We start from the raw sequence: 69,021 nt of genomic DNA on the forward strand, positions 1-69,021 counted from the left end.
TTGCTATCTATTAAAACATAAATTTTCAAAAGTGGACAGCAGGGGTATTATTTGACCTGTAAGGAGGAGGGCTAATGCGAGCATCTCACGCATCTCTGAGGGGTTGTTGGAGAGGGAGGGGAGACGGAGAAGATCTATACCTTGTACATATCTCTGAATTCTTTTCAGTCCTAAGCAGCATCAGGAGGTCATGTGGGGTGGTGGTAAGTATACAGGATTTCATGCCTGAGCCCGAAGTCTAAATGTACTTCCAGTAAACTGCTTCATTCCGCAATCCTCAGTTTCTTAGTCTGTAAAATGGGGGCAACGCAGCCCCTCAATCACAGGGTTACACTTGTGCTCTGCGACGCTGCCCCTTTGGCGTTCCCAGACGTCACCATGACCCTCAGCCACCCCTGGGAACTCCCTCTGGGGCAGGCTCCCTCTCCGCTCCCCTCCCCAGGCAGGAGACAGAGCCACATTGCTTAGCAAAGCAGCTGAGGGTGGAGTGGAAAATGTCAGCATCAGATAGCACCATGGGAAATGGCGTGCTTCTCCAACCACAAACGCCCCCACATTTCCCTCCAGTATTTAGGGGAGTGGGGTGGGGCTGAGGCTCGTGAGGCCTTGTACACCGTCAGGCCTTGTAGCCCTAAGCTTTCTTGGCCAAAGCATCCTTGGGTGGTGGAGAGTGCACTAGCAGGGGCCTTGGCCCTCTTGGCTGCCACGCTCTGTGGGACCTGGCAGAGGTGCTGCATGTGGGCTCTGCTTCAAAGAAGGCCTTGGCTTCTCTGGAAAGCTTCAGACAGAGAGTCAGCATCTGATTAGAGGGAACATTCCAAGACTCAGCTGTCTGGCTATGACTCTGCAGGCAATAGGGAGCCATTGAAAGTTCTTGAGCCAGGCAGGGCTTGTTCTGAACCAGCCTTTAGGAAGTATAGTTGGCAAAGGGGAAGGTGACAGGTTGGGGACCACCTGTCCAGTCCAACTTCCTCATTGTTAACTTAATCTTTGAAGTAATTCTGCAAGAGGGGCCGACATATTGTTACCTCCATTTTACAGTTGAGAAAACTGGAGCTGCCGAGAGGTGGTGAGATTGGCTCTTGGTCACATAGGGTGCCGGAGGTAAAGCTGGGATGTGGGCCAGGTTTGTCCCCTCAGGGTCTGTGGACTTCCTCTACACCCGATACCTCTCTAAAGAGGGGCTTGCTATTTTTAGCCCACTGGTGTCATCTCGATTGTGCCTTTGACTAAGAGATGGCATTGTTACCCGGCTTGTCTCGTGATGCTGTCACTCACGTTGTGACTATTACTGGCCTCTGCTTTCCCCACCTGGAGTCCTTGGGGCTACCATCTGCGGCCCCAGCCTCACCCAGCCCCAAGGCAGCCTGGACTCGGGAGGAAGTATGGTGGGAGGGCTTCTGTGAGTGGGGCTGGGATCTGGCGGGCACCTTGAGCAGATGGCAGCCCCTGCAGCCAGGGTTGTCTTGGTCACTCTTCTAGGGCCTAATACAGTGCCTGGCACATAGCAGGCATTCAAGACATACCTGACGCTGCTTAGAGAAATGAATGATGCAGTCGCCTGCCAGATTAGCATATTCACACTGTCCCCCTGGAGGATGACAGAACAGACCCAAGTTCCCTTGATGACAAGGCCGGTGTGTGCGGGGCCACACGGTCTCCACTCACGCGTCCTAATGGGGGCGTCCTCACAAGCACAGGTAGTGGGCTCCAGGAGCTGCGGCAGAGCTATTCTGCGGGGAGTGTGACCTTTCAGTCAGATGCATGCCCTAGTTGATCTCCTCGTTTGTCAAAAGGTTTGAATTGTTCAATTACATATATAACCAGGTGCGGTGGCTCACGCCTGTAATCCCAGAACCTCAGGAGGCTGAGGTGGGAGAACCTCTTAGCCCAGGAGTTCGAGACCAGCCTGGTCAACAAAGTGAGACCCCCTTTCTACAAAAGATAAAAAAGTTGGCTGGGCATGGTGGTGTATGCCTGTGGTTCCAGCTACTTGGGAGGCTGAGGTGGGAGGATTGCTGGAGCCCAGGAAGTCGAGGCTACGGTGAGCTGTGTGCAGCATTGCACTTCAGCCCGGGTGACACAGCAGGCCCCTGACTCAGAAAAAAGAAAAAAATTATGTATATATATATTCTGAGTTTGTTGGCGGCCTAGACCTCCTGCTCTTTAGCCACTTGTTGGATAGTGGCCCGGAGCCCCAGGCCTGATAATCCCGGCCCTCCAAGCCCCTTGGCCAAAGAAACCCTTCCCTGCTGGGTGAAGCAGTGTGGCTGGCCCAGGCAGCAGCCCCTGGAGCCCGGTTGGTTCAGGTCAGGCCTCTCTTTCTGCTCCCCGCCTTTTGCCACAGCGAAGTCTCAGGTGTGGGGTGGCGTAGGGGGTTGGATCTGGGCAGTAGGGGTGGAGGAAGGCAGACAGATTTGGGAGGCGGGAGGGAAGCAGAATCCACAGGGCTTGGCGATTGGGAGGAGGTGGGAGTGAGGGTGAGGAGAGAGAGGAGGCTGTGCTGCAGTCTCTGGCTGGGCAATGGGGAGGCTGGAGGGGCCAACACACAGAGGAGTCAGTTTGAGATGTATGGAGTGCACGATGGGTGCGGTGTGTGTGTGTGTGTGTGTGTGTGTGCACGCCATACAGGGGTACTGAGACTCAGTGGCTGATCTGGGCAGGGACTAGCCACAGCTGGGGTCCCCAGAGTAGGGATGGTGGCCCTAGAACAGCAGGGGTGGCCCCCTCATGGCCTGGCCCTTCGGGCTACTCTATGCTGGGCACTGGCAGGAGGAGCCTGAGTCACAGTTGGGCTCTTCAACCTGCAGCTGGCTGAAGATTTATGGATGTCCCTGAGAGGGGTGGTCAGGAGGCCTGACTGGCTGACGGGAGCTGCCCAGCTGTCTACCCAGTGCAGAGGAATTTGAGGGCAGCAACAGTCCAGTCACTTTGGAGGGGGTCCAGCCTCTGGGTGCAGCTGCTCGGAGTAACCAGCCTGGTGCCGGGGCCTGGCTGAGAGGGGCCGGGCCTCAGAGAGCATGGATTTGGACCCCTCCTTGATGTTATAGACAGGAAAACAGAGGTTGGAGTGGGGAAGTGGCCACCCCAAAGCCCCACAGCAATTCTGTGCTCCAGTCAAGACCAGAAGCCAGGCTAGGAAGGCAGCAGGAGGAAGTGATGGAGAGCTGTCACTTGCTGAGATGCTCTTGGTCATGTGTGTCCTTGTTCACCGCCTCCCCTCCTAGAATGTTTGCTCCATGAGACCAGGGACCTTGTCTGCCTTGTTCACTGCTATGTCCTGAGCACTCAAAACAAGGCTCTTGTTGAAGGGACGAAGTCAGAAGGCCTGGGGAGGTTTTTTTCCCTCACATTACAAGATGTCCAGAGAAAGGAGGTTCAGGGCTGGTGCAGAGGCTTCATGATGGCATCAGCGATCCTGGCTCTTCCTCTCTCTCCTCTCCGCATTAGGGTATGGTTTTTGTTCTCATGGTCCCCAGATGGCTTCTGTACCTCCAGGCATTGCACCTGCATTTACAGAAGGTAAAAGGGAGTTAGGACAATGGATAGAAGATATGTGCTTATGAAGTCTGTCCCTTTCAAATCAAGAAAGTTGCAGCTTTCCTAGAAGGGACTAAATCGCACACCATGTGCAGTAGTTCTCACCTTGCTGCTGCTTCTTTTTTTTAACTATCTAAAACCTGGCCCCAGATTTGGTCCTCAGTGGGGCCTATCACTTTTGTTGTTTGCTGGTGATTGTTGTTTTATTTTTTAAAATAAAAATCCCCTAGCTGGGGGAATGACCTAATGAGGTAACTCCTACTGTGGTGTTAATGGCAGTTGTGCTATTTTGCCACCAACTTCTTAAGGTGCCTGGATCGCTGAGGTTTTTCTTGAGGATGAGGTCAGCAGCAGGGAGTAGGGGGCTCTGGCAGAGGCTGGTGCTTAGGAGGGAATTACCTAGTCCTTGCAGCAGCACCCTGCATGCGCTGTGACAATCCCCACTCTACAGCTCTGAGTGAGGCAGAGGCTGTGTGGAGACCAGGGCCAGGAGGGAGCCGGGTTTTCCAGCTCCCCATGGATAGCACGGCTGCACCCATGATCTAAAATGCTCCGTCCTGGGTGTGCCCAGAGCTGATATTCAGCAGGAGGCTGCTGGCTCGGCTATGCAGACTTTGCAGCCAGTGCCCCTTCTGCCTGCTGGTCCCACCTCCCTGGTGCCTTCAGCCTGCAGAGCCTGTGGCAGCAACAGACTAGGATATGGTGTCATTGTGCCCCTGGGTGCAGCCAGGGACCCCTGGACTGCCTGGCTGAGGGGAGGCCTCCTTGAAGTGTCTGGCAGACCGTTGGGGTCCTGCCACTGAACTCAGTGGCTGGTCATTGGAAGGTCTGGTTGTCCCCAGGCCACAGGCCTGTGGGCTGTCCTTGCCAGGCTGACCCTCCAGGCTGACTTCAAGGCCTGGACCCCTTCCACAGGCAGGGGAGTAGGGGAGGGACCCTGTGGGTTGCACGTGCAAGCCCTGACCTCTGGCGACTGTGCTGGGTTTGGGGCAGGAGACAGGAGACAGGAGACAATGCTGTGCCGTTTCTCACGTTTTTCAGGCCTTTGGCTTTGGCCCTACACGTTCCAGCCCCAAACCTCAAAGGTAGACGTGAGGTGGGGCTTGCAGCCAGAGGGGAGTCACAGGCTAGTGGTCTGGCAGGAAGCTGACCTTCAGCCTGGGTGAGCTGCAGGGGGCACCCAGGAGCCCCTGGGAGAAGACAGCCTCGGAGCTACCTTGGCTGCCACCACTCACATGCTGCCCACGCAGCTGTCCCCAAGGAAGACGTGTGTCCTGGCTCTGCTCCTGACCAGCTGTGTGTCTTGCAGCAGATCACTGGCCCCTTGGGTCTACGGGAGCTGATCAGTGTCTCTCTGCTGCCTTTCTCTGCCAGCTAGGGCTGGGGGAGGCTCAGCTGAGAAAGGGTTTAAAGGACAGGAAGACTCATAGTGACAATCATGATCAAAATTTCTCCCACTGTGGATTCCTAACCATGACCCAGCCCCTCCTGAGTGCTTCATCTAGGTTAATGGAAAGGACACAAGACTCCCAAACTCTTTGTTTAAGTATGAAAGCCGGCAGAGTCATGGGTTTTATTTTTACCTCCAGGCATGTGGGTGAAGAGGGAAGTTCCAGTGATGTTCTTCTGACTTAACAAAGAAAGCTTACAACTAATTCTGCCTTTGAGGAAACAGAGTTGTCTGTTTAAATATTCATATACCACAGCAGCAAATTATTAAGTCTCATAACCAGCCAGAATTACAGACCTTTTCAGGATTAAAGATGACTCTCTAGGATCTGGGAACCATGTCTGAAGTCGGGGGGTCTTAGAAGATTCCTTTGTCAGAAATAACACTGACAAGGGCAGTTTGACAAGCAGATTTGTATCTGCTCTGCCGAGGCTGCGGTGGCATGGAACATTTCCTTGTCCTTATCTTGATGAATTTGGAGGGTCTGAAGTTTTCAAGGGTTCTGCCACTCCACAGAAAAGGTATGAAAAGCAACTTGAAGAAGCTCAAAACTTATCATTCGTAACGGAAAACAGCAGAATATAAATAGTGAGCTTAGGTGGTGTTGCCACCTGCACGTACAGACAACGAGATGGGCATTATCATTATCCCCACTTGGCACAGGAGGAAGCAGAGGCTCAGGGAAGTTCACGACTTGGCCAGGGTCACACAGCAAGGAAGTAAGGGCTGCACTTGTGCAGATGGGGACTGTGGTCTCGGTGGAGTGCATTGGGCTCCAGCGATGCGGGCCCCAGGCTCGGCTGTGGCTTCCACTGAGCAGCTGTATCTGTTCCCTGTGGCCGCTGTAATAAAAGACCAGAAACACAGCGACAACAACACACATTTATTGTCTTACAGTTCTGGAGGCCCGAAGTCAGGAATGCGGCTCGCTGAGCTAAAATCAAAGTGGTTATCTTTCGAGCCTCTAGAGGAGAAGCCATTCTCTTGCTTTTTCCAGTTTCCGGATGCCGCCTGCACCTCTTGGCTCATGGCCCTTCCTCCATCTGCAGAGCCAGGAGCATGGCACCTTCCAGTCTCTCTCTGACTGTGATCTTCCTTCACTTATGGGGACTCATGTGATGACCTCAGGGCCATCCAGATAATCCAGGATAATCTCCCCACCCACCTCAAGATCCTGAATTTCATGGCACCTCTGAAGTTTCTTTGCCATGTAAGGCCATGTATGCACAGGTTCCAGAGATTAGGGTGGACATTTTTTTGGGGGGTGAGAGGCATTATTCTGCCTATCACAGTGGCTTTGGCCAAAGGGTCTGACCTTTGGGATAATAGCCATCCTCTCCATAGGGTGTTGGCGGGAATGAAAATAAAGTGATTCAGGCTTGTATTCCACAGGGAGTGACTGAGGTGCCTGCCAAGGGGCCAGTGTGTGCTGGAGCCTGGTGACCCCGTGAGAGAGTTCTGACTCCATCAGAACTCCTGCTTCTGCGAGGGAGGCAGTGCCTGAGGGGACTCAGAATCGGACAGATCACGGGTTCAATCCCAGTTCTGCCTCCTCTTAGCAGCCTGAGTACAGGTGTGATCGGGGAGCAGGGACGGGCTGGAAGGGAGAAAACAAACAGATGCATTCATGCGACCTCATTTCACCTTCACCACAGCCTGCCAGGCAAACTTCTGTTCCCCTCAACCCCCCCGCCATTTTGCAGAGGTGGAAACAACAGCTCAGAGAGATCAAGTGCCTTGTCTGACACCACACAGCTACTAAGTGGGGAGCTGGGATTCCCCATGCCCCAGGATTCCCAAACGGATGCCACCTACTCCACCTCCAGGGCTGTCTGCCACATCTGCGTCTTCCTAGGCTGTGGCTTCCTTAATATGTTCTTTAAATTGACTTACTGCCTTTTTTATTTAAATGCATTTCTTTTAAAATGAGACTTTATATTACTCCTATAAATGGAAAATCACAGGATTCATGGACTAGTTACGTATATTTTTATAATGCACATTAAAATGAATTTATCACCATAAAAAATGAGAAATGTCACCCATAGACCATGTACAATTATTCCACATGCCGTCAGTGTGTTTCATCCCTCTCTTTGGGAGTTGGCTTCCCACCTGTCCCGGTTTCACCAAATCACAGTGTTATGAATGGCTATCATTTATTACGGTATGAAATCGTCAAATCGCTTCTGTGCACAATCAAATGCAGACTCCCCAGCATCCCTGGTTTCCTGATCTCCAGTTCCTCTGGCCTTGCTACTCTTAGACAAAGGAGGACTTCTCTTGTTTTTCTGCCTACCCAGCCAGAAGATCCCAGGCCATGGGCCTGTGGAGCCAAAGTTCTTAACCACTGCACTCTGTCACCTTTCTATGATGTCAGGCCTCAGCAAGGCTTATGAAGGAACAGAAACAGCCTTGAAAACGAAGTTGGGAAGGGAGAGGCCAGGCCTCCCAGGAGCCCCACGCCTGCAGAGTCCCCTTGGTCTCGTTGGCACATGGAGAATGGTTTGATCAAGTCCACCAACCAAGTTTTGTGGGTCTAACAGAGAAACTCCTCCACGTGAGAGGAGCTTAGGGACTTTTTATAACCTCTCCTGGGGCAGAAATGATGGGCTGCAGCAATGTCCAATCCTAACTTCACGATCTCCCAAGAGGGCAGGGCTTCATGGCAGTTCCTGTCTGCCCTCCACTAGAAGCTTGGCATTGCAAAGGGGCTCAGCTGTGGTACGAAGCAGGGCTTCTTCCAGGAATGTTGCATGTACTTCCTATTCCGTTCCCTTTCTTTACTGCAATATGGATAATTTATCATCTGAGGAGGGAGTAGAGATCCCAGGGTAGCTTGCCTAATAGTTGTGGCTTATTAATTCCAACTTTTCCCAAGATCAAGGGGGAAAAGCAACCCCTGATTTTGTGTGAGTGTGGGGATTGGGTCTTGAGGCCCTGAAAGTGGGGTTTGGGTCTCACAGATTGCTGTGAAGGGTTATTGACCCAGCTAGAAGAGAAGCCCAGCCCAGGGCCCGGCACACAGTTGATGGGTTTGCTTTGTGGTTATTCTTCTGTCCTTGTCTGGAGCCCTGCACGCCTCTTCGTAGCTTAGGAAGAACAAGCTTCTCCCTGTGGCTCGGGGTGAGGAAGTAGGAGAGAATACCAGCTCCAGGGCGGCTTCTAGCACCAGTCAGCCTCAGTTAAAATCCTTGCACCTTCATTGACTAGCTGTGTGACCTTGCACGAATCATTCCCCCTCTCTGTGCCTCAGTTTCTTCATCTGTAAAATGGGGATCATAATAGTACCTCTCTCATAGGATTGAGGTGAGGATGAAAGGAGTGAATCCAGGAGCATACCTGGAAGAGGCAAGAAATGCCTCCTAGACAATAGCTATTTTTGCAGCCAGACAGATCTGGGTTTGAATTCTGCCACCGGTGCTAACTACTGTGTGATTTGGGGCAAGTGCCTTGACCTCTCTGGACAGCTGTTTCCTCATCTGGAAATGGGCTTGGTAACAGTCCTGGCTTCCAAAGTTGGTAGTGTGCTTCTAGTAAGCAAGGTGTGTGAAACGGCGGAACCCTGGCCCTGGTGCAGGGTGGGGCCCGATGACGGTCTTAGGGTCTGTCCTCCCCGGAACCCCCTCCTGGGAAAGGCAGAGGGCGGTGGGGTGCTCTGAGGCAGGCTGCTGCCCTGTCCCCACTCCCCCTCCCCAGCTGCCCCGCCCCAGCTGTGACGACCTTGTCCCTGCCTGTCTAAGGGGCAGGAAGGAAGTGAGGAGGGCAGCCAGCAGCTTCCCCTTTTCTGCCCTGCTCCAGGCACCAGGCTCTTTCCCCTTCAGTGCCTCAGAGGAGGGGACGGCAGCACCATGGACCCCCGCTTGTCCGCTGTCCGCCAGACCTGCTGCTGCTTCAATGTCCGCATCGCCACCACCGCCCTGGCCATCTACCATGTGGTGAGTGTGCGCCCCGGGTGTGCGTGTGTGCGTGCTTGCATGACTGTACATGTCTGCGGTGACCCCTCATCTATGGAGCCCCGCAAATGAAAGAACTCCTGCTCCCCACCTCTCTGGGGGACCCTGGGCAAATCCCTGTCCTGCTCTGGGCCTCAGTTTCCTCCTCTGTCAAATGGCTGGGGGGACCCTGGGGAGATGCCGCAAGAGTGAGGAGTAAGGGAGCAGGAATCCACTTTCCAGGCAAATGTAACTGACGTTCACTCTGAGGCTGGCTCCTTTTCTGCCTCTTGAGATGGGGCACAGCAGTGGCCGGAAGGTTATTTGTGTGCAAAGCCAACAGCCGATGTGAAAGTGCTTTGGAAGTCAGGGATCTTGGAAGGAACGTGGGCTGGGATTGTTTGACCAGGATGTGAGGTCGGCCGCAGACATAGCCCCGATTCTTCCCCTGGGGCCTGGAGGGAGCCTGGGCCACTCGAGGGGATGAGAAGTGGGCATCTCCCCTTTGTGCCTCCAGTGGGGAGGCAGGGGCCGAGTCCTCTCAGCTTCCAGCTCAGTCAAACCACGGCCTTCTGCCCACCAAAGAGAGCTTGAGACCTGTGCTAATCATTAGGGTAACTTGCCCGGCCCAAGCTCTTGTTGGGCAACTTGTGAAGTCATGGCTGTCACTGGTTCCTCCTTTCCTGGTAACTCACAGTGTGGTCTTGGGCAAGTCACAGTGCCCGGGGGCCAAGGCTCCCCCTCTGCCTGGGGTGGATGAGGGTCAGGTGCTTGTACTGTCCTGCCTAGACCCACCCTACCCCCAATCTCCTCCACAGCCATCTCCCCTAGACCCAGGCGACTTCCTCCTGGGGTGACTCAGGGCCAATGGTTAACAGTTTTCTCTTGAGTCTGGAAGTGCTTCCTCAAAATTAGCCTAGATCCACATGCTGCAGTGGGTTGCTGCAAACTTAGACCTGCCTGCACCTGCTTCCTGTCACAGGCAGGGCAGGCAGAGATGTGGCAAGAGCCCAGCCTTCAGGGGGGCGATGCTGTTCGGTGGTTAGCCCACGGCCTCTGGATGCAGACTCCTGCACGCAAATCCTGCCTTCCCTGCTTCCCAGCTGTGCAGCCTTGGGTGATTTACTTAACCCCTCTGAGCCTCAGTTTTCTCATTTAAAAAAATGGGGATGTGAATTATCATACCCATCTGATAGGGTTTGTTGTGAGGCTCAGGGAGTTGATATATACAAAGCATGCAGAACCATGCCTGACGCACGGGTGAGTGCTTTATTATTCGTTGTGCATCAGACATGGCACCTGCTGTCGTCGGCATCCTTGGAGTCAAGCTGTCGGCATCCTTGGAGTCAAGCTGTCGGCATCCTTGGAGTCAAGCTGTCGGCATCCTTGGAGTCAAGCTGTCGGCATCCTTGGAGTCAAAGCTGACAGATTCAAGGACTCTAGTTTTGGGAGGAGGAACTCAGAGGTTGTCCTCCCCAGCTCCTGCCAATGCAAGAGCTGGGAGAAGCAAATCACTCTTTGAGTGTCTCTGTACCCTGTCTTTTAGGCCTTCAAGCTCTGAGACTATGTAGCATTCTTGAAAGGACAGTGTGGCATGCAGGGGCATCTCACAGGTAGCAGGTCCCTGGGTCTTCACCCCAGCCCTGCTACTGACTGGCCGTGTGGGCTCAGACAAGCCTCTCTTTGGGTCTCAGTTTCCCTTTTATAAAGTCAGGGGTAAGGTGATGTTGACTGGCTCAGAGGTCTCCAACTGTGATGCCTCTAGGGTCTGGGCAGGCCATGTGAATGACAGCAGGGGGCACATGGGCCTGCGGTGACCCAGGGAGCCCTTGCTTGGCCCACCCTGCAGCTGCTCTCTGTTTTTGCTGGTTGTTGCCAAGAAAGGTTTGTGGGCCCCTGTGGCCGCTCTTCTGATGTTTAGAGAGTAGGGAGCAGGCTTTTGTGTCACATCTTCTGATGTTTTCAATGCTAGTGATTGATGCACAGTAGAAAAAAATCTCTGTGCAGGCCAAGTCGAATCCATTTGCAGGTTGTGTGGGCCCAGAGTCTGCCCTGCAAACCCGGGACTGTGGGGCTGTTAAGGTTTCTTGTTGATCGTGCCATACGATGTCCTCACCTGTAAATGGTGGTGTGATATACGGTCCCTGCTCACAGAGCTGAAGAATGTGTGGGCCCAAGCAATCATGGAAGACTCCTTGGAGGTGGTGCCATCAGCAGGAGAGAGAGTTTGGTTGTGGGCAGTATGGAAGGGGAGGAGAAACAGGTGAGCAATGGCGTATATGTTCGGCTTCTACAGGGACACAATAGAGACCAACCTGGAGTTTGGGGAGGAGGTGATAAAGGTTTTGAGTGACAAGCTAAGAAGCTGGATCTTCCCTGCAGTTGCACCATTGATATTTTGGGCTGGATAATTCTTTGTCATGGGGGAGTGAATTGTGCGTTAGAGGAAGTTCAGCAGCATTCATGGTCTCTACCCACTAGATACCAGCAGCACTGCCCATCTCCCTACCCTGCCACTTGTGATAACCAAAAATGTCTCTAGTTATGGGGCCCAATCTCGCCCAGTTGAGAACCAATGCCTATGGGTGATGAGATGTTCTAGAACAGGAGCAGGCATAAAAACAGAGGGGTGTCCTGGAAGCCGTGCGCTCGGCCCAGGTTGTCTCCAGGCTGTGGTCCTCAGTTGACTCCAGTGAGGGGTTATCTTCCTGCACCCCGAAAGAGTCCTCTCTCCTTCCCAGAAAGGGCAGGGCCTGGGGGCTTTCCCATAGGCTCGCTGGCAACAGGTGTGCTGATAGGACTTTGAGCATCTGGGTGGAAAAAGAGAAGCTGTGGTCCAGATGTGTCAATAGCCCATGCTGGCTGTCATCTGGACCCAGCCATGGGTGACGACTCTGCACATCATGAGCTATTTGTGGACTTGGCCCCTCTAGGGAGGGTTAAATTGAGCCCTTGCCATCCTGAGACAGTGCCACGCTCTATTGAGTCATGAGGGCGTTATTACATGAGGGAAGCCTGGTCCGTAGCTTTGGGCTCAGGCGTCTTCCTCAGGATGTCACTGGGTTTGTGCAGAGGATTCTCTGGGTCACCCAAACTTGCACACTTTGGGAAGCCAGCAAACTAACTTACTTACTTTCTTTCTTTCTTAAAATTTATTCTTTTTTTCTAAGTTCAGTAACTTGCCCATCTTTTGTTGCTTGTTTTGTTTTTGTTTTTAAGAGATGGGGTCTTGCTCTGTCACCCAGGCTGGAATGCAGTGGTGCCATCACAGCTCACTGCAGCCTTGAACTCCTGGGTTCAAGTGATCCTCCCACCTCAGCTTCCTGAGTAGCCAGGATCATAGGCGCCATGCCACCATGCCCAGCTAATTTTAAATATTTTTTTTTGTAGAGACAGGGTCCTACTATGTTGCCCAGGCTGGTCTCAAACCCTTGGCCTCAAGTGATTCTCCTGCCTTGGCCTCCCAACACGCTGGGATTACAGGCATGAGCCACCGAGCCCAGTCTAGAGAAATTTCTTAAACTGGGTACCTTGGGTCCTGGCTTTTTGCCAACCTGAAGCACATCCTAAGTCAATGGTAGAAATTGGGCACTCCCAGAAGACACTTTTGCCCAGAAATCTCTTCCTTCCTGACCCCCCTTCCCCAGGGTGCCTGGAATTCCACTGTCAGAAATGCATTGTCTGGATTTAAAAACTTAACACCTGCTATGATTTCAACAGTGTAGAAACAGGATACGTCAAAACAGGGCGAGGAGGAAATGTGTCTGGGTTCTAGGATAGTGAAAGCTCTATTTTTTCTACTTTTCTGTATTTTCCATATTTGGTACAATGTGCACATACTTAGAACGGTTTTAGATTTACGAAAAGATTGCAAACACAGTACAGATAGTTCTTGCGTCCCCCATGCCTAGTTCCTCTATTGCTAACGTCTCAACGCTAGTGTGGTGCGTTTGTTGCAACGGGTGAATGAATATTCGTGGGCTGTTATTAAAGTCCATGCTTTACCCCTATTTCCCCAGCTTTCCTCTTACATCCTTTTTCTGTTCTAAGATTTTGCATCCAGGATGCCGCGTTACATTTAGTCTGCACGCTTCCTTAGGTTCCTCTTAGTATGATGGTTTCTCAGATTTTTCTTGTTTATGATAATCTTGACAGTTCGAGGAGTATTTGTCAGGCATTTTGTCAACTGTTCTTCAACTGGGGTCTCTGGTGGTTTTCTCATGATAAGACTGGGAATGTGCTTTTGGGAGGGAGACCACAGAGGTGACGTGCCAGTCTTAGAACATCGTACTAAGAAAAGGTTCTGCCAACTTGACTCACCACTGTTGCTGGTGACTTTGAGCCCCTGGCTGAGGTTGCTCCCTTGTAAAGTTACTCTTTTCTCTCCTTTCCATGCTGTATGTTTTCGAAGGAAGTCACTGTGCTGCTCCAAGCAGCCCAGGTTTGATAAATGGGGAGTTCCGCCCCACCTCCTTGAGGGCAGAGTAGCTACACAAATTACTTGGAATTTCTCAAGGAGATTTGTCTGTACTCCCAGTTTATTACATAAATAAAGGGTTTATTTATATCACAGGGACCCAGGGATCTTTACTGTATGCTTTGGGTTATAATCCAATGGTACTTTATTTGTGGCTCAAGTATACTACTTTTAAATTGGAAAAAAAAAAATAATAAGGCCGGGTGCGGTGGCTCATGCCTGTAATCCCAGCATTTTGGGGGGTTGAGGCGGGTGGATCACTTGAGGTCAGGACAAAACCCCGTCTTTACTAAAAATACAAAAAATTACCTAGGCATGATGGCGGGAGCCTGTAATCCAGCTACTCGGGAGGCTGAGGCAGGAGAATTGCTTGAACCTGGGAGGCGGAGGTGGCAGTGACCCGAGATTGCGCCACTGCACTCTAGCCTGACAGAGTGAGACTCTGTTTTTTTTTAAAAAAAAGGTAAAGCATTCAAATCATAGTATTTGAAGAAGGAGTCTCTATTGCCCTGACCTCGTGCAGGTAAGTCCCCCCATGTCTTTCTGTGCCCAGCCCCAGGCCGGGATACAGCCCTGCCTCATTCACGGCCTCTGCCCTTGAGGGGCCAGTCTGCCAAGGAAAACCTGTGACAAGGACAATGGATGACATTGCTGGCTATGACGGGGGCACAGATGCGGGGCTGGAGGCTGGGATTCTGGAATAGCTTCTTGGAGGAAGTCTGAGTCCTAAGGATGAGTAGGGCTTTGCTTGGGCACCTTGGAAAAGAGACCACGCTGGGGGGGGAGTAGCATGAACACAGGCTTGAAGGGCAAGGACACTGCAGTGCTTCAGAGACCTAGGAGGTTTGTCAAGCTGGGTTAGGAGGGGTGGCCACGAGGTGTGTGGGGAGGAGGGTGGAGAGGTCCCCAGGGATGGGATCTGCCTGAGTCCTTTGCTTTTACAAGCTTCAGAGCTAAGAGGATGGATCTCTGTTCGGCCTATAAGCTCATTTTGCAGATGGGAAAACAGGTCCAGCAGGGCCCGTTACTTGCTCCAGGACACGTGGAGAGGTGGGGCAGAAGCTTGCTTCAGGTCCCCCTGTTGGCACACAGGTGTGTGGAATGATCCAGAAAGTGGGCAAATGAGTTCCTTCCCTGGCCCATGGCTGGGGCGGTGTGTCTGTCTGGGAGGCCCTGCCCTCATCCAGCCTCCCACCATTCGTTTCTTCTTTATGGTCCAGTTAACGGGAAGCTTCCTCCTCAAGGAAGCTCTCCTGATTTGCCCTCCTTAGAACTCCTGGGGCTCTTTTCTCTGCTCCACTTCAGGGGCAGTGATTTGTGATTGAAAAGAACACAGGCCCATCTCCGTTACTCACCAGCAGTGTGACTTGAGCAGGCGGGCACCTTTGTTATCTGAGCCTTGCCTTCCTCATCTGTAAATGGGGCCAGTGGTCCCTGCCTCAAAAGTGATCATTTGGAGGAGGCCCTAGTGAAGCCGGGTGGGGGGCTAGCAGGCGAGTGCCTGAAGTGGGCTGTGGAAGAAGAACACAAGCCCCCCTGCCCCCTTTTTTTGAGACTGAGTTTCGCTCTGTCACCCAGGCTGGAGTGCAGTGGCGTGATCTTGGCTCACTGCAACCTCTGCCTCCCGGGTTCAAGTGATTCTTGTGCCTCAGCCTCCCAAGTAGCTGGAATCACGGGTGTGTGCCATCATGCCTGGCTAAGTTTTGTATCGTTAGGAGAGATGGGGTTTCACCATGTTGGCCAGGCTGGTCTCAAACTCCTGACCTTAAGTGATCCACCCGCCTCAGCCTCCCAAAGTGCTGGGATGACAGGCATGAGCCATCGTGCCTGGCCCCGCTCCCCTGTTGAAAGTTCATCTGTTTGGGGTTGAAAAATGAGTCCAGACTGCCAGGTGGGGAAAACCCTGGGTGAGAATCTGTTAGAACTTGCCACCTTTACGTTTGATGCCCCTGGGCTGGACAGAGAGGCCACGTTCTCTGCCACTGCAGCTCTGTGCCCTTCATGGAGGGGTGAGGAGGCCGGTGGGGGGCAGGGTGGGAGTTGTAGCCCTTCCTCAGTGTCAGAACTGAGTTGTTCTCCTCACCTCAGGGGTGTGAACCCCAGCTTCTAAAAGCAGGAGGCCCCCATGGCCCATCCTACCCAGAGAGCGGCTGAAGGGCCTAGCCTGGCCTGGCCAAGACTTCTCTGTTGCCAACCTGGCCCCGAAGCCTCCAGGAAGTGAGGCTTTTATTTTGAGCCTAGAGCATCAGCCTGGAACCAGGACTTCGCTCTGAGCTCACTGTGAGGCGAGCGTTGGTCTCCCAGGGGACCCCACCCTGCCAGGGGAAGTGGCACAAAGCACCTCCTAATGAGGCAGGAAGCAGAGCCAAGAGCTGCACTGCCTCAGCCCTGCACAGGGGCTGCTTGGGACAAAGCACCCCTTCCCCAGCCTCAATTTCCTCCCCGGTCAAGTGGGAGTCAGTAACTCCCATTTGTGGCACCGGACAAATGGCAGCTGCCACCAGGGCCTCCATTTTACAGATGAGGAAACTGAGGCTCAGGAGGGCAAGTGACTCTGCAGCCTGTGTTAGATAAAGAACCCGAGCTCAGGTGTCTGCTCCAGGAGGAGGCAGGGAGGGCAGCCTTCCTGGCAGCCATGGGATGGGGGGGTCAGCTCTGCCATCCCCAGAGCCTTGCTCTGAGAAGCACAGAACCCACGTGTAAAGAGCTGATTTCAATTTTACCTGCAAAATCAGAAAAACGTGGGACTCATGTTAGAACCTGTCTCTCAAGACTGGCGCCAGGATGACACGAGAGAGTGTACGGTCGGTCGGCCCTCCCTATCCGCAGGTTCCACATCTTGGATTGCAGATTGAAAATACTCAGATTCAGAGCCCGTGATACAGAGGGCCGACTGTATGTGTTCAGAAGAGGACCTGGCGTCTAATAAATGCACAATGTAATAGTATCAATACTTATTATCACTGTTGTGGGTCTTTGCTCTGAAGATAAAGGGAGAAGTGACGGTTCCAGGGAGTCGTTTGGGGAGTGGAGGTGCTTCCCCAGATATCTAGGAAGTGGAGGATGACAAGGCCTTGTGTCATACCTGGAGGCCAACTCTGAGCCCCACCACTGGCTGATCCTAAAGGGAGATTTGATAAGCTACCACCAGCCAGAATATCTCTGCTGCTGGGATTCACTGGCACTGTTTGCCTGTGGGGCAAAGTTAGCTGCTAGAGCCCAGTCACAGCACTTCCTGTGCTGCAGGTGACGGGCTCCTCCGGCGCCACCTGAGCCATCTGAGTCTAGGTTCTTTAGGCTTTTGCATGAGCTGTCACGTCTCCTGCATGCTCTTTCCCCTTTCTCTCTCACCCCAGAGGCCCCACCCCTGCCGAACCAGTGGATCCGTGTGTTCTCCCAGCCAGCTGCTGCCGTTTACTGAGGCCTGCTGGCATTCAGCACATGGACGGCGCCAAATCACAGTTCACTAAGAGGAACGTCTTGCCGTTTCCTGAATGCGTCTCACACACACCGGCCTCTGCTCATGCCCTTTCCTCTGCCTGGAACACTTTTCCCATTGCTCTTTCGGGGAATCTTCTTCAAGATTCACCTCCTCTGAGAAGCCCTCCTCGACCCCCACATTGGACCCTGAGGAGCTCTGTGTGCTGGGTCCCTGGGAGTCGTGCCCTCTGGCCTAGATGCTCGTTTGGGTCTTGACCCAACCTGATTCATCTTCCTCATCCCGTGGAACCTGGCACAGGAGGTGCCACAGCCAATCTCTATTTTATTTTTGCAAACCTTTTCTTGATGTATAATTTACCTATGGAAAAGCACAGCTATCATAAGTGCACGTCTTGGTGAGCTTCTACAAGGTGAACACACCCATGTGACCTCCACCCAAACTAAGAAATCAGACAGGACCAGCACCCAGAGGCCCCTAGAGCCCCTGCCTCGCCACTGCCCCCCCAACTGACTTCTGCCCGTCTGTGTAGTCCTATAACACGTACATCTGTAGAACTACGTAGAAATGAAATTCTGCAGCGCGTGCTCTTTTGTGAGCACTTCTTTCTCCCAACGTTATGTTTGGGAGCTTCGTCTGTGTGGTTGTGGGTAGCTAACTCACTTTTTCCATTGCTGTGTATACTCCGTTGTATGAATCTACCACAAAGCATTTGCCTGTTTTCCTGCAAAAGAACATTTGGATTGATTCCAGCTTGGGGCTATTACAAATAAGGCAGCCATGGCCACCAGGCTCCGTGCTGGGTGTCCACACACAGGCACCGGTGCTGCTCAGTTGATCTTTCTGAATCACCGTCTTCAATTATTTACTTCTCACACCCACTCCACGAGGTGGATGGATTCTTCTCTCCCTTCTACAGATGAGGAAATGTTACAGATGAAGTAACATGGCCAGGCCAGGATCCCACAGGGGATCAGTGGCCACACTGGGGTTCTCATTGCAGTCTGTGAGCCCCAGAGCCCAGTGGAGGGAGGAGGAGATGAGGTGGAGGCGGGGGTGAGGACGAGAACTGCGGAAGAGTGAAGAAGAGAGAGAAGCCAGGCTCTGGGGAGCTGCAGGCAGCCAGGCTGGGCTGCTGCGGAGTGCGTGGCCCCAGGAATGGGGGCGTCTGGTGGTATCTGGGCTGGCTGGAGAGGTGGTTGGGAAGACAGTGCTCTTGGGGGGCTGGCCCCCACTGAGCCCCCACAAGCTCTGACCAGAAGCACAGGGTGGGGAAGGGGAGCTTCCTCTTGATGGTGACACATGTGACTCTCTTCTGACATCCTCCTCCCAGGCAACCCAGGGAAATCAGGGTGGGCAGGTGAGGTTGAGGGGACTGAGCTTCAGGGAGGGCCCATAATGATAAAGATGATGGCAGAAGTGTGAGGCCTTAGGACACAGGGTCACGGTGGAGCAGCCCTGAGGGGGAGGGGCAAGGGAGGGTTCTGGCACTTGGGACCCGTTTGGAAAACTGCATTGTCTGCTGGGAAGGGTTGAAGACAAGCCCGGGCCCGTCCTGGGCTCGAACATTCAGTAGGGGGAGCCAATGAAGTAAACGGGCAGGAAAGGGTCCACACTGGCTGGTGCGGGTGTGTGCTCACTGACAGCTGGGTCCTTTCTCTATAGCCTTTACCTCCCTGAAAATCTCAGAGGGTGGGTCTCTGCCTGCCTGCTTCTGAGACGGTGGGTCCTGGGCCTCAGGGAGTGGGAGAGAGTGGGCCTGCTCTCCTGCAGAAGGGACTGGTCTTTGAACCCCAGAATCGGGGGTTCTGGTGTCATCACCACCATCCACATGATGTTCCTTATCACCATCCTATCCTGATGTCCCCACTGCCGTCACCCCCATCACTGTCACCAACATCACCAACAGCATCTCTGATCATCACTGTCATCACCACGCCAACGCCAACAACATCCCAACAACCACTCCCCGCCTCACATGGTCACCGTGGCCAGTGCCTCCCAGGTGACACCTGGTGCACTGATTTCACGGCATCCCCTCTGGCACCGCCATACTTATTGCCCAGCCATGTTCAATACTGACCCCATTGTCCCCACCTTCCCTGATTTCCCTTCTCCAGCCCCTGCCCCCATTCTTTTAGCCCAGCCTGTTGCTTGCTCCTCAGAGCCACCAGGAAGAGAAACAAATCCCCCTGGCCACTTCCCCACTGGCCGGCTTAGGGAAGCTGTGTTTGTCATTAAGAAAGAAGGGCTGCGTGCAGACGGGAATAAGAACTGAAACCAAAGAGGGGCAGAAGGAAGAGGTGAAAAGCGGGAAAGGAGAGTGGGGGTGGGAAGGGTGGCTGAGCCTGGCTTGGAGGCAGGAGGACAGAGCTGATTCTGACCCTGCGACAGTTTTGGTGTGTGACCTTGGGCTGGTCGCTGTCTCTCTCTGGGCCATATTTCCCCACTGGTAACATCCTCCTCTCAGGGAAGAGACACTCCCGTGCCTTCTGAGTTTCCCTGAAGCGACTGAAACACACTTGCACCACCAGGCCTGTGGCTTTTGCACATGATGTCTGCTCTTTTGGAATGCTTTCTTCTCTTCTGTGTTGGAAAACTCCTACTTATCCCTCAAAGCCACGCTCATGGGTTTCCTGTTGGTGAAACTCTCCGTAAGTTTTTCAGACAGCAATGCGCTCTCCCCCATCAAGGACCCCAAGCCCCACGCGTGTCCTCTCTCATGGCTCTGAGCACACCATTTACGTATCGAGTTCCCTGGAGACTGTGACACCGGCATGCCAGGGTCAGTGGCTTTTCTAGACAGAGTTTGGAGGTGGTAGGTGCTCAGAGAGTGTTTACTGAGAGTCAGTGAATGCCCAGAGGTAGCAAAAACCAACACCCAACTGTGCTTGCTTATGGCGCACCTGCTGTGTGCCCGGCTCTGTGCACCGCATGATGCCATTTGACCACAGCAATCCTGTGAGGCAGGTCAGTGATTATCCCCATTCCTCAGATGAGGAGCTGAGGCCCAGACAGGTTAGCGGCTGGCTCAAGGGTGCAGAGCTCGGCTGGGGCCCAGGGCCATCTGACTCCAGCACCCGAGCTCTTATCTTCATGATCTCACCGGCATGGAATGAAAGGACAGTGGGTGAAAAGATGCTGTAATGGGGGAGCAAGTGGGTGAGGGCATGCTGTCTGCCTGGGCACTGCTGGGGGAGAGAAGGCTTGTGCCTGTCATGGGATGGCTTGGATCCCAAGGTCACAGCCCAGCTGGGCTCTCAGAGCTTAGGGAGAAGGCAGCGCTGTGTCCTGGTGGGAACCAGGGACATGAAGGGAAGGCAAGGGCTGGGGGCTTGGAAATTTTGACTCTCTGCATACTCTGTAGGTCTGCCAGGTACTTTCCAGGAACTACCAACAGCTGATGGTTAGGGACATGGGTGGGGCAGTGAGAGCCTTCTGAGGGGCAGGGTGCTGGCCCTGGGGTGGCTGGGGGTGGAGGCCTGAGGGCAGCCTGGGTGAGATGTCCTACCGTGTGTAAGAGCTCCACCCCCCTCTCCCTCCTGCGTTCTGTCATCCCAATGGCCCCAGGGGAAAAGGAGGGTCTCTTCTCCTTGACCAGAAGCGAAAACTGAGGCCAGGGAGAAGCCAGAACCTGGCCAGGGCCACACAGCAGTGAGGCAGTGGAGGAGGCCTCCTGCTCCCCAGCTCTTGTCTCCTGAGCTCTGAGTGGCTGGGGCTGGGGTTTGGCTGCCAGGGAAGGGTGGGCAGATGGCTAGAGAGATCCTGGAGACCCAGGGGAGCCAGCCCAGCCTTGTGGGGATCCCTGGACCCCAGGAGAGAGGCAACAGGGTTCACACCCCAGCCGGGCCACGTGACACAGGGCACGTGAGTTCTCTCTCAGCCTCCATTTCCTCATCTGTAAAATGGGAAAATGTTGCCTCTCTTGTAAAGTTTTGGGAGATTGCAGTGCAAGCCTGTGTGTGCAGGTCTGAGCACACAGTAGTATGTCCTAGAGAGCCACATGGGTGCCTGGAGCGGAGCTTCCTCCCTTTCTCCTGGTCAGGGACTGGCATCTTTGTGGAAGGTCGGGGCCCCGCAGAGTCTGAGTCAGGCTCTGAGGTTGCCTCGCTCTGTGACCGTGGGCTGGTCCCTGCCCTCTACGAGCCTCCCTCATCCCCTGCAGCAGGGTTGTTCAGAAGGTGAAATGGGGGGAGGGTGAGCCTGGGTTTTAAATGCAGGTGGTTTTCACAAAAGCAGAAATACCTCTGGTGCCTGGTGCTCAGGCTGCGGGGAGGGAGGGGGGACTGCAGAGGGAGAGGGGATGGGGGCACCTCTCTGCCTCCACTGAGGCACTGAGGGGAAGGGTTAGGCCTTAGGCAGAGCGGGGTGGCTGGGAGATGCTGGGAAGTGGAGGGAATTGGCCAAGATTTGAACCCTAGCCCTACACATGACCAGCTGGGAGGCCTTGGGCAAGGCCCTGGACCTCTCTGAGCTGCACTTTCTTCATCTGTGAAATGGGAGGAAAGTATTAAGAATAGTCCCTTTTCTGGGTAGTGGGGAAGATCGTGTGGCATGGAGTTAAGCTGTACAAATGTCCCCTTCTTCCCCTGGGGTGGTTGGAGGGGTTGCAGGGCAGTAAGGGATGCTTGGAGGAGAACAGAGGAGTTGTAGGGGAGTTGAGGATTAGTAGAGGTCTCTAAAGTTGGGTAATGTCCAAGGTGACCTCATGGCCTCAGGATGACAATATTAAAATTTCTCAATTTTTCCATCATATAATTTTTTAATTTCTGGAAATTTTTTAGTAGCTGTTTTATGAAGTTCATGATAAACTAGGACAGTAACACATGCATGTAATTTAGAAAGAAAGAAAAATAGAGGCGTGTGTTCAAAAGGTTTTACTGACACAGGTGCATGATCAAAATATCTAAGTCCTCCCCGGGGTTCAAGCTAGCTGGGCTCTGAGGCATTTTGGGGGTCAAGGGAATGGGAAGGCATCAGAACAGCACTGGGAGACTTGGGCTCCCCCCTTAACTTGCTGTGTGTCCTTGGGCAAGCCACCTAATCTCTCTGAGTTTATAAAACAAGCAGAGGCAGCTTATAAAACAAGTAGATGTAGGCTCCTTCTAGCAAGGGGAGGTTGAGATGATCTGATTCTAGGCTTCGTTCCAGATCTCAGATAATCCTGGAATCTTGAGACCTTGAAAGTCTTCTCATTTCATGCTGGCAGATCCTCATGGTCCTTCTCTAAGCCCAGCTGTGACTCATCTGTGATCTGCTTACATACTCCCAGGAACAGGGAGCTCACCACTTCACAGGACTCCCCGTTCTGTGCTGGACGGAGCTGTCATCTGCCTCCCTTTCTCTTTCTCTCATTCAAGGTGAAACTGAGAGGAGAGGGGCTGCGGCCTGGCCTTTAGGGGCTGAGGAAGGAGATTGTCTCTCTCAGGGCTGTTTCCTGTGAGTGTCAGCCACAGCCCTCACCACACCTGCCTTCTTCTCGGGGTGCTCTCGACTTTCCTGATGAGACAAAGCCTTTCCAGCTCACTCTCCAGCAGGTAGAGGGGCAGTTAGAGCATGTGCTGTGCTGCTGGTACTACTGCCCAACCACGTAAGCTTGCCCCAGCCAAAAGCAGATTCTGTTTGCTGGGCACCCCCTGCCAGTCCCTGAGCTCAGTGCTTTGCAAATATAATGCAATTTAATCTTCACTAAATCCAGCAATTTTCCAGATGAGGAAACTCAGAGAGGTTAAGAGACTTGCCCAAGGTTACACAGTGACCTGGATTCAAATGTGTTTTGATCTGACTCTGGAGCCCAGCTCTTCATCACTCTTCTGTTCAGTCCCTTTCCAGGCCCCGAAACAGGATGTAATGTGGCAGGAAGACAAGTTGAGACCTGTGTCTGAGCTAAAAAAAAAAAAAAAAAAAAAATCCACACAGTCAGCAAGGGGGAAACAGATGGTGGGTGGCTGGTTGCCTGTCAGCTGAGCATGAGTTACCAGTGCAGGGCTGCCTAGAAAGCCAGTGTAAACTTAGGGCCATATTAATAGAGATAGGGCACCCACTAGAAGGGAGGGGACAGTCTTCTTGTTCTTTATATGGGCAGAGAGTACCTGGAGAACTGCATTTATGTCGTAGGGGAAGGGTGGAGGGCTTGCTACAAGGACATGGACACACATAAGGTTGTGAGTTCCCCATGGCCGGAAGCACTTAAGTAGAGGCTGTGTGGCACAGGATTCCTGCATTGGTTGGTGGGAGGCATGGATAAGGTGACCTCCAAGGTTCTTTCAAACTGCAGTTTTGTGGCTGGACTTCAGTTGTTTCTAGGGCCACCCCAACACCCAGGCCTATCAGATTTGCCCCTTCCCCATCATTCTTAGCAAGGGTCATCTGAGAGTGTGGGATTCATTCATTCATTCATTCATTCAACAAATACAACAGCTAGGGGAATGAACAGAGACACACAGGCTTTCCCTGCCTGGAACCTACAGTCGAGTGGGGATAATGGCCACAGATTGACTGCTTACTATCTGCCAGGTACTTTAAGTGAATTATCCCATCTGGCCCCACCACAATCCTATGAGGAAGATGTTATTATTCCCTGAGGGGCCATGGGAGACAAGGATTCAGGGTTAGATGCTCTCCAGGGCCCTCCTGGGCCTGTGTTGATGATGCCGGGAACCTGAAGCTCTATGATGCTCTCTGATCCCCAGAACCTGTTGTTACAGAAGGGGGTGCAGTGGAGGGGCCTTCAGCTTCTACCCCCCACACCACCTCTTTAAGCCTGACCTTCAATAGTAATGGTCACCACTCTTACTGAGAACTGGGCCTAAGGGCTCTCCTGGGATAGTCTCATTTACTCCTCACAGTAGCCTCCTAAGGAAGTTACTAGTATTATCCCCATCTTGCAGATGGGAAAACCGAGGCTTATAGAAGTCAAGTAGCTTGCCCAGGGTCACACAGCTGGAGAGAGGAAGACCCAGGATTCTGAACATGGGATCTCTGTGTGTAAAGGCCACTCTTTCGTCTGGGATGCCCTCTGACCAGGCATGCCGTCCACTCCGGGATCCCCACTACCGGCTTCCCTGCTGTACACCACCAAGGTGGGAGGGGCTGGTCGGGGGGCCGTGATGCAGGCTCAGCTGACTGACGCTTTGCTTTGCCTCCAGATCATGAGCGTCTTGTTATTCATCGAGCACTCGGTAGAGGTGGCCCATGGCAAGTCGTCCTGCAAGCTCTCCCAGATGGGCTACCTCAGGATCGGTAGGTCCAGGGGACGCCGGGGGAGTGGCGGGGGGAGGAGGACAGGGAGGGCCCTGGCCAGGGACAGCCGGGCTGGTGTTGGAGGCCCTGCCACCTCTCCATGGTTGATGATGGCCTCTGGCAAGTGTCTTCCTTTCTTGGGGCCTCGGCTGTTTCATCTGCAAATGGGGATGTTCCACCTGACCCCACCCACATCTGCAGGTGGTGAGAGCAGATGGAACGGCGCTTTGCAAACCCCCACCAGCTGGCAAAGGTGACAGCCTCACTCTTCTGCTTAAAGCCGTCAGTGGCTGCTCATCACACTAGAATAAAACGGAAACTCCTCACCATGGGATCCAGCCCCTGGCCTACTTCTCTGACAGCATCTCCCTGTGATCCTTCACCCCACACCTTGCTCCAGCCACACTGATCTCACCAACCCTGTCCCTGTCTCAGGCCGAGTCCTCATTGCTTTCAGGCCACCCCCAGGGATGCCTTCCTCAGCCTCACCCCGGCTGAAGTGGACCCCAGCCTGCACCTCCAGCCCAGCACCCTCTGTGGCACCCTCCTGTGCTACGTGTGATGTTCTGCTTTTGTCTTTGTGCCCACTCCAGACTGAGGACTGCATGAGGGCAGGGCCTGGGCCTTCCTGTGCATCCTCATGTCCCCAAACCAGTGGTTCCCCAAGTGTGGTCCTGGGAGCCTGGCTGGGGTCCTGGGGGCGCCCCTGAGCACCTCACTGCTCTCCTTGCCTTTCAGCCGACCTGATCTCCAGCTTCCTGCTCATCGCCATGCTCTTCATCATCAGCCTGAGCCTGCTGATCGGCGTAGTCAAGGTGAGGGCTTGAGCCCCGCTGCCCCCGCCCTTTCCTGTTACTCACACCCGCTGGTGGGCAGTGCTGGGTGCCGAGAGGGTGGGAGGCGGGTGTGTCAGGAGGTCCCACCTGCGTGCTGGAGATCTTCACACTTACCTTTTGGAGAACCACGTTTCTCCCTGAGATTCCCTGGGCAGGTGACCTCGGTTCCCTGGTAACATGAGCCTCCACGGGGCCAGGCTTGGTGGGCTATGCTGGTCACCGACACTCTGGTGAGAATTAGCTGATGACTCACATCCGTTTAAATGGCAGGTGGAAGCAGGGAATTTTGAGAGTGAAAAGAGGAAGTGTTGTTTCTGGGGGTGAGGGAGGGGAGAAAGCACTGGATTTTGTAATGGATGAGAGGAGCCGAAGAAGGGGGAAAGTGGGATGCATGCAGCTCTATCCGTGCAGTGACAGGCGCCAGCACCCTGAGGGGGACCTATGCCCTGGAAGGCCCCCAGAGAGCTCATGATCTGACTGGGGAAGATGGGCCTTCAGAGAGACAGGGACAGTCTAGTGTGACAACGAGGGGCTCCTGGGCCCGAGGGAGATCTGGTGGGAGAGTTGAGATGGGCTGCAGCCCAACCCCCTGCAGAAGAGGGACCCTCTGTCCCTTGGTCCCCAGAAAGGCAGGAAGCCAGGGCCTCACCACATAGCCATGGGAGCAGGATCCAGGAAGAGGGTCCTTCCTGTGCAGACAGGGGCCTGGCATTTGCAGGGCCGGAGGAGTGGGGCGATGATTTGGTGCTGGTTTGGAATGGGTCCACCCTGCCTAAAATGCCAGCACCCACTCCCCTTGCTAACACCCACTCTGTCTTGGAACCCGTGTTCCCCGGGGAGGCCGTTTGCATTGCACAGGGTGACTGTGGGTGCTTGTGCAGCAACTCAAAGGGTTCAGCTAGAGAAATGGAGAAATGGAGCAGATGGTCCCTGAAGACTCTGAGATCAGTCAAGGTTGTTCTGGTTGCCTCCTGAGTGATTTTAGACGACCACATGAGACACCAGGAAACCACTGTTTCCGTGATTTCGTCCCCAGCTGTGAGAGCATGTGAATGAATACTGGTCACGGTGGTCACTTGCTTTCAATTGAAGGAGAGGGACTTCAGCCTCTTCCTGGCAGGGCCTCTTACTGTGACTTTGGACCCTGGGAGTGGCTGGTGGAGGAAGGTCCAACTGTATGTGGGGGGATGGGGGGATGGGGGGGGCAGGGGCTCTCTGCTGCCTCTGGGCCTTCGCTCATGTCGGTCCTTCCGCCTCCAGTGCCCCGCCCTTCCCTCCTGCTTGCTCCTAGTCTCCTTCCCCGATCTGGCCCCGGTGTCCCCGCCTCCAGCAAGTCCTCTCTGATCCCCTCTCCTCTGTAGAAAGTGCACGAAGCCCTTCTTTGCTGGGTTCTTGTGAGCAAATTGAGTCAAATCTGCTCTTTTGAGCCCTGATAGATGGGGACGGTTCCCTTACGTCTCCTGGGACACCAAGATTCCTCTCATTCAGGGCCTGGGTCTTCTCCACTCCCTGTCCCCAGATTGTCACTCAGAGAAGGTGACCTCAACTGAGGAGGGCAGGGAAGATTTGGGAGAGGGTGGGAAGGGGATGCATGAGGATATCAGGCTGGGTGGCAGAGTGTTGGCTGCATGCAGGGGACACTTGACGGTGCTGGGCTTACCTTTCAGAACCGGGAGAAGTACCTGCTGCCCTTCCTGTCCCTGCAAATCATGGACTATCTCTTGTGCCTGCTCACCCTGTTAGGCTCCTACATTGAGCTGCCCGCCTACCTCAAGTTGGCCTCCCGGAGCCGTGCTGTGAGTACCCAGCCCCCACCTCTCACCGGACAGCAGAGCCCAGGCTTGGCGTGGGAGATGGGAGGGGCCAGACACGGGCCCTGTGCTCAGGCTGGGGAGGGTAGGAGCCTCTTCCTGGCTGGTGTCTTGACCCAGTCTCTGAGTCCCTCCACATTGCCCCAAGTTTCTTCCTCTGTGGAACGTACCTGCAATCACATCTCATCAGACTGCCTTATGAGGGTTAAATGAGGAACATGCACATTGGGGGTGCAGCCCATGGTCAGCACTCAGTGCCGCTGGAAGTGAATTGACATCCGAGGAAAGGGCACGTGCACTTTTTAGCCCCCAGCCCCCAGCCCCCAGTATTATTTCTTCTTTGGAACCAAGTTGAAGAAAGGAAGAGAAGGATGATTCATGCCAGTGAGTGCCCACTGTGGGGTGGCTTGAGGGCTGCTGCCAGTCAAGGACACAGTCCCCCAAAGCTGCTTTTCTCACCGTCCCCAACTGTTGTCCTTGAAGAGACCGAGGGGCTACATCATGGAAGGGCCCTGGCCCGGGAGTCTCGAGACCCTGGTTCTAGTCCCAGGTCTGCCACTAGCTCTTGGTATGAACATCTGTGTGTTCACGTCTCTCTGTGCACTGGGGACGAGAGTCACTGATGTCTGTAGCTGAGATGGTCTCCCAAGTGAGGGCCTACTATGTGCCCCTCAGTAACTGGGATTTTAATTGCTGCTCCTTATTCCTCCTCCTTGTATTTGTCCTCCCCAGAGCCCCTCCAAGTTCCCCCTGATGACACTGCAGCTGCTGGACTTCTGCCTGAGCATCCTGACCCTCTGCAGCTCCTACATGGAAGTGCCCACCTATCTCAACTTCAAGTCCATGAACCACATGGTGAGTCTGGGGCAGGGTCCATGCCCATTTGCTGGCTGTGTGGCCTTGAGCAAGTTACTTCACGTCTCTGTGTGGCTGTGGTTTAGGCCGGGTTCCCCGGAGTTGGAGCTTGGGAGGAAGACTCTTGGGCTGGTGATTTACTGAGGGAGCCCTCTCAGGAAGAAACTTGTAAGGAGTGAGGAAGGCAGGTTCGGGAAAAGGAGGAAGCCAAGCAAAGAAGCAAAGACGTGGCTGTAGGAGCAGCCCTGCATGATTCCAGAGAGGGCCTTGGCATGTGAATTGCAACACAGACATAATATCAGTTTTTATTGCTGTCTAATGAATTATTTCTAAACATAATGGCTTAAAGCAATAAACATTTATTATTTCACACAGTTTCTGAGGATCAGGAGCTTGGGAGTGGCTTAGCTGGGTTCTTCTGACTCAGGGACTCTGGTGGGGCTGCACCGGAGATGGTACCTGGGGCCGTGGACAACTGAGGGCTTGATTAGATCTGAAGTATGCACTCCTGGTGGCTCACTCACAGGGTGTGGGCTCTTTGCCTAATTCCTCATCGTGTGGACTTGTAGTAGTGCTGCTTGAGGGCTCTCCTGACATGGCTGCTGGCTTTCCCTGCGGGAGCGACGTAAGAGATAAGTGAGGAGGAAAGGCAGTGTCTTTTACGACTTCCATCACTTCTGCCACATTCTGTTAGTTAGAAGTGAGTTGCTAAGTCCAGCCCACACTCAAGGGGAGAGGAAATAAACACCACCTTTAGAAGGGAGGAGTCTCAAAGAATGTGTGGTAATATTTGCAAATGACTACAGAGGCAGTCTCACCTAGGGAGAATTCCCCTGCATCAGTCATTGGTTTCAAGCTGCCCCTAGGGGAGGGAATGTAACCTCCCAGGTATTAGTGGATTAGGTGGTCCCTGTCAGCCAAAATGATCATCTAGAGAAGGGCATAGGTGTGGCCCATGGGAAGCTGACACCTGCCAGCTGGGGATGGGCGGGTGCACCAGCCTGGGAAGCAGATCTGGAGGTAGTAGCCACTTGGCTTTTCTTGGTTTGCCCATCAGTGGGATGGGGCTGAGGGTAGCACCTGCTTCCTAAGGCTGCTGTGGCAGTCGACCAAGGTGACGGCTGTGCCACACTGTGCTCGCGTGTGTGTGGAGGGTGGGGTCATTATTCCTGGATGTGTGAGTGCTGCTGGAATTCCTTATGTCCAGAGACATTGATGTGGCCCCCAAATCTGTTGCAGAATTACCTCCCCAGCCAGGAGGATATGCCTCATAACCAGTTCGTCAAGATGATGATCATCTTTTCCATCGCCTTCATCACTGTCCTTATCTTCAAGGTGAGTGGACCCCTGCCTTGCGCCTCTGGGAGGGGTGGTGAGGCTGTGCTGGGCCCGGGCTTGCCCATGCCAAGCTGTTAGAAGGCAGGGTCACATGTCCTCCACGCCCCCTCTCCTGCTTTTAGCTCCTTTCTCTTGCTTTCCCATGCCAGCTCCTCTGACTTGACTCGGGATCCTCCGAGACAGCCCGTTTAAGGGATGTGAATCCGTGAAGGCCACCTGTGTTCAGAGGTCTAATTCCAGCTGTCTGGAATTAGATTTGGACTGGCCTGCGTTTGAATCCCAGCCCCACTGTCACTAGCTGTGTAGTTGGTCTTCAGCAAGTCACTTCTCTCTGGGCCTCAGGGGCAGGAGTCTTGCTTTGCCTATGTTATAGTTTTATGTAATTCAGGCATCAGAATATACCTGAGATCATGTTAATAGAGGTTTGGTGACAAGAAGGAGGGAGGGGAATGGTCTCATTCTTCTCTGGGGTGGTCAGGCCCAGCTTCAGGTCCCAGGTCTGAGTGACGGTGAAGCACTGCACAGTGTTCACAGCAGTACAACAAGCAACGTGAAGAGACAAGAAAATGCTGCCATCTTAGGAAGTCAGAAAACCCCCACAAAATCAAACAAAGACCTGAGCGCTATTCAGTGTGGAAAACAGAGGACTCAAGGGGGGACATGACAGCTGTTTCTTAACACCCGAAGAACTCTCGTGGGGAATTTTATGGGATCCTAGAGGCCACAGTGGGGGCCTGTGGCCTGAAGCCACAGGGATGCTGATGACCACAGAATGGAAGGAAGGGCTTTTAAAAGTGTTCTTTTCTGATTATAAAAGTAACATAGGTCATAGTAGAAATTTAAAAACTTCAGATGAGCTGGGTGTGGTGGCTCAGACCTGTAATCCCATGTAATCCCAGTGCTTTGGGAGGCAGAGTTGGGAGGATTGCTTGAGGCCAGGAGTTCAAAACCAGCCTGGGCAACATAGCAAGATTCTGTCTCTACAAAACATTAAAAAAAAAATAGTTGGATGTGGTGGTGCATGCCTGTTGTCCCAGCTACCAGGGAGGCTGAGGAGGGAGGATCGCTTGAGCCTGGGAGGTTGAGGCTGCAGTGGGCCATAATCGTGCCACTGCACTCCAGCCTGGGCGACAGAGTGAGAATCTCTCTCTAAAACAAAAAACAAAAACCAAAAAACTACAGATAAGTAGAAAGAAGACAAGCACTCCACCATCCACACCCCACACAGAGAGCATCACTGCTGACAACTGGGTGCATTTCCCCCCAGCGTTTCTGTGCTGGTGGGTAGGCGTCTGCAGACCCCAGCTCCTGCTTCCATCGGAGGCCCTGGGCAGTCTCTGCTGTCACCTAATGCCAACCTGGAAACAGAACCTTGCCCCTTTTAACATCTTCTCCAAGGACTGATGTAGCACAAATGCACTAGTGAGTGTGCAGTGAGAACGTCCCTGAAGGCTTCATGGGGGAAGCCAGTGTGGGCTTTCCATGGCACTCTCTACTGCAGGACCCCTCCCCAGACCCCACCACACAGCTCCGTCCCCCAGCCCCCCTTCTGTTTTTTATCCTCCACAATGAGGGGCTTCCCTCTTTGACCCTCATTCTGCCGTGCTGGCCCCCTCCACCGACTTGATTTTCCCTGGGCCTTCATGCCTCATTCTTTGTCACTCAGTACCTCCATATGTCTCCTTGCCCCACCTATGTGCCCATCAGGGAATCCATCAAACAAGACCTTCCAGTACAGGACCTTCTCCTCCTACTTAGGGGGCATCCTGGGGGTTTTCTGTTGTTTCTTGAGCTTACCCCTTGGGATTGTATGCCCCACTCTGGAAAGCTTCTGCCCAATTCTTACATCAACTCGCATCAGCTGATGGATACATACTAACTGTTCCTCCTTTATAAACATGGACCAATACTGCACATGCTATTTTGTAATCTGCTTTAGAAAACAACATATCAGAAGCAATTTTGAAGAAAACATGTCCCACCATCAGCTCTGTTTCGAGAAGGGCAGGGCTGTCTCAGGAGGTAGTGAGCTTCCAGTCAGTGTGGGCAGTCAAGCAGGAGCCGTGGGACTATTGCCAGGGAAATTGGAGGGTGGGCTAGAAGCCCCCCAAAATCCCCTTGCTATGTGGTGTCTATGGGGTAATGAAAAGGGCAATACCTGGAATATTCTGGACTGGCTGGTGAGGAACCCTCAACCAGAATGAGAGGTCCGAGCAGGCGTGGCTGGATGCTGGCTTCTGGAGAGAGTGGTGGCTCCTGCCTGGCCTATGTCCTAGGCCTGCTGGAGTGTGAGAAGGATGCTCAGCAAAGCACAGCCTGACCTGGGCCTTTTTCCAGGTCTACATGTTCAAGTGCGTGTGGCGGTGCTACAGATTCATCAAGTGCATGAACTCGGTGGAGGAGAAGAGAAACTCCAAGATGCTCCAGAAGGTGAGTGTGGCTGCAGGTGGGTGCCAGTCCTGCCACTAACTCCCTGGTCATTTGGTTCAAGTCTCCTTCCCTCTCTGCACCTTGGTTTCTCTATTTGTAAGATGAGGGTTGGAACAGAAGAAATGTGATCTCTTTCAGTTCTGGTAGTCTAAGATTCATTCACTCACTCATTCATTCACTCATTCATTTATTCAGTATTTACTGCCTCTCACTCTTTGCTAGTCTCATATCAATTCCAGGGGGGCACAGAGAAAACTAAGATGCCACCTCTGCCTTAGAGGAGTGTATAGTTCAGATACATAGATACAATTACAACTTGGTGTGAAGCACAGGGACAATAAGCACAGAGGAAGGGCCTGGCCTTTTCTCGGGTATCAGGGAAGGCTTCCTGGAGGAGGTGACAGTTGACTGGTCTTGGAGGGTCAATGGATATGAGATAGCTGGGAAAGGAGAAGGAGGCTTTCCAGGAAGAGAGGATGGGGTGTGCTTAGAAGCAGCTTATTGGAAAGTGATGGTTTAAATTCCTGGTAACTTACTTTCCTCACCTGTAAAGTGGAGATTGTATTAGTTAAGACACTTTTGGTTGAAAGTGGCAGAAACCCGACTCAATCTGACTCAAGGAATTTACTGGTTCACAGAACTTAGCAGCCAAATCTAGGTCTGGCTTGGGCCCGGCTGAGTCCTGACATCAGGATATGATCTCGTCCTCTCCACCTCTTGACTCTACTTTCCTTGATGTTGGCTTCATTTTCAGAAAGCCCGTCCCTTGTGGTGGCAAAATGGCTGCCAAAACCCCTAGGCGGATATCCCACCCTCTCAGAAATCCCAGCAGAGAAAGAAGGTCCCAGGAGTATGTCTGATTGGACCAACTTGGGCCATGTGCCTATCCCCAAACCAAGGACTATAGCCGGGGGGATGCAATTCTACTTTGAGTGGCCGAGTCCAGCCACCCCGCTGGATCTGAGGGATGGGACCAGTTCTTCTGAAGGTATATGGGCTGAGAATGTTTTCCCAAGGAAAATGGTGCACTGTTTTCAAAATAAGGGGGACTCGATGCTGCATAGGCAAGGGCAAGTGTGTCCACTACAGGGCTGGGAACTGCACCTGTCTCATGCGGGCAATGTCTAGCACGTAGCACGTATCCAAAACCTGCCAGTCATCATCATCATCAGCATCATCATCATCAGCATCATCAGCATCAGCAGCAGCAGCAGCAGCATCATTTTGCATCCAGAGGTGGGGGGTTTGGGTCCCATGACCCCAGGTTGGAATTGCAGGTCGTTCTTGACCATACTCAGCCTTCATCTCTCTGTCTCTCCAGGTGGTCCTGCCGTCCTACGAGGAAGCCGTGTCTTTGCCATCGAAGACCCCAGAGGGGGGCCCAGCACCACCCCCATACTCAGAGGTGTGACCTTCGCCAGGCCCCAGCCCCGGTGCTGGGAGGGGTGGAGCTGCCTCATAATCTGCTTTTTTGCTTTGGTGGCCCCTGTGGCCCGGGTGGACCCTCCTGCCCCTCCCTGGCAGGACAATCTGCTTGTGTCTCCCTCGCTGGCCTGCTCCTCCTGCAGGGCCTGTGAGCTGCTCACAACTGGGTCAGCGCTTCAGGCTGAATCACTCCTCGGGTCTCTCCATAATTCAGCCCGACAATGCTTGGTTTATTTCAATCAGCTCCGACACTTATTTAGACGATTGGTCATTCTAAAGTTGGTGAGTTTGTCAAGCAACTATCGACTTGATCAGTTCAGCCAAGCAACTGACAAATCAAAAACCCACTTGTCAGTTCAGTAAAATAATTTGGTCAAAAAACAGTCTATTGCATTGATTTATAAATAGTTGTCAGTTCACATAGCAATTTAATCAAGTAATCATCAATTAGTTACCCCTTATATATAAATATATGTAATCAATGTATTCAAATAGCTTGCTTAAATGATAATCAATTAGCCAACCATGAGTCATTTAGAATAGTGATAAATAGAATACATAGAATAGTGATGAAATTCAATTTGAAAAATCAAGTTAGCCTCCAAACCATTTAATTCAAATGAACCCACCAACTGGATGCCAACTCTGGCGAAAGTAGGACCTCTGAGTGGCTGTGTAATTGTTAATTCAAATGAAATTCATTTAAACAGTTGACAGACTGTCATTCAACAATTAGCCCTAGGAAATAATAGTTATTTCATCATAAAACAGTCCCTTCAAACACACAATTGTTCTGCTGAAGAGTTGTCATCAACAATCCAATGCTCACCTATTCAGTTGCTCTGTGGTCACTGTGGCTGCATAGCAGTGGATTCCGTGAAAGGAGTCAGTTCAGTCACAGTCATTTTAGTGATGAGCTGCCAGTCTATTCCCAGGTGAGGCCGTCGCTGGCCATTCAGTCGATTCAGTCATAGGCGAGTCAGTTTTGCCCGAGGCTTGTGGTCAAGCAAAAATTCAGCCCTGAAATCGGGCACATCTGTTCGTTGGACTAAACTCACAGGTTAGTTCAGTCAAAGCAGGCAACCCCCTTGTGGGCACAGACCCTGCCACTGGGGTCATGGTGGTTGTGGAGCCGGGGAGGTTTGGCCCTAACAGCCCTCCTGTGCCTGCCTCCCTGTGTGTCGGGGTCCTCCAGGGAGCTGACCCAGAGGTGGAGACCACGGGGGCAGGGTCTCTGGGGACTGTCGGGGGGTACAGAGGGAGAAGGCTCTGCAAGGGCTCCCTGGCAATACCCCCTTGTGTAATTGCTTTGTGTGCGACAGGGAGGAAGTTTCAATAAAGCAGCAACAAGCTTCTCTCTGGCTGATGTGTTTCTGGAAATACAGTGTAGGGAGGGTGGAGACCAGCCTTCTACCTCCATCACCACATGCCCCACACCCACACCCCCCACACTCACACCCCCAACACCCACTCCCTCACCCCCACCCCCACACACCCACACCTACACGTACATACACACCCACATACACACCCCTCACACTCACACTCAAAGCCCCACAACCACACCCACCAACATACCCACACCCCCCACACACTCACACCCCTAACACCCACCCCTCACCCCCACCCCCACACACCCACACATCTACACCTACATACACACCCACATACACACCCCTCACACTCACAGGCCCCACAACCACACCCACCAACATACACACCCACAACCCCCACACTCACACCCACACCCACCCCCTCACCCCCACCCCCCACACATACACACCAACACCCACACTCACAACATACACACCTACCAACATGCCCATAACCCCCACATAGAACCACACCCACCCTCTCACCCCCACCCCCTCATACACCCACATACACCCCCCACACTCACACCCCCAACACCCACAACCACCAACATACACACCCCCTCAGACACCCACCCACACGCCCACATACACACCCACACACCCACATACACACCCATGCACACTCACACCCCCAACCCCAAACCCCCACACTGACACCTACATACCCATATACATACCAACACCCCATACCCACACACACATCCACACATATTCACACCCCCTATACCCACACATACATATCCACACAAACTCACATACACGCCAACACCCTCCACACACCCACACACACTCACATCCACACACACTCCCATGCATTCACATCTACACTCACACACCTCTACCCCCTCACACCCACACATCCACACGCCCACATGCACACCAACACCCCCACTCCCCCCATACGCAGCCACACCCACACCCACACACTCCCACCCCTCCACACACACATACCCCCACCCTCACACTTATATACACACCAACCCCCACACCCACACAGCCATACTCACACTCACATACTCCCACCCTCCACCCCCACACACACACACCCACACCCACACACTCCCACCCCACACACACACACCCACACTCCCTACACATACCCACACATTCACACCCCCTCACACCCCTCCACACACACACCTACCACCTATACACCCACACCCCCCCCACATACCCACGCACCCACACTCCCCCCACACCCCTCCACACACCCACATAAACACTCACACATACCTGGTTTTTCCATCCAGAAACTCCTCCCATGGGCCATGCTGAGCGAGCGGTGGCCCTGGCCCGATGCTGTCTGATCATGAACCACAGCCCAAGATGAAGCCCCCTGATGTCTCCCTAATCGGGCGTGCCGTCCACTCCCCTGGGGCCGGGTCCTGCTCTGGACACTGGGGATGACCTCAACAGGTCAGACTCGCCTCCAGTTCCCCCCAGTCTGGGGTAGGAGGGACAGATCCACAAAAGGGCTGCCACGATAGGGAAAGCCTGGGGGACCTCAGACGTGGCCTGAGGGCCAGAGAAAGCCTCTTGGAAGCTGTCACGCAGTGGAGTCTGAAGGATGAGAAGGCAGCAGTAAGCAGAGGGGGAAGGGTGCTCTAGGTCTAGGAAGCAGGACGTGCAAGGACTCCGTGGCGTTGGGGAGAGGAGCTAGGATGAGCCGCTCAGCATGGCTGCAAGTGGGGAGGGGAGGGAGAGGAGGCCGCCCGCTGTGGGGCTGGGTCAGGAAGAGCGTTTGCACACAGTGGGGCTCTTTAGGTGCAAGCTCATCCTGGCTAAGTTCAGCCAAGAAGGGAATTTACAGGAAGGACATGGTTGCACGTAACAGAAGCCTTATGAGCCGAGTTTATTATGAGAAACCAGAAGGTGGTTCACGATGTTTCTTGGCTCTCATACAAATAAAAAAATCCAGGGCTCTTTGGCTTCAGGTATGGCAGGATCCAGGACCCCAACTCTTCAATAATGTCTTTTCCTCTTTCTACATCTCTTATCTTTTCTCCCCGGTGTGGCTGAGCTGTTGAGGGCTTACCTGAGAGTAAAGTTGATACAGAGACCAGGGCTGTTTGAATTGGGATCTGTCACCAAAACCGCAAGAGCCCTTAGAGTCTTGAACGTCACACCGAGGAACATGGACTAATCCGGAGAATGGTGTCTTTGAAGGATTTTGGGCCAAGGAGTTACAAGGTTTGGGATTTAGGAAGGAAGAGCCCAAATGCAGGGACCCCTACAAAGGCTGGGAAGTCACCCTATGGGGAGGCAGGGGCGGGGATGAGTCTGAGAGTCATTGTCAACCTTCTGGTGGTGTCAGTTTTTTTGGGGAATGGCAGATTTCTTCATGGATATTATCTGCTCCTTATCAGACCCCCAAGTAATTGGTGCAACTCCCAGAAATGGAAAGCGAGCTCCTTCACACTTGAGGGCAGCGGCCCAGAGACACCAAGTGACTTTCCTGAGGCCACACAGTGGTCAGAGATGAGACCAAGCACCCTGTTTTTCTGCTCCGAGTGGAGGCTGTTAGACGGGCTGGGGCCCCAGTCTGTGTGAGTTGTTGCTTCTTGCAAAGACCCATGGGAAGAGGGCCCGCTGAGAAGCCCCAGCAAGTGTGGATTGGGAACAGAGGTCACGGGAGGAGAGACCCTGGCCCAGCCTTGCATCCTAACACAAGGAGACCGAAGGGCCGTGGCTGCGTGTGTCCCAAGGACCAGGAGGCCCTGAACTTGCCGGCCCGACTCTCCCGTCCTTCCCGCCTTCCCTGACTCCCACCTCCGGCCTGGGGCCGAAGAACAGGCTGAGCTGTGTAGTGGGATTGTGCCCTGTGGCCAGGCAGCTGGGAGGGGGCCACCCGAGGGACAGGAAATAGCTGGGTTTGGGGAAGTCCGCATGGCCAGCCAAGCCAAGCGAGCCCACGATCGCCTGGGCAGCCCTCACCGAGGCCCTATCAATGCCCCGTTTGAGGCTCACACAGGGGTCCTTTGACGGGGCCGCGATGGTTTGGACCCACTGACAGCGCCTGTTTGAGCTTCATGGCTGGAAAGGAGCTGGCCCCAGGACAGAGGGGGCTGCTTCCAGGCCTGGGCAGGTGAGGGCAGCCTGGAGTGGCTGTCTCTTGGAGGGAAAAAAGAGCTGGTAAAATTAAACCTGGGGTGCTAAGCGGAGCAACCTCAGGTTTCTCGGGGGGCTGTGATGGTAGCAGGAAGGGTCCCTGTAATTGAGCGGGCCCTTCAGTGTGCTGGCTCCATGAAACTCCCAGCGGCCTCACGCGGCAGGTGCTGGGTGGTGATCATTCCTGAGGTTCAGGGAGGGGCTGACTCTGTCCACAGTCACGCATTGGCCAAGGGGCAGAGCTGGGCTTGGACTTCAGTCCACCCAAATGGACTGAGCTTGTCTCTCTAGACCTTTCTGGGTAACCTCGCCCTTCCTCTGGGACCTTCTACCTCACAAGGCCCTCGTTTAATTCCTATTTCAGGCTCTGGGCCCTCTTGGGAGGGCCCTGGCATAAGCAGGAGGCCTCGGAGGCAGCAAGGAGCTTTTGGATGTTGCAGGCTCCTGGATGGTGGTGCCAAGCTCTGAGCAGAGGACACGGAATGGGGGATGGCAAAGCGTACATCGAGTTTTGGTGGTGCTGGATTTGCGCTACCTTGGGAGACATACAATGGGAAGTGTTCAGGAGGCAGCCGGGTCTGTAGGTCTGGAGTTTCAGAGAGCGAGGAGGGAGGCAGGTTGAGATGTGAGTGCTATTTGTGGACATGTGGGTGGGATGTCAGGTTGGGCTGGTGTCACCCAGGTGTTAACCCATCAGAAGGATGTGCTGCTGCACCGTGGCCTCCCCAGACAGGCCAGCAGATGAAAGCACACGCCTCCTCACCCTGGATTCCGGTTTGGCTGACCGTGCGTGGGGCCTGAGACCAAGACAGCACACGGCGGTGTCACGAACCACATGTGACACCTCAGATCATGGGGGCTGTGGCCCAAATGGGGCCTGGGCAGGAGGGGCAGCCCAGCTGCACTGCAGGCTCCTGGATGGGGCGATCAGCATGGCCACTTTGCAGGTGAGGAATCTGCCCTGTGACTGTGGGCCCCTCCACGTCTCTGCCTGACTTTTGGGAAGACCAGAGATTCATGTCCAATCCGGTACTCTGGCAGTGTCTCCAATTTGCAGTGAAACCGTTTAAGTGTCAAGAAAAGCAGTTGCAGGTTAAAGGAAGTCAGGGCAGGACCCACCGTTGGGTTCTCCTTGGGTCTTTGGGTGGCAGCAGGGCCTCTGCGGAGGGTATAAGCAGCAGCCACTGGGTGTCTCTGTCCACTGCCCTCCCGGATGGGCTGTCTGGGAACCAGTGCTCACATTCCAGTCTGTCTCCTGGATCTCCAGGAGGAAGCCTCCCTAATTAGCCACCAAGAGCGCTCCCATGGTCAGTGGGCACAGCAGAGAGCTGCTGGCACAAGGGAGCTGCAGTTCTAAATAAACAAACAACATCCACCTGGGGAACAATTTTGCTGCCATCTAAGTGGCCCAGATGGTCGAACAGAACACTCGCCTGCTGCTTCCTCTGCTCTACATGCTGGGAGGACATGCGAGGCTGGAAAACAACTGGGCCAAGGCCTGGAGATGTGACCGGGTATCCTGAGAAAAGGACCTGGGTGCAGGTAGCTTATTTGGGAGGTGATCCCAGGAAATACAGTGAGGGGAAGTGAGGTGGGGACAGGATAAAAGCCAACACAATGTGCCTGAATAAGCCGGTCACCTCTGTGGGCAACTGGGACTCACTCCTGCTGGGGACCTTCTGAGGAATGGCAAGGAGCATGTCTCAGAATGGTCCAGTGGGGAATGGGGACGTTGGGGTCTTCTGATCCCAGCAGGTTGCGGGTTACACCTGGGGATGTTAAATCCCCAGGCTGCCTGGCCCACTGCCCGCATCCCTGGGAACTGCCTGCTGCAGCGGTAGGTGAGCTGAACCCACAGTGGGCTGAAGGGCCATGGGTCGGGGCATTAACTGGGCCAGCTAGAGTTCCCAGTGCTAACCCTGAGCCCGCTCCTCCAGATGCTCATTCCTTCTTCCGGTGTGATTGACTGCAGGGGCCATTCCCCGTGGGAAGCTCTCACAGCTGCTCCTGGGGTGAGGGCTGACCCTCTGGCCCTGAGAAGGCACGTAGCAGGGGTGGACCTTGCATTTTTTACAACCAGGTGAGTAGCATGGGTGGCCAAGTGTAGATGACCTTTGAGTTTCCTTCAGGGTTTGACATTTCCCCACAAATAAAATGGGTCACCATGTATTGAGTGCAAACTCTGATAGGGAGCAAGTGAGAGGGCTGGATTCTATCTGGGAGGCTCTGAAAACAGGAGAGTGACTCACTCTGTGCTAGAGAAGAGAGGGAGATGGTGGGGGGGAAGGAGAGGGGGAGAAAGGGAAAGACTAACAGTGGCCTGGAAGGTGGAAGGAAGCTGACAGTGAAGCGCTTTAAATGCCAGCCAAGTCTGAATTTCCATCTAGAGGTGATACAATGCTAACAAAGGCTTTCCCCTCCGGCAATGGTGACAGAGACTGTCACTGCTAACTAAATGCCATATCCTGGCCCTGGGCATCCAGGTAGAGTCAGGTAATGTGTACTGCTTGTCTGAGGCAGTTAACAGAGACGCTTGCTGTCTCTCTCTTGTCCACATGGCCAGAGACAAGGACTTGGAAATGGAGGCAGCTTTCGAGAGGGCCTATGTGGGGGGCACCCGCCTGGCATTGGACGGTGCCAGGAGAGAGAAGCAAACTCTGTATTAAGCCATTGTGATTTGGTGGGCGTGTTTGTTATTGCAACGTAACCCATCCTAGCCTGACTGATACAAGAAGGTGTTATAAAAACCGTAAGCATTGGGCCGTCACGGTGGCTCACGCCTGTAATCTCAGCAATTTGGGAGGCTGAGGTGGGCAGATCATTTGAGCTCAGGAGTTTGAGACTAGCCTGGGCAACACAGTGAAACCCTGTCTCTACCAAAAAAAAAAAATTCGCTGGGCATGGCAGTGAACACCTATGGTCCCAGCTACTCAGGAGGCTGAGGTAGGAAGACCACCTGAAGCCGGGAGGTCGAGGCTGCAGTGAGCCATGATTGTGCCACTGCACTCCAGCCTGGGTGACAGAGTGACACCCCATCTTAAAAAAAGAAAAAACTAAAACAAAAAGCCCAATACGCATTGATGTAGCATTCACTGCATTTCTTCCTTACAACCTTCCTGTGGCATTAGCATTAGGATTCCGACGCTACAGACATGAAACAGGAAGAAAAGGGAGGGATTTACCGGAAGTCACCACAGCTGGCCTGTGAACCAGGGGGACTGAAGCCCAGCTCTCTTTGATTCTAAATCCGTTTCACTTCACAGGATTCCTCAAAGCCTGTCGTGCGTGCCACTGGCACAAAACAAGAAAATTTTCAGTGATATGTGGATGAAAAAGCTAAATTTAATTAGTTTTGAATTTATTTGAATTTTATATTGAATGAATGCTTATTGGAATAAATAAATAAACCATACATCAACCAGTGATTTCATGGCTATTATTTCTTAGAAGGCAGAGAAATTTTTAAGAAGTGAGTTGGTTTAGAGTGAATTAAACAAAAAGATTAAACAGATACTGCTAAAGGCGTATGTGGATACTGACAAGCTGCTGATGGTGGGCAGAGAGTGAAGGGGGCAGGCTGCCCCGGCTGATGTTGCATCTGTGTTAGCCAGGTCATTGCAAGATAACCAGGTTTGCTCTTTAGGGAAAGAGCTGATCCTGGGAGCACTGGAGAGGGAGTCTTGTGTGCTTCCCACTGAACCACACTGCCCAGGGGCCTCTCCGTGGATCACAAACGCTCTCTCTTGCATGAAACACTAACGGCTTTAAGTTTCTGGAAGCCCCAGGGATGTGAACAGGAGGAGGGAACAGCAGAGCCCTTCACAGCTGCCTGTTTGACTTGTGAGCAACGTCGCAGAAGGCCCCTCCGTGCATTTTTTTTTCTTCTGGCTCATACCAGACACACTGTTCTCAATTTTGAGTCCTGGGGGAAAAGGTTTCAGATTTAAAAAACACAAATATTGATTTTCTTTCCTTAATGTATATGCTGAACTTTTAGATCTCCTCTCCACCACCGCCCCCGGGCCTTGCCCCTGCTATAGAATGCCAAAGCTGCCTTTTTTTTTTTTCTGGTGGTGGTCGGGGGGGACCCATCTCTGTTCCTGAAAACTTACCTGTAGCGTATTTCTGCGGCTCTGCTAATGAGCAGAGAAGCGACACAGAGAAGGCGCCTGTGTTCTTCTGAGGAGCCCATAGAACTGCCATTCAGAGGTGGAGCTGAAAGGGCTGTTTCATGGGCCAGCTGCAGCCCAGCTAACGGCAGCTTGTGCCCTGAGCCCCGGAGACAGCCCTGGCCGTCAGGGGGGTCGGGGTGGGGGGCGCAGTTGGTGAGGAGACCCCAGCTCACATTCTCCTCGTTCACCTCCAGCATGGCACGAGGACAGCATTGCGTTTCTCACCGCTGTTCACCACGGATGGCCCTTGTGTGACCCTGGGTGGTTTATAGGGAAATGGAACTGGTTCATAGTTAGTTTTCATTCATTCCTTCATTTGCTCACCAGAGATCCTGTGCCAGGCACCATGCTGGGTCCCAGGGATTCAGTGGTGACTGAGACAGGCAAGCCCCCTGCTTGGAGGGGGCTCACGTCCTCGGGGAGACAGGTAACACCTTTATTACATCATTTTGGGAAGGGAGAGGCACCACCATCACCACACCCTGCAGCATCTCTGGAGGAGAATTCGACTTCAAGGTTGTAGCAGAAAAAGGAATCAGCAGCTTCAAGTGGTTTTTGGAATTGGGGAGGGCTGTGAATTGGGCACACATGAAGTGTAAGAGGAAAAAGTCAGAAGGCAACGCTCTTAACCTCCTCCTTCTCTAACACTGGTGCAAAGGGGAGTGAGGCCTGAGCTTTATGCTTGGCTCTGCCCCTAAACTGGCTGGGTGGCTTCAGGTAAGTCAGTGAACCTCTCTGGGCCTCAGTTTCTCCATCTGACAAATGGGCCAACAGACTCAGATCTGCTGACCTCACAGGTTTGTTGGGAGAGCAAACGAGATAGAGTGATAGAGTGAGTAACTGTGCCATGTCAAGGGTGGAAGGGATTGTTATAATTATTCCTAAAGAGTGTGGTAGCAGTGAGTTGGGTCTGCTGCACCTGGCAATCGCTTTTTGTCTGTACATTTCCTTTTACTGAGGTATAATTTACACAGAGTGAAGTGCATAGGTCCCAAGTCTTAGGATTCTGCCTCCTGGAGCAATGACAATCCTTTAACCCCATCTCCACTTCTGTCCCCCTCTTGCCCCTCACACGGGGCAGGCAGATCAAGAACGACCATTCCCACTGCACCATGGCAAGCTGAGGCTCAGAGAGGTTAAGTCACCAGCTCCAGGTCACGCAGCCAGTTAGGAACAGAAGTGGCTTTGAACCTGGATCTCTCAGGTAGCCAAGCCCATGCTCTTTCCACTCTATCTCATGAACTACTGGACCCAAATGCAATGAAAGGGATCGTTCCTGGTGATGTCACTTTATTTAGAAGGCTTTATCTTTGCCTTCTCTGTGCTGGGCCTGATGCAGAGTTGAATCCACTGGCTCACAGGTGAGGTGGGCCAAGCAGGGACCCACAGTGGGAAGAGACAGGCATGGAGAAGTCACCTCCATCAAGCTACACTGAGACAGCAGCATGGCTGAGAGCGGGGCCTGGGGCTCTATCCTGGCAATAACACTTCTTAGCTGTGTAACTTCAGACGAGTTACTTCACCTCTCTGTTCTTTAACAGTAGCTGCTTTACGAAGTTGTCAAGAGGATTAACTGAGAAACCTCATCTAAGACCTTTGCTCCTTGAATCAACCGTAGGAGGTGCTGTTACTATCCCTAGTTTCCAGACGAGGAATCTGAGACATGAGAGATGAAGTCACTTGCCCATGGTCACGCAGGTGGTTCGCTGGTATAGCAAACCCAGGTAATCTGGCTCCCAAGTCTTAACCATGGTCTCCACTGCCCTGCCCATACTAACAGTGGAGGTACGTGTTAGCCCTGATTATGACCTTGAAAGATTCTGCAAGGCAGAGAGTTAGCGAGAGGAAAGGATTCTGGGCAGATGGCCCTGCATGTGCAATGGCCTGGAGGCTTTCGAGGAGAATCCAGGGGTGGCTGGAGAGCAGGGTGTGTGCGGAGAGCAGGGCACAGTGAGGCTGGGGAAGGGGAAGTGCATTTAATGAGAAACTTGGGGTTGTGGGTGGGGGAAGGATTTGGGTGTGGGATGAAGGTGCAGGGCAGAGCTAGGCTGGGCCATTGGACTCAGGTATGCCTGGGCTTGGGGTGGAGCTTCAAGGCAGCGCAGGCTCCAGCCCCTGGAGGAGCCACCCCCCACCCACCTGACATTTCCCAAATTCCAGCTGCCACTCCGGTTGCTTCTGCAAGCAAAGGAGCCCTTGTGGTCAGAGGGGCCTCTGGAGCCCGGGCCAGGTGCTCCCGCCCTCTCAGGGCACACACACCTCCATTCAGCCCGAGCCCTGCCCCTGGGGGGGCTGGGGGCCAGGGGGGGCTGCCCCCACGTCAGTCGTCAGTTGGGGGCCACCTGACCCAAAGGCTGGGCGGGCAGCGGGGTTGATAAGACCTGGACCCCACTGGCCCCACAACCGCGCCGGCTGCTGCCCGTGCTGCCAGAACTATGAGGGTCCTCTCTGCCACTAGCCTCGTGCTCTGCAGCCTGCTGCTGCTGCTCCAGGCCCCGTGCAGCCCTGGCCTCGCCCCCCAGTCCAGAGGTGAGGAGGCCTGCGTGAGATGGGGGATACTGAGCGAGTGGGCCCTGACCCTCAGCACTGGGGACTGGGTACCGATATGGCAGGGAGCACATGGGATCCAGGATGGGGAAGGGAGCAGGGTGGCAGCGGTGGGCAGTGGGCTGGTGCAGGAGCAGACAGGGACCATGGTGCTGATAAGGGTCAGGGCAGGGGTGCTCTTCAGCCTTGAGGGACCATGCGTGAGGCAGGGACCTTGGTCTTCCAGGTCTCTGGGGAGCAGAAGCTACTCAGAGAGCTGGCTGACGTCTGGAGCTGGGGCAAGCCCAGGGCTGAGCCCATGGCTCTTTGATGAGAGCAGACCTGGGATGCCAAAGAGCTCATGCCCCCTTTGCTGGTCCTTCCAGCCTTGGGCTCCCTGGGGGCAATAACACCCCTCAGAGTTTCAGGTTTGGGCACTGAGTCCTGGAATGCCCATTCTTCCTGTACAGATTGAGAAACTGAGGTCAGTGAGGGCCTAAGACCACACAGTGAGATAGCCCCAGAGCCTCTAGGCTATTGATCTACTGCTGTACGGTGTGGCCAATTCCCTTTCCCTCTTTGGGTCTCAGTTTACCCATTTATAGCCTTAGCTAGTAGAGAGCAGGGAGCCAGCTGCATGGTGATTTCCAAGGTCTCCTGAGGAACTCTGATGTCCAGAGCCCTAGTCTAGGGCACTGCGAGTTACCGTGACTTGAGGGTTGGGACGGTCCTGCACGTTTCCCCTTTCCTCTTTGGGGTCGGCTCTGCTCAGTTCAGACTCCACATGGGATGGGGAGGGAAGGGCCTTTGTAGTGAGCCCTTTCTGACTGCAGGCCCAGGCCGGTGACAGTGTCATGCAGTAGCCTTATTCTCTCCACTGGACATGTGAGATCACGGAGGCTCAGAAAGGTGCAATGATCTGCCCTGGGCCCCACAGAGTGGCTGAGCCAGGATTTGAACCCAGGCCTGAACTCACTCCGACCCTGCATACTTCCCAGCACAGGGTGCTGCCCTCTTGGGTCTCTGGAGGACATTGCTCCTCAGGGGCGTGTCTTGGGGTGCACCTGATCAGGCTGCCGAGGTGGTCACCAGGAATTCCTGCTCTTTTTCCCTGTCTTCGGCAACCCGCCAGCAGGCGCTGCCAGGCTGAGGGAAACTGGTTCCACTTTGGTGATTTGCTTTGATGCTCAGATGAAAGAGGCCATGTTGACGAGCACTGCTTTGGCTCTCAAGGCTGTGCCCATGCCCGGAGGGCCCATCCTTGGTGCCCTTCTGCCCAGCTAGAAGAAATAGCTGCCCTTGTTTCTGGCAGCAAGTCTGGGCTGAAACCTAAGTGTGTTTTCAAGGCCGCAGGGTCCTTTGCCACCCCTGGAATACTCACTGCTTGCCCAGCCCCCTGATGGCTCCTCAAGACATCCTGTAAGGAGGGATTTGCCAGCTCACTGCTCAGATGAGGAAACTGAGGCTCAGAGAAGTGAAGCAAATGGCCCAAGGCCAGGCTTGGCCCTCTGTGTTCCCCATGGGCTGAGCCGGGGGCCTTTGGCAAGTTGCTTGCTGGTGTCTGCATGTTGACAAAAGGGCTCAGCCGCCCAGCTGAAGTTTGCAGCCTACTGGACCCGAGGCCTCGCACCTGGATCTAAGAAGCCGCATTCTGTGTCTTCAGGCCCAGTCCCTGACCTGTGTCTCTGCTCTCTGCCTTACCCCTCCTGCCCCACTCCCAGGCCATCTCTGCCGGACGCGGCCCACGGACCTGGTGTTTGTTGTCGACAGCTCTCGCAGCGTGCGGCCTGTTGAATTTGAGAAAGTGAAGGTATTCCTGTCCCAGGTCATCGAGTCGCTGGACGTGGGGCCCAATGCCACCCGGGTGGGCATGGTCAACTATGCCAGCACCGTGAAGCAGGAGTTCTCGCTGCGGGCTCACGTCTCCAAGGCCGCACTGCTGCAGGCCGTGCGCCGCATCCAGCCGCTGTCCACAGGCACCATGACTGGCCTGGCCATCCAGTTCGCCATCACCAAAGCCTTCAGCGATGCAGAGGGTGGTCGTTCCAGGTCCCCTGACATCAGCAAGGTACGTGCACGCCACCCTGCTAGGATGCTGCTGTTTGGAGGCTCCCGCTCAGTTATGAGCTTTGCCTGCAGACACCTTAATTCCCATGACGCCCTGTGAGGTGGCCATTTCATAGCTGGGGAAACAGGGTCAGAGAGGGGCGATCATTAGACAGAGGTCACCAGTTGCAAGCGACAGAGCTGGGATTTGAAGCCACCTTTACCCAACCTTTCCATCCTAGGAGCTCACAATCATTTCAGTTTAGTTGACCTTGGTTCCCGACCAGTCTGAGCCCCTTGAAGACACTGCAGACGGGCCAGATGCTTATGGGAGGAGTGAAGGTGTGGCCTCCGCCACCAGCCTGTCTGGGTTCACGCCCTGCTCCACCATACTAGCTGTGCCACACTGAGCAACTGACGTCATGTCACTGGTCCTCGGTTTCCTCACCTGTAAAATGAGAGTAATGATAACACCTTCTCCAAGTGCTGCTATGAGGACTGAGTTTATAAGCATAAAGCTTTCCATCATGGCATTTGTTAATTTTTAATTTCATAATCCTCTGAGGAGAGAGGCTCAGAAATGGAAGGGCTGTCCTGCCACCTGCGCTGTCAGCTAGGGCTCCAGGCAGAGGGCTGAGCATTTCCCAGGACTTGTATCCTCACTGTCATGTTCAGGGCTCAGCACAGAACCTGAGGCTAAGCCAGGTGTCCTCTCTTCCTGTGGCACCCCCACAGGCTCCAGCACTTCCCCACTGCAGCCCTCGTTAACCCGTCACCACTTCCCTGCCTAGGGCCCCAGCCCAGGGGAGGTTCTTTCTTATCCCCACTCCACACCCCACTGTCTAGCAGAGTGGCTAAATGAACAAGATTCTGCTCAGAGGTGGTATCCCCATTTTACAGATGGTGAAACTGAGGCATAAGGAGCTTAAGCAACTTGCTCAGCCAATAAGTGGGAAAAGCGTTCCCAGAGACAACAGCATATTATCCCAGCCATTACCACCCCTTAAAGAAATGACATATCAGGCAGCCTGTTGGTCTTGGGGCCAACTACAAGTTTCGGCATGGGGTGCCGTAGATGAAGCTGATGGCTGAGGTGGTGGAGAGGGTGAAGGAGATGGGGGTGGTGGCCTGGGGTGGGCAAGTGAGGAGAGAGCTCCTCCAGCAGGTGACACAGAAGTGTTGGGGGAGCTGGTGCCAGACTCCAGGTGTTTAGCCTGGAGTTCACCAGTGGGAGGAACCAACAAGGTGGACAATCTGAAAGCTGGGTTGCAGGGAGGGGAGTAGGGACTCCAGGAGGCAGTGGGCCTCGGGATGGCAGCGAATAGTCACAGCTAGATTTTCAGAGCCAGGAGCCCAGGCCCCTGGAGGGGAAGAGATTGTGCAAGGTCACTCCCCAGGGAGCCCAGGGTAATGATGGTAAAAATAATAGTTGCCCTTTCTGGCTTCTAACCAGGAGTCATCTCATTCAAGCTCCCACAACCCCTTTTTACAGATGAAGAAACTGAGGCTCAGGAAGGTGACCTGTAGCTTGTGGAGCTGCATTTCTAAACACGGCCTGTCTAAACTGCCTGTCATCAGGACAGGGGGTCAGGGCCTGGGGCTAAGGATGGGACCCAGGAATCAGAAGCAGACCCAAGTCAGAAGCAGAGAAGCAGCAAAGTGGGGCTGGATGCCTAACCCAGACTGGGCACAGCTGGGAGCGCCCTAGCCTCAGGGCGGGTGCAGGCAAGGGGTCACGAAGCCGGGTCTCAGCGACGGCGTCCGCCGCCTCTTTCTTTCCAGGGTACAGACCAGAAGAGCCTAGAGGGAGGGGAACGGGCAGATTCTTTCCTTCTCTGGAAGGGGCATGTATCACACTGGGGAGTGGAGGAGGAAAAGGGCGGCATATTCCTTGGGTTGGTCCCTTGGGCATCCACATGGGAGTGGCCCTCTGTCCGTTCCCTGGTCCAGGGTCCTGGGTCTTAGAGGCACAAGGACAGCAGGACGGGAGGCGGCAGCCCCATCCCACAGCCTCGGCTGCCATCCGGTGGCCAAAGCGCAGAACTGCACCATGTGGAGCCACGGGACCCCCGGCCCGGCCTCCCGGGGGGCACGAGGGGCGTGGCACGGCTCCCACAGCCATCGGTCTGAGGACCCTGCCCTCAGCCGCATCAGTCTGAGGGGAAGGCATGGCCCTGACCTTAGAAGCCCCAATTTGGCGATGGGGCATCACATCCCTCCGGGCATCTCAGAGCTGCCTGCCCGAGGGAGGCGACGCAGATGGAAAAGCCCTTCAGCCACGTCTCGCAGTCAGAGGAAACGGGTCTCCTCTTTGGCCAGCCAGGTCCTCTTCCCCCGGGTGCCGCCTGGCTGTGCGACCCCGGCAGTCCCCCCGCCTCTCCGGCCTCAGCCTCCTCTCCTGGACAGTCCCGTGGGCTTCCCGGAGCCCGGTGTCACACCGCCCCGCGTGCCGCAGGTGGTCATCGTGGTGACAGACGGGAGGCCCCAGGACAGCGTGCAGGACGTGTCTGCGCGGGCCCGGGCCAGCGGCGTCGAGCTGTTCGCCATCGGAGTGGGCCGCGTGGACAAGGCCACGCTGCGGCAGATCGCCAGTGAGCCGCAGGACGAGCACGTCGACTACGTGGAGAGCTACAGCGTCATCGAGAAGCTGTCCAGGAAGTTCCAGGAGGCCTTCTGCGGTGCGCGAGCAGGCGGGGGCGGAGCCAGGGCAGGGGCGGAGACGGAGAGAGTCAGTGCCAGGGCGGGGCCAGGGCTGGAGGCGGGTCCGAGGCTGAGGCTCAGACGGAGTTAGCGCCGGGGTGGGGCGGGGGTGGCAGAGGCGGAGACGGAGAGCGGCGGGGCGGGGCCAGGGCAGGCAGGGGGCGGGGCCAGGGCAGGGGCGGAGACGGAGAGAGTCAGTGCCAGGGCGGGGCCGGGGCGGAGGCGGAGAGAGTCGACGCCAGGGGCAGGGCCAGGGCTGAGCGGGACGAGGCCGTGGCAGGCGCAGAGACTGAGAGTCCGCGCTGAGGCGGGCCAAAGCTAGGGGCGGAGCTAGGGCTGAGGTGGAGACAGACAAAAATCAGCGTTGGGGGGCGGGGCCACATTAGAGGGCGGGGCCTGGCTGGGGCGGTAGCCTATAAAAGCGCGGGTACTGAGTTACACGGGAACATCAGGACGGGGCCAGGGGTGGGGACGTGGCTTAGGTGGATTGGGGGTGGAACCTGGATTAGGCCGAGGTGGCGCCAGCACCAGGGGTGGGGCCGTAGCTGGGGCGGAGCCTGATAACGGAGGAGGGTTAGGCAGCCCCAGATTAAGGGAGTTGGGGAGAGGCCATGTTAAGAGCCGTTTTATGGCCGGGCGCGGTGGCTAACGCCTGTAATCCCAGCACTTTGAGAGGCCGAGGCGGGCGGATCAGGAGGTCAGGAGATCGAGACCACGGTGAAACCCTGTCTCTACTAAAAATACAAAAAATTAGCCGGGCGTGGTGGCGGGCGCCTGTAGTCCCAGCTACTCGGGAGGCTGCGCCAGGAGAATGGCGTGAACCCGGGAAGCGGAGCTTGCAGTGAGCCGAGATCGCGCCACTGCACTCCAGCCTGGGCGACAGAGCGAGACTCCGTCTCAAAAAAAAAAAAAAAAACAAAACCAAACAACAGAGCCCTTTTATGTGGCAGAATCCTGGCAGGAACCAAGGAGGGCCCGGAGCTCAGGAAGGAGAGCTCCCAGTAAACCTACACATGTTTCTGTGTCGTGAGTTTTGGGTGCCAGAGTTTTCTGTGATGCGGGAGAGTCTGAGGGGCCTGGGCACTGGCAGGAGAAGGTTCAGAGCCCTTCTTAGAGGGGAGGTGTGTGTGTGGGTTTTTGGGATGTGACCCGCAGGGGCGGGATGTCCAGTAGGACAGGATCGGGGTTAGGGCAGGGACTTTACCCATTTGTAAAATGGATCTAAGAAGAGCATGCACGTTATTGCGAGGATCCAGTGAGATAATGCAAAGTGTAACTCTCATTATATGGTATTTAACAGATATGTGCTGTGTTCATTGTATGCTGTTCTAGACACTTGGGTGTCTTGATACAGCAGTGAACTAAACAGACTAAAGGCCCTAACCCTTGGCCTTTACCTTTTTAGTGAGACTTTTCATTCTTATCATCAGCATTATAACCGTCTTCAGGGATCTAGGCACTGGTGCAATGATTCCAGACCCGGGCTGAGCGTCGGGGGCCTAGTGTGTTGGAGACCTTAGTTTCCCTGAGTCTGGATGGGGCCTGGTATCCACGGTCAGGGAGGGACCACCTGTCTGTAGTGCCCAAGGCACTATGATTGTGAGATCTGAGCTACTTATTTTCCCCGCAGTGGTGTCAGACCTGTGCGCCACAGGGGACCATGACTGTGAGCAAGTGTGCATCAGCTCCCCGGGTTCCTACACCTGCGCCTGCCACGAGGGCTTCACTCTGAACAGCGACGGCAAGACCTGCAATGGTCAGTTGGGTGGACACAGGCTCGCCCTGGAGAGGGTGTGGAGGGGAGGTGATAGGGCCTCAGCAACTCCCCAGGAAACACATTCAAGCCTCCCTGCACCTTACCTCTGAACCAATCTTCAAAGCAGACAGGTGCCTTTTAGAGGTTGGTATCTGCAGAAGTTCTCGCCTGACTTCTGTCCCTGTTTTCAACACAATGTGTGGTGGGTTTAGTGCGGTAGAAGAACTCACATAGTCTCAAAATCAAATCCTGGTGCTACCACTTCTGAGCTGTGTGATCTCACAGCTGTTGGAGTTTCAGTTTCCAATACTGTACAGTGGGACCAGTCACCTTGGCTTTCTAGAGGCAGTTCTGAGGGTACAATGGAATGATCCTCAGCACAGAGCTTGGTGTGTGGTGGGTGTCCAGCCAGGGAGCAGGATGGATGACTATGTCCTTCAGCTTCATCCCCTTGCCTTCCTGCCCTCCCCAGTCTGCAGTGGTGGTGGTGGCAGCTCGGCCACTGACCTGGTCTTCCTCATTGATGGATCCAAGAGTGTGAGGCCAGAGAACTTTGAGCTGGTGAAGAAGTTCATTAATCAGATCGTGGATACGCTGGACGTGTCAGACAAGCTAGCCCAGGTGGGGCTGGTGCAGTACTCAAGCTCTGTGCGCCAGGAGTTCCCCCTGGGTCGCTTCCACACCAAGAAGGACATCAAGGCGGCTGTGCGGAATATGTCCTACATGGAGAAGGGCACAATGACTGGGGCTGCTCTCAAGTACCTCATTGACAATTCCTTCACTGTGTCCAGTGGGGCTAGGCCGGGGGCCCAGAAGGTGGGCATTGTCTTCACTGATGGCCGGAGCCAGGACTACATTAACGATGCTGCCAAGAAGGCCAAAGATCTCGGTAGGTGTTGCCTGCCTGGACCCTGGACACCACTGGTGGCCAGGGGTACACACGGGTATAGCCCAACTGTAGTTTATCTTGGTGTCTTCTGATTAGTGCCCTAAACCCAGGTGAGTTTGAATGAGGAGGATTGGTTAGTCCAATTCTCCCTTATACCAGTGACAAAATTGAGGCTCCAGAAAAGTAAGTGGCTTGTTTTGATGGTCCTTTGGTAAGGGAGGCTTGGAACTTTTCCAGCTGGATATTCCCAAGAACACATCAACTGTTGGAAGGCAACTCTACTTTGGAACAAGCCCAAGTCTGTTTTGCAGCCTATTAAGTGAGGAAAAAATAACCACCAGATGGATGATTATTAGGGTTAAATGAAGCTTGCTGTATAAAGCTTCCAGTACAGGAAGTCACTGTAGGGTCTGACACAGAGCAGAACCTCAGTAAATGTTGATTTCCTCATGGTCCTTGTTCCAGGCATTGTGCTTGCAATTCCAGCAGCTGCCAGCAGGAGGTGTCTGGTGTTGGCTGCCTAAGCCTTCCCCAGGAGGCTCAGCCATATGGCTGCCCGTCCAGTTCCCATGTCCAGCCTTACTTCTCTTGTTCCTCCTGGCAGGCTTTAAGATGTTCGCTGTGGGTGTGGGCAATGCCGTGGAGGATGAGCTGAGGGAAATAGCCTCAGAGCCCGTGGCAGAGCACTACTTCTACACGGCTGACTTCAAGACCATCAACCAGATAGGCAAGAAGTTGCAGAAGAAGATCTGTGTGGGTGAGTGAGGTCAGGGCTGGCATTGATGGGATGTGCAGGTGGGGCACTGTGGGGGTGGAGCCATCCTGGAACTGGGTGTGGGTGGGGAAAAGCAGGGGCTGAGGTGGCACCAAGAGTTGGCAGAACCAGAAGGTGGGCTGGCGAGTACAGCTCTTACTACCAGCAAACATGTTGAATGCTCATTACTTGGCTGGACTGTTCTCAGTGCTCTCCGGATTTTACATCATCCGATCCTATTTGGTAAGAATGTCATTACCCCCATTTCATAGATGGGATAAACAAGGCCAAAGGGGTGGAACAACTGTTAATAGCTGGGAGAGCCAAGATTTGAACCCTACTGCCTCTCTGGTCCTCTCTGGTGACCTCACCAGCTGGTTCTTAGTGGTAAGGAGTGTGGGCTTCAGAGCCAGGTGTGCCTGGGCCTGTGTCTTTGCTCTGACGCTGTTGGCCATGGGCAAGTTGTTTCACTTCTTGGATTCTTCACTTGTAAGATACGATTAATGACTTCAAACCCAAAGGGCTGGGGTGAACTCACTGAGGTGACATAGAGGCCCCTAATAGTGTTCTTCATGCAGCAGGTACAGGGATGCTCTCCTATACCTATAGCCATTCTCAGGGCTCCAAGGGACCAGGAAGACGTTCAGGGGTCACCCCTCTATGACTCCTAAGGGTGCTGTCTCAAGGACTGTCTATGTCTTTCTGCCTCCTCAGGTCCCCTAAGCCCCTCACTCCCCCAGGAATCCTGAGTCCTGGCCCTGGGCAGTGACTGTCCCCCCTCCATCTGGGCAACCACTCGACAGCTCTTTTCTCTTTCCCTCCTCCCTGTCCCCTGTAGAGGAAGACCCGTGTGCCTGCGAGTCCCTGGTGAAATTCCAAGCCAAAGTGGAGGGGCTGCTGCAGGCCCTGACCAGGAAACATATCCCTTCCCAGAGGTGGCTGGGGCCGGGGAGGGGTGCAGGGCAGTGTTGGGGGAGGCGGGGGCATGGCCCAAGTGTGGTCGGTTGGGCAGGCTTCTCTTGGCCTGCTTACTGCTGATGGGCTGCGTTCTGGCAGAATAGGCTGAAGCCAGCTTGGGTGCAGACCCTGTCAAAAGCAGAGACTTCTAGAGGGTAAACAGAGAAATTGAGGCAGAAGCCAGGATCTAGGGACTGGACACACACCAGAGTCCTGGACGTGCTCTGAAGAACATGGGGCCCATGGCTGCCCCATTTCTCAGGCTCATGGTGACATGCCTGACCCCAGTACCCACTCAGAGATGGGGCTGGGCCCCTGACAGTTCCCCTGGCTCAGCCGGGACTAGGTGGCGTCCCAGCAGGGCTAAATCTGCAACTGAGCAGGGCTGGGCACTCGTGGCTCGCAGTAACTCGCTGTGTGTTTTGGAAAGCACCATTCTGAGGACAGTGGATGGATAAGTTCGGACAGAGGGGAGAACGCACACTACAGTGGGGTGTTGCAGGGGCCTGAGTGCAGGGCCACAGCCATCCCTGCCCTGCTCTGGCCAACCTGCACCTCTCCTTAACTCTGAGTCCACTGGAAGCTGTGAGTAAGCGGCTGGCCATCCTGGAGAACACAGTCGTCTAAGGCTGCCTGTCGCCACTGTGGCCTCTCCAAGAGTCCTGCACGTGTCCCCTGTAGCTTTGCCATTTTAGTGAGGGAAGCCAGCCTGGGGGTGGGAGGGGGTGTGTCTGGGTGTGCCTATTGGGAGTGTGTAACGGCGTTTAGGAGCTCGTATGTGTATGTGTGCGTGTGTGTATGTGTGCTTGTGTGTGTATGTGTGCGTGTGTGCATGTGCTTGTGTGTGTATGTGTGCTTGTGTGTGTATGTGTGCGTGTGTGTATGTGTGCTTGTGTGTGTACGTGTGCTTGTGTATGTGTGCTTGTGTGTGCATGTGTGCGTGTATGTGTGCTTGTGTATGTGTGCTTGTGTGTGCATGTGTGCGTGTATGTGTGCTTGTGTATGTGTGCTTGTGTGTGCATGTGTGCGTGTGTGTATGTGTGCGTGTGCACGTGTGCCTGAGGGTGGGCATGAGTTTTGCCAGAATGGGAGTGTGAGAGTGATAATGCAGGGGTGAGTGTGAGAGGGACTGCGTTTGCATTTTTATAATCAAAGGCTTAATATATTCCCATTTTTTTTAGTTAACCCTTTCTTGACTCTGAGTGCTGTGAATTTCTTTACCGATTTCTCTATTCTCCGGTGAGAAACAATTAAATGTGATTTAACTTAAGCACTGAATAGGGCTAGAGGCAGTGTGGTTATTTGGGGAGCAGGGAAAAGGACGGATGAAGATGCGGTGGGAGGGGATGGTTGGAAGGATGGTAACAGTGGTGGTGACAGTGACGACAGTGACCACACCAAAACCAGCTGGTGTTTGTCCTGCCTTTTCAGTCACATATTCATTTACTTGACCTCATTTCACTTCCAGTAACCTCACCCAGAAAAGACTCAAATTATCCCCCTTGCAAATGGGAAGCTGAGAGTCTAAGTGAGGAAATGACTTGCTCAGCACTGGGTCGGTTGGAGAGACAGGACTTGAGTAATCTAGGACTGAAGAACGTCAACAGAAAAAGGCCTCAGAGAAAAAGGGCAATGACACCAGATAGGACTCATTTGTTCATTCATTCATTCGTTCACTCATTCGTTCAGGTATCATGTACTTACAGGGCAGTGGTGGGGGGGATGGTGGTGTATGAGACGGACGTAGTTCCTGCCCTAAGGGACTTACAGTTGAGCAGGGTGCTCACGTCACCCCCACCCCAGCTAGAGGAAAGAGAGCAGGTTTAGGTTGTACCAGGGTTTTGTGCCTCCTCTTGATACCTGGGAGCCTGTGGGGTGAGTGTGTGCGTGAGACGATGGGAAGGGCTCCAGCCTGGGCCTGGGCTGCCCCTCCTGCCCCCAACATGCCCTTTTGGAGTTCTGTTTGTTTCCTGTGCACAGGCGGCATCACCCCCAACCCAAAACCCTAACACAGAAGGCAGCAGCCCCACCTCAGATACTGCACAAGAGAAAGACTCCTGGCCCTGTGTTCCCTTCCTCCAGCCCTATGCGGGGTCTGCAGGTCACACCCTGAGATCTCGGCCACCTCCCCCAGGCCCCTATTGGACCAGTGCCGCTCCGGAATCTCCATCTCTGTCCTCTCAGAGGGGGAGCTTTGGTGATTTTCTGAACCTATTCCTGTTTAGTGGAGCGTTTTTAGTGTTACTACCAGATTCACACTTAGAGCATATCTGAAAGGCTTTTACAAGAAGCTCAGACCACACCGAAAGATCTTCCTCAGAGGCAGTTCAAAGAGGCAGAATAACAACACGAACGGTACCCGAGAGCCACATCAGTACAACGGCACAACTACACAGGCGCGCCTTAACCGGGACACAGCCACCCTCGCCCCCCTGACCTGACTCCACCTCCTACACAGTTCACCAAGCCCTTTCTCTCTGCCCGTCCCTGGGACAGGAGTTTTTCTGCTGTCCAAGGAGGCTCCTTGTCACAGCCACCCGAGAAGTTACGACTCTGCTCATTCTTCCCTTCTTCTGAGATTATCTACTCCCCTCTCCTCCCCATACAGGTGGGGCGGGGGAGAGGCAGTCATGTTGACATGGACTGAGAAGCCTCAGCAGTGTGTCCCCAAGGAGGAGGAGGGGTCATTAGCCGACGCCACGGCCTGGGAGCTGGTGGGCAGAAGCAACAGATGTCCTTGATGAGTGGAGTCAGAGATGGGGTGGAAGGCCTGCCTGGGAACAGGACCTCATTCTTCTCTGCCCGGTGGGTGGAGTAGTGGCAGGACCTTGTCACCAGGCTCTGATGAAAGCAGGGACCAGCTTCTTGGGATCTTTCAAGCCCAAACTCTTGCTCTTCACTCATAGCAGTTCTCCCCATGGCTACTCCAGGTCCTCTTGAAATCCGTCCTCTCCATGGACTTCCCACGTCCCTCTCAGTTTTAGGTTTGATTAACAGAAGGTTGTAAACGAAAACCAGCATCTCCTTAGGGCAGCTGTGGTCTACTGACAGATGGCAAGTTACTTTGTAACCTGTAATTTTGTTTTTTTGAATTTTGTATAAATAAACAGGACTAAACTAATTAGGATTGTTCTTTTCTTTCTTTCCTCAGGCCTTGGGCTATAATGGGAGTCTCTTGGCCCTGTAGTGCATTGGTTACCAGGTTTCAATAAGGGGTTTGTCTTTGCAATTACAGTTCGTTAATGGATTTACAAAGGAGAGAAGATGGCACAGTCCGCTAAGGGGATTGTTTTGCATTTCTCCTCTTTTAATTCCATGGTTTTCTCCTGGACCAGTGCTCTTTGAAAAAAGGGGGCAGGGGTGGAGAGTCCCAATGCCCTGTCTGTTCCAGATGTGAATGCAATTAATTCAGGAGAAGAAGGAGCTGCTCAGGGACTTCCTGACACCCGAGGCTGGGCCTGCACCCTCTTCAGAGCCGCCTGTGAGGCCGGGGGTTGGGGGCCCTGCTACTCAACCCTGGTTGGCATCAAGGAATAATGGAGTAATTGCACGTGAGAGGGAGGACCAAAAGTAAATCATTCATTGATTTACTCATCCAACAGTGATTTACTGAGCACCTGCTCTGTGTCAGGCACTGGCTCAGGACCCACGGCCCCAGCAATGAGCAGGCTGTCTGTTTCTGCAATCATGGCCCTACTTTCTCACAGGAGCCTGACTACGGAGGAAGGGGCAAAGGAATTGTGGGAGCATCACAGACACAGAAGTGCTGAGGAACATACAATATTTAGCAGGGGGTAGGGGGGTGTGCCCTGGCCTTCGCCCTGGAGGAGCCCAGTGTGAACATGGTGCAGGCCTGTGGTTTCAGACTTGATTCTGAACTTGTGTACGGTGCCAGGTGGGGCCTGGAGTCAGACAGGTGGACATTCCTACACAATCATGATGGCAAAGACTCGCATGCTGCTTAACAGCTCACAAGCACAAGGTGAAGCCAGTATGGTTATCAGCCCCATTTTATAGATGACACACAGGCTTGGAGATGGGAAGAGACTCATCTGAGTCATGGTGTAGTGGAGCTTGGATTTGAAGCTGAGCCTGTTGGACTCTGAAGTTCCTGCTGTCCCTGTTCACCCTTTACTGCATCTTGACTGATGCTTTCTGAGCCTGTTTGCCCATCTGTGAAATGGACTCCTGACGCGGGGCAAAATCATCTCAGGGACTACCTCAGACCTTGGAATTATGGATTGAAATTTTTTTTAAAATTTTATTTATTCTTTCTTTATTTTGTCTTGGCTATAGTGAAGGTGTACAGTGGGATGTTTTGATACACGTAGTAAAATGATGACTGCAGTGGAATTATGTGATTTGAATGGGGCCAGAGTGGCTGGCTTTGAGGCTGCTAGGGAGGAATCTGGCTTCAGGATGGCACCATTGGCCCAGGAATGGGGTGACCTGGGGGATGGGGCTCCGGCTTCGTCACTGTGAGCTGGGCTAGTCCCTGTCACTGTGGCACCTGTCGCACTTAATCTAATCTCTTTAATCCCCTCCTTCCCAACCTCCTCCCAAAGGCTCCTGAGGGGGCGGTGACTTCTCACATGGGGACGGTTGTATCCTCCCCAACTGCAGCTGGTCTTGCTATCCCATCCCTCACTGTGAGATGCCCTGGAGGGGCATGTCCAGAGGCTTTGCTGGAGCAGGGGGTGGCAGCTCAGATCTGAGCGTTGGGGTGCAGTGGGGGCCAGGCAGGAGCACCCCAAGGAGGTTTCTTCCTGTGCCCTACCCTCCCGTTTCTTTGCTGGAAGTTTTCATACAGAATCTCAGATTGGACTTTTAAAGGCTTTATTCAGGCTAAAAGCCAAGAACATACTATCAGATTTCAGCTGCAGTCCTTATAGCTTTGTGTGAATTCCTCTCTTCTTCATGCCCCCAAAATATCCCTAAATTCCTGGGCCTACCAGGAAATGACCTTCCTTACTAACCTGTAAGGCTGTGAACCCTGTAATCTAGGTATCAGGCTGGCTTTTCTCAGAGTGCTGTTGGGAATGAAGTTTTTGGTGTTCCAAAAAAAAAAAAAAAAAAAAGAATTAACATGGGAACAAATGATCTCTTAGCGAGGCGAGCTTTACTTTCTGCATAAAGGCTGCTACTCAGTAGCTGTCCAGCCACAAGAGCACCCCAAACAAAGGAGACAGAGTTACTTATAACCTGATGTGTCTACCCTACTGCTGTGTCCAGTTTCCATTGGCTGGAATAGGGCCTCACATTTTACACTTTACCCAATTGGCTATTAGTTTAAAACTTTCTTAATTAGGTAAGGGGAATAGAACAAAGAAAGAAAAGGAAGTTGCCTGGGGATAGTTAAGGAAGCATCTCCAAATAAGGAATGGCATGCACTATGGGCTGGGGCTTGTCTAGTTCTGTCCAGGCCTGCTGGAGCAAGCTAGGACAACTGATTTGGAATACACACACACACATAAAAATAGTGGATGGTTGTGACTTTATAATCTTTGAGGAAAAACTTTGGTTAAAAATTACCAACAGTACTTTGGAAACTACTATTAGGCAAATTTACTGTTAACAAATTATTTTTGAAATAATGCTTTTCGCTTTTCACAAGATGGCACCGAAAGCGAAGGAAGCTCCTGCTCCTCCTAAAGCCGAAGCCAAAGCGAAGGCTTTAAAGGCCACGAAGGTGGTGTTGAAAGGTGTCCACAGCCACACGCAAAAAAGAAGATCCACATGTCACTCACCTTCAGGCAGCCCAAGACACTGCGACTCCAGAGGCAGCCCAAATATCCTCGGAGGAGCACCCCCAGGAGAAACAAGCTTGACCACTGTGCTATCATCAAGTTTCCGCTGACCACTGAGTCGGCCGTGAAGAAGAGAAGAAAACAACTTGCTTGTGTTCATTGTGGATGTTAAAGCCAGAAGCGCCAGATCAAACAGGCTGTGAAGAAGCGCTGTGACAGTGATGTGGCCAAGGTCACCACCCTGATTTGTCCTGATAAAGAGAAGAAGGCATATGTTTGACTGGCTCCTGATTATGATGTTTTGGATGTCACAACAAAATTGGGATCATCTAAACTGAGTCCAGCTGGCTAACTCTAAATATATGTGTATCTTTTCACCATAAAAAAAATGTTTTTCATAAGAGTGACAAATTAATTAGAATCAAATCTATAAGCTTTAAGATTTTACATTTCTAGTAAGTATAATATTAGCTTATTTGACTAGAACTGAAGCAGAATAGGAATTTATGTTTGTTTTATATTCAATAGTGATAACTTTGAAGACAGTTGTTTTATTACACCAAAAATAGTATATTAATCTTATTTAACTAAGTTTTATCCAAATTGTGTTAATTTAAAAAACATTTGATCATTTTCTATATTTCTAGGGTTTGGTGAATATTTATTTATAAATGCTTATTTTTTTCCAAGCGAAGTTAGAATAGAGCACTTTTAGAGGATTTTATAAATGAATTTTGCAATGCTATCTGGAGTTAAGAAAATATCACATTTATATAACATACATTAATAGATATACAAACACAAATAGAGATTTCATAGCTTTCATCCTGAAATTTCAGCCATGAATTGGGCATAAATATTCTGATGGTTAATTTTAGACATCTACTTAATTGGATTAAGAGACACACATAGCTGGTAAAACACAATTTCTGGGCATATCTGTGAGGGTGTTTCTGGAAGACACTGAGATAACCCTGATCCAATGTGGATGGGCACTGATGTGGTTTGGCTGTGTCCCCACCCAGATCTCATCTTGAATTGTAGTTCCTATAATCCCTACACGTCTTGGGAGGGACCCAGGGGGAGGTGATTGAATCACGGTGGTGGTTACTGCCATGCTGTTCCCATGACAGCGAGTGAGTTCTCATGATCTGCTGGCTTTATAATGGGCTTTTCCCCTTTGGCTCAGCACTTCTCCTTGTTGCTGCCATGTGAAGAAGGACAGCTTTGCTTCCCCTTCTGCCATGATTGTGAGGCCCCTGCAGCCATGTGGAACTGTCAGCCCATTAAGCCTCTTTATTCTTTATCGATTGCTCAGACTCAGGTATTTCTTCATAGCTGTATAAAAGTGGATGAATATAGGCATCATCCAATTGGTTGAAAGCCCAGATAGAACAACAAGGAAAAGGGAAGGTGAATTATCTCCTTCTGAAATGGAAACATCTTTCTTCTCCTGCCCTTGACATCAGAACTTCAGGGTCTCAGACCTTTGGCCTCAGAATCAGAGTTACACCACTGGCTTCCCTGATTCTGAGTCCTTTGTATCTGGAGTGAGCCATGCTACCAGCTTTCCTGGTTCTGCAACTCAGAGACAGGCTATTGTGGAACTTCTCAGCCTCCATAATTATGTGAACGAATTCCCCTAATGAATCTTCTCTCATCTATCTATCTACACATATCCTATTGATTCTGCCTTTCTGGAGAACCCTGACTAATGTGATTACAATAACTACAAAATTCACTAGTTTATATAGAAGACTTGGTTTTTGTCTTTGACCCATTTTATATTTGTATTATAACTCTGTATCTGGAAAATGGAACAAGTTTTTTTCGTCTTCATATGAGGGCTAAAGCTTTTCTCTCACCAACATTTTTGGAGATTTTTAAGATTTTTTTTTTGTTTTGACATCCAATCTTATGGAGGCTGAGAAATAAATTTTTTTCTATTTTATTTTTCAGCCCCAGGTGTTTGCTTTTGCAGATTCTTCAGCACATTGAGAGCCTCCAAGGCATGGAGCAGGGTGTCTAAAGTTTCAGTGATTATAGGGAGTTGACTCAATTGGGAAAAGAAAGGTCTAAAAGGAGGCAGTTTTGAAGACAAAAATTTTCTCAAAGGAGCCATTAAAGTTCGAAATAATTCTTAGTAAAGTCATCCAAACAGGAAAGGAAGTAGAAGTAATTCCATATTGGTGGAACACATAGTCAGCAGAGGTTTGAGAATGGAGAATTTAGTCAATTTTAAGTTAGTCAATTTAAATTAGTCAATTTAGGCTAATTTTTTGTATTTTTAGTAGAGGCAGGGTTTCATCTTGTTGGCCAGGCTGGTCTGAAACTCCTGACCTCAGGTGATTCACCCGCCTCGGCCTCCCAAACTGCTGGGATTACAGGCATGAGCCACCGCACCCAGTGAGAGATTTATTTCCTATAAAGGGTTGCAGCCTGCAGGGTTGTCCTTCTGACAGGCTGGGAAGCCTAGCCTCCAGCCAGAAGGCAGAAACAGATGCTTCAAGGAGGAGGTAAAGGAAATAGTAATTTATGCTGAGTGGAATGGCCAAATACATTTATTTAATAAGCTCTAGGAGGAGTCATGAATATTTATGGAAGCAAAAACGCATGCATGCGCAATTGAGTTCCTTGCTTCTTCATGGGTCCCATGTACAAAAAAATGGCAGTGTTAGCATGATCCCAGGATGGAGTTTTCAACCATCTGACATTAAACGGTGAAGCAGAGGACATGAAAACTCGCTCTGTGCATCCTCTGTACACTGGCCAGAACCTCTCTATCATGGGTGGTCTTTTATCAGGCAAGAAAGGAGAGGCTGACATCAGTGGTGGAGCCTTTGAAAGGGCTGGTTTCTGCTAAATCCTTAGGGAAGAAAGACTCATCATGGTTAGCAAAGGAGGGGGTATAACGATGTGCATCTGACCCCCATCATCCCATCCTAGCAAAGCTGAGAACTCAGTTTTGAAAGTTACTCTGGGGTCCCCTCAGCCAAGAGTGGGTCTGTTCAGTCAGTTGGGAGCTTAGGATTTCATTTTCATTTGTCAGTGCTAATGGGAAAGAGTATGCTGTCTCCATGGCAGCTGAATTTGCAAGAAACTCCTTGGATGGGGTTAATGGCAGTTGTATTTTTCTGGGAGCTCTGCTTTAATTGGATAAAGTAAGTTCTGGTAAGATTTCTTCCTTTATCTTCAGTATCTCAAATGTTTTCATTTACATAATCTTTATAACAGCTTTTGATGTCTGAGTGGATTCCCACACAGTCATCTATTGTAAGACTTTCTGATTCCCTTTTTTTCCTTTGTTCATTATGAATAGGTCTTCTGCAAATAATTGCATGGTAGCTTTTGTTTGGAAATAACATCAAAGTAGTTGTCAAAATACTTAGGAATGTGATTTTTGGATTGTAAGGTGAGACTTGTTTAGCTTTAGAAAAAACTGCCCAACTTGTAATGGGGAGGAAAAAAATTTTCTATGTTTTTGGAATTCTTAGATGGGACCCTCTGTAAAAACTGACAGATTAAAATGAGAAAAACAGAAAAGTTTAAAAACATGTATACCTTATGGATACATGGGAGATACTCACAGAAAAATGAGTAAATCTCCAACAGGTGACTTTCAATTCAAGCATAAATACTATCTTTAACTTAAAGAAAGAAGATTTGAGGTGCAGTAGTGGGGAGTTAACCAGCAAAAGCACAGTAGACAAGGGTAAGGTTTGTCATAGAGACTTAAGTCCATGCGTTCTCCATTGATAAGACTCTTTAGTGATTTAGTTATCCTTTTCTTCTTGGTGTCAAGAGAGGTAGCTTTTAAATGGGGATTTCCTTGATAGATGTAAATTTTCCTTACACAAGTGTAACTTCTACTTTGTTTTCAGAACTTCCTTTGTTAGAATTTTTTTTCAAAATAATCAGTTTGGAATAATTCTTAAGCCAAAGGGACATATATTGGGGTGGCATATTCTGGTTTCCTACCATTATATTTTGGGGTGGCATATTTTTGTCTTACACACTGTGTTCCACCAGCAATGAAAAGAGTTCTTGTTTTTTCTCCAGCAATTTGTCACTTTTTAAAGAGTTTAGCAGTTCTAAGACATATAGACCAGCTGTGCTATCTCATTGTGGTTTTCAGTTCTCTAGTATGTTGAGTATCTTTTTGTATGTTTACTTGGCATCTGTAGATCTTCTTTGGTGAGGTGTCTGTTCAGATCTGTGTGCATTTTTAATTGGGCTGTTTAACTTATTGTTTAGTTTTAACAATTTTTATATATTTTGAATACTAATTCTGAGATCTGTATTTTGCAAATATTTTCTTCAGTATGTGGCTTTTCTTTTTGTTCTCTTAACAAGGTCTCTTCCAGAGTATAAACTTTGAATATTAAGAAATCCACATTGTCATTTCTTCTGTGTATATCAACCTTTTCTGTCAGTTGTTAAAATTCATTACCAAACCCAAAGGCACATAGCTCTTCTTCTATAGTTTCTTCTAGAAATGGTATAGTTTTGCATTTTTAGTGTAAGGATGATTTTGAGTGATTATTTGTGTAAGTTGTAAAGTTTTCATCTACACGCATATCATTTCTTATGGCTTCCAATTAATCATTCCCTCACTATTTTTGGGAAGGACACAGGATAGTGGGCTCCGTTAGAATAGATAGCTAGACATGAACAGGAGGGGGAGCTCCTGAAAAAGGGAAAGCCTGGGAAGGCTCTCCTGGAGGGACCACCAAAAATTCACGTTAGTAGCATCTCTAGTGCTGGAGTGGATGGGCACTTGTCAATTGTGGGTAGGAGGGAGAAGAGGTACCTATGCAGAAAGAAACACCCTAGAACTCCTCTTAAAATGCCCCAATCATCATTCGTTCTGCAATAAAAATGTCAGAATATTGCTAGGTACATGCTGATAAGAACAACAAAGGGGACATTTTTAAGAGAAACCTGGCACCATAAGTACAGATTAGGGCAGATAAGGACATTCAAAAGAGATGGGCAGGTGCAGTAGGTACAAACGTGACCGCTGTCAGCCGGCCTGCGATGGCGGGAAAGAGGCTGGTGCCAGAGTGGATTCGGATTGATCACCACACATGTATCTCAACCAACAGCGAGGAGGTCCCACATGCCTAAGTGGGGCAAGTCGGGGACCTAAGGCAGTAGCAGGAAAACCAGACAAAGAAAACAGGCGGAGACTTGAGACAGAGGCAGGAATGTGAAGAAGTCTAAAATAAAATTCCCTGCACAGGACTCTTAGGCTGTTTTCATGCACGATCTGTCCACTCCTCCCTATTTTTCTACAATAAGCTCTTTACACCGTATGTCTTTTGAATGAAGTTATCTGCCATCTTTGTACCGCCTCTTGGTGAAAATCTTTCTTCCAAGTTAGACAAGAACTGGGACATCAACTCTCCCCAGTAATAGCTCCATTTCAGTTTGAATTTACAGAACTGATGGGGCTTAATAACTGGCGCTCCGACTTTAAGTGGTGCAAGAGGTGGCCAGTAGCGGACCCCAGCTGTCACACCGGGAGCAAGAGGGCGCTGCATAGGCCCCATCTGCCTGCAGGTGGCATGCTGCCACGACACTGCCAGCAAGAGGGACTGGCAGCATCCCCAGCTGCCAGCAGGGGTATACAACGACTACACTGTGAGCAAGAGGGCCCTGCAGTGTCCTTAGCTGCCAGCAGGTGGCGCACGGGCACCACAACATGAGCAAGACGACCCTGCAGTGCCCTGGTTGCCAGCAGGGGGCATGCTGCCACTACACTGGGAGCAAGAGGATCTTGTAGTGCCCGCAGGGGCCAGAAGAGGGCTTGCCCCCACTACACTAAAAGCAAGAGGGCCCAGCAGTGTCCCCAGCTGCCAGCAGGGGAGCCAGCCGCCACTACACTTGGAGCAAGAGGGCCTAGCAGTGTCCACAGCTGCCAGCAGGCGAGCATGCTGCCACTACACTGTGAGCAAGAGGGCCCTGCAACGTCCCTAGCTGCCAGCAGGCGGCGTGCTGCCACTATACCGTGAGCAAAAGGGCCCTGCGTGCCCCGGCGCCAGCAGGGGGCGCTGGCCACCAGTGTAAGCAAGAGGGCACTGCAGTTGCCCTAGGCGCCAGCAGGAGGCGCAATGGCACAGCAACGTGAGCAAGCAGGTACTGTACTGCCCGGCTTTTCAGATTACTGAGGTTCCACCTGTCTCTGCGCCGCACCCCCGGCGACGTGCGTCTCTCTGCCTGCACCGCGTCTACCCCTGCCCCCCGTCTGGCGGCGTGTGAATGTGCACCTGTGTGCCTGCAACTTTCCCCCCAACCCCCGGCCGGGTGGCGCGCCTCTCTGCGCCTGCGCCGCGGAGCGACGGCCCGCCGGGCCTCTCTGCGCGTGCGCCGCGGAGCGACGGCCCGCCGCGCCTCTCTGCGCCTGCGCCGCGGAGCGACGGCCCGCCGCGCCTCTCTGCGCCTGCGCCGCGGAGCGACGGCCCGCCGCGCCTCTCTGCGCCTGCGCCGCGGAGCGACGGCCCGCCGCGCCTCTCTGCGCCTGCGCCGCGGAGCGACGGCCCGCCGCGCCTCTCTGCGCCTGCGCCGCGGAGCGACGGCCCGCCGCGCCTCTCTGCGCCTGCGCCGCGGAGCGACGGCCCGCCGCGCCTCTGTGCGCCTGCGCGGGCCCGCCGCGCCTCTGTGCGCCTGCGCGGGCCCGCCGCGCCTCTGTGCGCCTGCGCGGGCCCGCCGCGCCTCTGTGCGCCTGCGCGGGCCCGCCGCGCCTCTGTGCGCCTGCGCGGGCCCGCCGCGCCTCTGTGCGCCTGCGCGGGCCCGCCGCGCCTCTCTGCGCCTGCGCGGGCCCGCCGCGCCTCTCTGCGCCTGCGCGGGCCCGCCGCGCCTCTCTGCGCCTGCGCGGGCCCGCCGCGCCTCTCTGCGCCTGCGCGGGCCCGCCGCGCCTCTCTGCGCCTGCGCGGGCCCGCCGCGCCTCTCTGCGCCTGCGCGGGCCCGCCGCGCCTCTCTGCGCCTGCGCGGGCCCGCCGCGCCTCTCTGCGCCTGCGCGGGCCCGCCGCGCCTCTCTGCGCCTGCGCGGGCCCGCCGCGCCTCTCTGCGCCTGCGCGGGCCCGCCGCGCCTCTCTGCGCCTGCGCGGGCCCGCCGCGCCTCTCTGCGCCTGCGCGGGCCCGCCGCGCCTCTCTGCGCCTGCGCGGGCCCGCCGCGCCTCTCTGCGCCTGCGCGGGCGCGGTGCGCCTCTCTGCGCCTGCGCGGGCGCGGTGCGCCTCTCTGCGCCTGCGCGGGCGCGGTGCGCCTCTCTGCGCCTGCGCGGGCGCGGTGCGCCTCTCTGCGCCTGCGCGGGCGCGGTGCGCCTCTCTGCGCCTGCGCGGGCGCGGTGCGCCTCTCTGCGCCTGCGCGGGCGCGGTGCGCCTCTCTGCGCCTGCGCGGGCGCGGTGCGCCTCTCTGCGCCTGCGCGGGCGCGGTGCGCCTCTCTGCGCCTGCGCGGGCGCGGTGCCTTTGCGAGGACGGAGTTGCGTTCGCCGCAGCACAGACCTGGAGGGCATCGCGACGGCGGAGCTGCGTTCTCCTCTGCACCAACCCCGGGGTACTGCGAAGGTGGAGCAGCGTTCTTCTCAGTACAGACCTGGGCGTGCGGGCCAGGGGCACCGCGAGGGCGGAGCTGCGTTATGCTCAGCACAGACCTGGGGGACGCCGCAAAGGCGGAGCACCATTCTCCTCAGCACAGACGTTGGGGGCGCTGCCTCGCTTTGGGACAACTCGGGGCCGCATCGACGGTGAGTAAAAAGCTTCCTGTTTGCAGCCCTGCATAATCAAGTTCAGAGACCAGTGAGAAGGGTTCAGTGTGCAAAGTAGGAAATCAAAAGCCCCTGTGAATCCTGCCCACCAAAGTTCTCCCAAGCGAAGGCAAAGGGCCACAGTGCCACGTCCACAGTGCAGCCTCGAAAGACAAATGCAGCCCTGCTAATGCAGACATGACACGCAAAATGTGACACCCACATTACTCATGTCACAAACACCTGTAATGCTAATGCACTGCCTAAATAAAAAAAAGTAATGTAAGATTGCCCATCCCCATGCTGCTGTGCAGTCGTCACATGGTAATCGTAATAATCAACAATAAGATAGTACATACAAAGTTAGTAAGCAACGTAGGATTAGGATGAGAGTCGTGATCAGGGCCCAGGTCGGAGTTACGCTTAGGGTTACGGGTTGGGGTTGGGGTTAGGGTTAGGGTTCGGGTTCGGGTTCGGGTTCGGGTTCGGGTTCGGGTTCGGGTTCGGGGTTAGGGTTAGGGGTTGGGGTTCGGGTTCGGGTTCGGGTTCGGGTTCGGGTTAGCGTTAGGGGTTAGGGTTGGGGTTAGGGTTAGGGTTAGGGTTAGGGTTAGGGTTAGGGTTTTAGGGTTAGGGTTAGGGTTAGGGTTTTAGGGTTAGGGTTAGGGTTAGGGTTAGGGTTAGGGTTAGGGTTAGGGTTAGGGTTAGGGTTAGGGTTAGGGTTAGGGTTAGGGTTAGGGTTAGGGTTAGGGTTAGGGTTAGGGTTAGGGTTAGGGTTAGGGTTAGGGTTAGGGTTAGGGTTAGGGTTAGGGTTAGGGTTAGGGTTAGGGTTAGGGTTAGGGTTAGGGTTAGGGTTAGGGTTAGGGTTAGGGTTAGGGTTAGGGTTAGGGTTAGGGTTAGGGTTAGGGTTAGGGTTAGGGTTAGGGTTAGGGTTAGGGTTAGGGTTAGGGGTTAGGGGTTAGGGGTTAGGGGTTAGGGGTTAGGGTTAGGGTTAGGGTTAGGGTTAGGGTTAGGGTTAGGGTTAGGGTTAGGGTTAGGGTTAGGGTTAGGGTTAGGGTTAGGGTTAGGGTTAGGGTTAGGGTTAGGGTTAGGGTTAGGGTTAGGGTTAGGGTTAGGGTTAGGGTTAGGGTTAGGGTTAGGGTTAGGGTTAGGGTTAGGGTTAGGGTTAGGGTTAGGGTTAGGGTTAGGGTTAGGGTTAGGGTTAGGGTTAGGGTTAGGGTTAGGGTTAGGGTTAGGGTTAGGGTTAGGGTTAGGGTTAGGGTTAGGGTTAGGGTTAGGGTTAGGGTTAGGGTTAGGGTTAGGGTTAGGGTTAGGGTTAGGGTTAGGGTTAGGGTTAGGGTTAGGGTTAGGGTTAGGGTTAGGGTTAGGGTTAGGGTTAGGGTTAGGGTTAGGGTTAGGGTTAGGGTTAGGGTTAGGGTTAGGGTTAGGGTTAGGGTTAGGGTTAGGGTTAGGGTTAGGGTTAGGGTTAGGGTTAGGGTTAGGGTTAGGGTTAGGGTTAGGGTTAGGGTTAGGGTTAGGGTTAGGGTTAGGGTTAGGGTTAGGGTTAGGGTTAGGGTTAGGGTTAGGGTTAGGGTTAGGGTTAGGGTTAGGGTTAGGGTTAGGGTTAGGGTTAGGGTTAGGGTTAGGGTTAGGGTTAGGGTTAGGGTTAGGGTTAGGGTTAGGGTTAGGGTTAGGGTTAGGGTTAGGGTTAGGGTTAGGGTTAGGGTTAGGGTTAGGGTTAGGGTTAGGGTTAGGGTTAGGGTTAGGGTTAGGGTTAGGGTTAGGGTTAGGGTTAGGGTTAGGGTTAGGGTTAGGGTTAGGGTTAGGGTTAGGGTTAGGGTTAGGGTTAGGGTTAGGGTTAGGGTTAGGGTTAGGGTTAGGGTTAGGGTTAGGGTTAGGGTTAGGGTTAGGGTTAGGGTTAGGGTTAGGGTTAGGGTTAGGGTTAGGGTTAGGGTTAGGGTTAGGGTTAGGGTTAGGGTTAGGGTTAGGGTTAGGGTTAGGGTTAGGGTTAGGGTTAGGGTTAGGGTTAGGGTTAGGGTTAGGGTTAGGGTTAGGGTTAGGGTTAGGGTTAGGGTTAGGGTTAGGGTTAGGGTTAGGGTTAGGGTTAGGGTTAGGGTTAGGGTTAGGGTTAGGGTTAGGGTTAGGGTTAGGGTTAGGGTTAGGGTTAGGGTTAGGGTTAGGGTTAGGGTTAGGGTTAGGGTTAGGGTTAGGGTTAGGGTTAGGGTTAGGGTTAGGGTTAGGGTTAGGGTTAGGGTTAGGGTTAGGGTTAGGGTTAGGGTTAGGGTTAGGGTTAGGGTTAGGGTTAGGGTTAGGGTTAGGGTTAGGGTTAGGGTTAGGGTTAGGGTTAGGGTTAGGGTTAGGGTTAGGGTTAGGGTTAGGGTTAGGGTTAGGGTTAGGGTTAGGGTTAGGGTTAGGGTTAGGGTTAGGGTTAGGGTTAGGGTTAGGGTTAGGGTTAGGGTTAGGGTTAGGGTTAGGGTTAGGGTTAGGGTT

General features: G+C 53.2%; 2 protein-coding genes across 4 annotated transcripts; both read left to right on the top strand.

Moving 5' to 3' along the window:
- Positions 1-8,514: 8,514 nt before the first annotated feature.
- LAPTM5 (lysosomal protein transmembrane 5) lies at positions 8,515-34,133 on the top strand. 2 transcript variants are annotated; one of them, XM_055254803.2, is made up of 8 exons: positions 8,515-8,928; positions 23,990-24,083; positions 24,822-24,898; positions 26,587-26,715; positions 27,463-27,585; positions 28,825-28,920; positions 31,261-31,353; positions 32,675-34,133. In XM_055254803.2, the coding sequence occupies exons 1-8, from the start codon at positions 8,842-8,844 to the stop codon at positions 32,762-32,764; spliced, it is 789 nt and encodes a 262-aa protein (XP_055110778.1). In that variant the 5' UTR covers positions 8,515-8,841; the 3' UTR covers positions 32,765-34,133. The 2 variants fall into 2 exon arrangements, with proteins under 2 accessions (XP_055110778.1, XP_063484074.1); XM_063628004.1 differs by lacking the exon at positions 8,515-8,928 and adding an exon at positions 10,664-11,188.
- Positions 34,134-43,869: 9,736 nt separating this feature from the next.
- MATN1 (matrilin 1) lies at positions 43,870-54,340 on the top strand. 2 transcript variants are annotated; one of them, XM_055269826.2, is made up of 8 exons: positions 43,870-43,963; positions 45,682-46,028; positions 48,462-48,684; positions 50,337-50,462; positions 50,935-51,351; positions 51,956-52,108; positions 52,944-53,024; positions 53,640-54,340. In XM_055269826.2, the coding sequence occupies exons 1-8, from the start codon at positions 43,870-43,872 to the stop codon at positions 53,687-53,689; spliced, it is 1,491 nt and encodes a 496-aa protein (XP_055125801.1). In that variant the 3' UTR covers positions 53,690-54,340. The 2 variants fall into 2 exon arrangements, with proteins under 2 accessions (XP_055125801.1, XP_063481282.1); XM_063625212.1 differs by lacking the exons at positions 43,870-43,963; positions 45,682-46,028 and having other exon boundaries at positions 46,501-48,684; positions 52,944-54,340.
- The last annotated feature ends 14,681 nt before the right edge of the window (positions 54,341-69,021 follow it).

Source organism: Symphalangus syndactylus, chromosome 12 (genome assembly GCF_028878055.3).
Source record: "Symphalangus syndactylus isolate Jambi chromosome 12, NHGRI_mSymSyn1-v2.1_pri, whole genome shotgun sequence".
NCBI classification, from domain to species: domain Eukaryota; kingdom Metazoa; phylum Chordata; class Mammalia; order Primates; family Hylobatidae; genus Symphalangus; species Symphalangus syndactylus.

Bases quoted from the DNA above. Each gene is read 5' to 3' on its own strand.
- LAPTM5 (XM_055254803.2), top strand. From the start codon at position 8,842: ATGGACCCCCGCTTGTCCGCTGTCCGCCAGACCTGCTGCTGCTTCAAT. The intron at 24,899-26,586 runs GTGAGGGCTTGA...CTTACCTTTCAG, and splicing joins TGCTGATCGGCGTAGTCAAG to AACCGGGAGAAGTACCTGCT. The intron at 31,354-32,674 runs GTGAGTGTGGCT...CTGTCTCTCCAG, and splicing joins ACTCCAAGATGCTCCAGAAG to GTGGTCCTGCCGTCCTACGA.
- MATN1 (XM_063625212.1), top strand. From the start codon at position 47,853: ATGTATCACACTGGGGAGTGGAGGAGGAAAAGGGCGGCATATTCCTTG. The intron at 48,685-50,336 runs GTGCGCGAGCAG...TTTTCCCCGCAG, and splicing joins GTTCCAGGAGGCCTTCTGCG to TGGTGTCAGACCTGTGCGCC. The intron at 52,109-52,943 runs GTGAGTGAGGTC...TGTCCCCTGTAG, and splicing joins GCAGAAGAAGATCTGTGTGG to AGGAAGACCCGTGTGCCTGC.